The 69959-nt window shown below is 36.2% G+C and overlaps 5 protein-coding genes and 1 non-coding gene across 8 annotated transcripts; 3 read left to right on the forward strand and 3 right to left on the reverse strand.

Moving 5' to 3' along the window:
• Positions 3201 to 12005, forward strand: LOC109227476 (serine/threonine-protein phosphatase 2A 65 kDa regulatory subunit A beta isoform-like). The gene is made up of 13 exons (XM_019392654.1): positions 3201 to 3318; positions 4003 to 4422; positions 5459 to 5705; positions 6853 to 6965; positions 7715 to 7794; positions 8073 to 8214; positions 8386 to 8466; positions 8898 to 9002; positions 9141 to 9323; positions 10344 to 10436; positions 10784 to 10923; positions 11003 to 11069; positions 11626 to 12005. Exons 2-13 carry the CDS (start codon positions 4030 to 4032, stop codon positions 11725 to 11727), a joined length of 1746 nt encoding a protein of 581 aa, XP_019248199.1. The 5' UTR covers positions 3201 to 3318; positions 4003 to 4029; the 3' UTR covers positions 11728 to 12005.
• On the reverse strand, positions 13313 to 18845 carry LOC109227478 (aspartyl protease APCB1). The gene is made up of 10 exons (XM_019392655.1): positions 18828 to 18845; positions 18122 to 18744; positions 16767 to 16884; positions 15873 to 16102; positions 15554 to 15790; positions 14947 to 15100; positions 14766 to 14851; positions 14227 to 14341; positions 14044 to 14116; positions 13313 to 13708 (listed from the first exon to the last, which is right to left on the reverse strand). Exons 2-10 carry the CDS (start codon positions 18694 to 18696, stop codon positions 13596 to 13598), a joined length of 1701 nt encoding a protein of 566 aa, XP_019248200.1. The 5' UTR covers positions 18697 to 18744; positions 18828 to 18845; the 3' UTR covers positions 13313 to 13595.
• LOC109227479 (protein CASP-like) lies at positions 20231 to 35326 on the forward strand. Of its 2 annotated transcripts, XM_019392656.1 has the most exons (19): positions 20232 to 20532; positions 21893 to 22003; positions 22116 to 22294; positions 23532 to 23681; positions 25068 to 25156; positions 25287 to 25396; positions 25653 to 25747; positions 25975 to 26030; positions 26655 to 26820; positions 27628 to 27720; positions 27990 to 28118; positions 28321 to 28440; positions 28704 to 28784; positions 32615 to 32722; positions 32839 to 32982; positions 33060 to 33161; positions 33584 to 33663; positions 34770 to 34862; positions 34973 to 35326. In XM_019392656.1, exons 1-19 carry the CDS (start codon positions 20442 to 20444, stop codon positions 35028 to 35030), a joined length of 2055 nt encoding a protein of 684 aa, XP_019248201.1. In that variant the 5' UTR covers positions 20232 to 20441; the 3' UTR covers positions 35031 to 35326. The 2 variants fall into 2 exon arrangements, 1 of the variants encoding a protein (XP_019248201.1); XR_002068303.1 differs by lacking the exons at positions 34770 to 34862; positions 34973 to 35326 and having other exon boundaries at positions 20231 to 20532; positions 32839 to 32981; positions 33058 to 33161; positions 33584 to 33662.
• TRNAD-GUC lies at positions 36967 to 37038 on the forward strand. Its single transcript has one exon. It is a non-coding gene; the product is annotated as a tRNA-Asp (tRNA).
• LOC109227480 (protein ASPARTIC PROTEASE IN GUARD CELL 1-like) lies at positions 37194 to 39447 on the reverse strand. Its single transcript, XM_019392657.1, has one exon. It carries the CDS (start codon positions 38851 to 38853, stop codon positions 37435 to 37437), a length of 1419 nt encoding a protein of 472 aa, XP_019248202.1. The 5' UTR covers positions 38854 to 39447; the 3' UTR covers positions 37194 to 37434.
• On the reverse strand, positions 50167 to 59442 carry LOC109227481 (DNA mismatch repair protein MSH2). 2 transcript variants are annotated; one of them, XM_019392659.1, is made up of 13 exons: positions 59277 to 59442; positions 59005 to 59054; positions 58861 to 58893; positions 57118 to 58191; positions 56397 to 56951; positions 56201 to 56311; positions 56019 to 56108; positions 55863 to 55934; positions 55473 to 55583; positions 54250 to 54376; positions 52794 to 52990; positions 51132 to 51281; positions 50167 to 50553 (listed from the first exon to the last, which is right to left on the reverse strand). In XM_019392659.1, exons 1-13 carry the CDS (start codon positions 59323 to 59325, stop codon positions 50353 to 50355), a joined length of 2820 nt encoding a protein of 939 aa, XP_019248204.1. In that variant the 5' UTR covers positions 59326 to 59442; the 3' UTR covers positions 50167 to 50352. The 2 variants fall into 2 exon arrangements, with proteins under 2 accessions (XP_019248204.1, XP_019248205.1); XM_019392660.1 differs by lacking the exons at positions 50167 to 50553; positions 51132 to 51281; positions 52794 to 52990 and adding an exon at positions 53015 to 53307.

Below are 69959 nucleotides of genomic sequence, written 5' to 3' on the forward strand. Positions count from 1 at the left end.
TAAAAATGACTTTTCAAGGAATACAAATGGGAATATACATGATTTTGTGCTTCAATTTCTTGCATATCGCTATCTTGGGTTTCTCCAAAATTAATAAATAAACGAATGTCATTTTCAAATCTAACAATAAAAAAAAGATGTACAACAAACTGAACGTACTTGATCACGCCCAACTATGCCTTATAAAAAGCACAATGCGGTCGCTGCAAATATAATCCGGTTTACAAGTCCGGAGTCGAATCCCACAGAGAACTAAGGTTTAGCTACAGCTGTTCACTATCACCAAGAAGACAAGCTTGAACAATTCCTAACTTATAGATATTAAGATTCTTGTGTTTAACTACTTAACTAACAAATTAAAATAGTAAATTAACAACTAACGATACTGAGGGTTAGAGAAAAGATTAAGGAGGTCTAGAGTTATGATTTCCCCAATTGTCGGAATCCTTCCCGCTATGTCTTCTATAATTTCGCCTAAGTATTCTCTACCGATCATGAGCACTCATATTACCGTAAATCTCTCCCGAATAATTACGACAATTTACTAGACGCACTCTCCCGAGCTACGCTAGCTGGTTTTTAATACAGCTCACTTCAGATCGCACCCAAGGCTTCGTTATCCCTAATCCCGCCTTTAAACCCTCGGTTATTGGTCCCTCATATACTCTGGGAGTGGTGTTGTTCAACAATTACCTAAATATGCACTCTCTCCCGAGTATATGCATACTAAATAGGCACAGCTAATTGAGAGCTCTTCAACCAACCACAATATAAACGTAGTTGAACAAATAGAGAAAAGCTATGGCTCAATTATATAAAAACATAACAAGAATTTATCCTACAAAAGGTTCTATCAAAACTCTAGATAACAAATTAGCTATTCATAATAGTATGTAAAACTACAATACTAAAAGTCATAACTAACAATGAAAAATAGGAAGAGGAAGGAAAAAACTCGTAGAAGAATTCTCCGCCTTGCTCCCAATGTGTTCTCCCTTCAAGGGTGTTATCTAACCCTAAAGTAGTGTCTCTCCGCCTCCTTAGGTCTAATTTGTGTCCAAAATATGTCCCCTCCTCTTTCTTGGCCGGCTTCCTTGGTTTAATATAGGGTTTAGGGCTTAAAATCCCGTGTTTTGCACATAAGTCCCTGAAATTTCCGCCTACCCTCTGATTCTTCAGTTGTCCGCGACCATCTTCTACCGCGGTTCTGCCGCGGTCGCGGTGGAACCGCGGTTTTTCACCCTGTTATGTTTGGAATTTGGAAAAACGTAAAACATGAAAGTTGTAGCCCTTTGAGTTAGCTTTCCAACCATATATTGTGGAGCCCAAATGGAGTTCTGAGAAAAAAGTTATGTCTGTTTTACTAGACAGTGCGCAATATGCCTCCTCAAGTCTTTGTTCGTACTTAATTATCAAATTTGACCCCCGAACACGATCCCGGCTTAATTCCTTGAGCTTTTACTCAAACTTCAAAGCTTCAAATCACTTAAATTCATTCCATAACATCTGTATAGCTCGGAATCACACCTACAAGGCATAAAACACACAATTAGTGCAAAACACTAGCGATTAAAGCGCAAACTCAATTAAAGTGCAGTAAATTCGAGTGTAATAAGCGACTAAAATATGCAATTATAGCCTATCATCAGTACTCGAATAAAACGAAATGGAATGAGGAAAATTTGTTGTATAGCACTCACTGTTTTCTCCAAGAAACATTTGATAATTCTTTTTGCCCTTCATCCTCTAAATGTGTTTGTTGGCCATTTTGGTCTTCTTATTTTTGTATAACAAATAAGATGTGGAAAAGAGCTTGAGAAAAGGTAATAAATACCCTGCATGCTTCTCGGTCGAGTTCGTCGCACGAGATTTGCCTCGCACAATTTATCTTTTCAATATAATTTATGAGCTATTGTACTGGAGCGAGGTTTAATTTCCTAATCTAAAAAAAGATGATTGAATTAACATTAGCCGAAGAGCAAGGTTGGAAAAATATTTGAATGAATTTTAATTTCTCATAAGAGAAGAAAGAAAATACTAAAAGCAACAATGTGAACCTAACATGATGCTTATTATTCTGTGATTATGTTAATTGGCAACGAAGTCGAAATATAATTACCTATACTACATGAATTTGGTTCCTCGTGTGTCGGTGTTTGTTTTCCTCTTTTTTTTCTTCTTTTAATTGGGCCTTTAGTAATTAGTGGAGTAGTAATTTAGTAGCTGGGAATTTTCAGTTTTTTTTTTCTTTATTTATAAGAAGAACATTATTATTCTACGAATCTAGGGGTGTGCATTCGAATCGGTTTATCGATAAATCGAATCGATTATTTGTTATCGAAATCGAAATCGAAAAAATCGAAACTTTATTGAAACGATAACGATAAGCATATGTACAAATCGATAATCGATAAGTAATTATCGATAAGGGTCAAAATCGAATCGATAAATCGAATGCACACCCCTAGACTGTAGACACTTGTTAAATGAGTAATTACCTATTTGTGTAGATTAATATAGCATACATAATGTATATATATTCCGCTACTATTTGAAAGCGGCTATACAATATTATTTTCCCTAATCTATACCCTTTTCTTTATCTTAAGTCCCTTACCCTATTATTTCCTCTACCACATTTAAGGAATGATCATATTTAAAGATCAAGGGAATGAAGTTCAAATTAATGGAAAACAGAATTAGCCGTGATGATGCGTTTTGTTTTGTTTTGTTTTGTTTATACCGTTGGAGTGTTGGTGGCATATATTTGATCCCTTACTTTAGTTTTGTTGCATGTGCTTGTTGACACAATTTTTATATTATAAATGGTGTTCGTCTTATTTTAGCTTCTTTTTGTCCATATTAGTTAGGCGCGTTTATAGCGATATACTTTCTGTGGAATCCCGCAAATTTTCTTATTGGTGTAATCGATAACCGAATCGATAAGCCCCCAAAATCGATAAATCGAAATCGAAAAAATCGAAACCTTATTGAAACGATAACGATAAGCATATGTACAAATCGATAATCGATAAGTAATTATCGATAAGGGTCAAAATCGAATCGATAAATCGAATGCACACCCCTACGAATAACATGATTTTTTTTCAGTACTTAACTGAATGATAAAAAGGTTAAATGAAAAAGAAAAATAAACAGGAAGTTAGAAAAGAAAAAAAGGGAAAAATAAAAAATATAAAAAGTGGAAATAATGCCACAAAAAGCACCGGAATTAGCAGATCCTTCCCATCTTCTCCGACTACAGATCAATCTTCTGATCAAACTTCCGCTACTCTAATTCCTTTGATTGCTTCCCCGGTACGAATCTCTCTCTCTCTCACACACACACTCAGAGAATACCGTTTAGATGCCTCGGCTTCGATATTTTGGTTTTCTAGAACCTTCTTTCCCTATTTTCTGTATCTTAAGGTTCAAGTATTCTCTCAATTCGTCTTTTATAAACTTCACCATATAATTACTTATAATATGTTAACTTCAGGTATACGCTTCGTCATTTTTTTTATAATCGGAGTCTGTTTTAATTTAATTTTTGAAAACTGCTTCTTGAATACGTGCATAAATTACAAGATACTTTCTGGATCATTGATTTAGAGTGGAAAATGTGAAAGATCAGTAATGTGACGGAAGGAACTCTGTTTTCCATTCTAATGTCGTAGTTAATTTCTCTAGTAATTGTAGTTAGTTATTTTGATCAGATCACTTCATTCTTCATGCAAATCTTTCATGTCTTCAATTTGTATATGAGTAAGATTTGTTAAATTAATGGCCGCTCCACTTTGATTTGCTTAATGAAAATTGAGTCTTCTTATTTTTAACTCCAAAAGATTCTATTTTGGCAATTAAGAAGAGAACCTTTTTAGTTATAAGTCAATAACTAATTGCCTTCTTTAATAAAAGAATGAAACTCGAGCTAACGATCCTTTAAAATATCTATTATTCTTGTACTTTTTAAGTATTTTGAGTTTTCGTGAATATATATAGACAAATATTTCCACATTGCAAGAAGCCATGTCAATGGTTGATGAGCCATTGTATCCCATTGCGGTTTTGATTGATGAGTTGAAGAATGAAGACATCCAGCTTAGATTGAATTCAATCCGGCGCTTGTCTACCATTGCTCGTGCTCTTGGTGAGGAGAGAACTCGGAAAGAGTTGATTCCATTTCTAAGCGAGAACAACGATGACGATGATGAAGTTCTTCTTGCAATGGCCGAAGAGTTGGGGGTGTTTATTCCATACGTTGGAGGGGTTGAACATGCGAGTGTATTGCTTCCACCCTTGGAAGGTCTTTGTAGTGTTGAAGAGACTTGTGTTAGGGAAAAGGCAGTTGAGTCATTATGCAGAATTGGGTCTCAAATGAGGGAATCAGACTTGGTGGAATCATTTATTCCACTTGTGAAGGTTCATCTATTGTCTTAAAATCTTCAAAATGCTGCTCCACTTTGTTGCTCTGTGTATCTAAAATTTGCCACTTTTATCTTCTAGCATAGGTCAGCCTGCTGTAAAATTGTGTTATTCCTTTTTCTCCCTTTTTTGGGGGGTTGGTATTGAGTGCTTGAGACCTTATATTAAGTCTGCTGCAACTTCAATATGTTAGCTGCTGATCTCAGTTAGTATAAAAAATACATACACAAATGTTCTATGGCTAGTCTGTGGATGCCTAGACAAATGCTGATCGAACTTTGTTCTCAGTTTTTCATGTTCTGCCACACGTTGACGGTTGCAAAGACATAAGAAAGAAAGTGTCACGGTCTATTACATGAGTCAGCAGGAAAGATTGTGTGAATAATGGTTTGAATTCTGAAGATGCTTCCTTCAGGGTATCCTACTCTGATGCGGTGCAGAATCTGAGCAAAAGCTTTAATTGGTTACTGTATTTAGAATGCACTTTCCGTTAAAATAATTTGAATTGGTTATGATGAAGTGCATAGGATCGTTTGAATTTCTGAAGATGCTTCCTTCAGGGTATCCTACTCTGATGGGGTGCAGAATCCGAGCAAAAGCTTTAATTGGTTACTGTATTTCGAATGTACTCTCCGTTAAAATAATTTGAATTGGTTATGAGGGGGAGGATAGTGCATAGGATCAAAACTACAATGCATTTTACTTGATGTAAATGTTAATACTGGGAATAGATAATATCACAGTTGTAAAAAGTTTCCTCAAGGGTCACGTAAACGGGAGTGCTTATGTATTTTTTGAAGATATCACTTAACAAAATATTGTGTGTGTGTATCTTTTAGATCTTGGGACACCCAAAATATAAGGAAAATCCAAGCTAGAGTATTGTTACTTGTGTTTATTATGCTAGTCTCTTTATTGGTTGATGAGTTAATTGTGCAATTTGATATAGCCCAATACTTGTATAGTAGACGTGATCCTTCAAAATTGATCCTTTTGAGACGTAGCGTAACATCTTCCTGGTTTCTTATAACAGAGACTGGCTGCTGGAGAGTGGTTTACTGCTCGAGTTTCGTCCTGTGGATTGTTTCACATTGCCTATCCTAGTGCTCCAGAGCCATTAAAGAACGAACTAAGGACCATCTATAGCCAACTTTGCCAAGATGATATGCCTATGGTGAGGAGAGCAGCTGCTACAAATCTTGGAAAGTTTGCTGCTACTATTGAACAACCCCATTTGAAGACTGACATCATGTCAATGTTTGAAACCCTGACCCAGGATGGTATGGTGTTCTCATTTTGTGCACGTATTTTATCTTTTCTTTTGAATGGCGTCATTTGCTTTCTGAAAGTGGTCTCTGTTTTAGAGCAAAATCCTTTCTTGATCCTGGAGTCCTTAAAGAATGAGCATCTCCTGTTAATTCTGTGTGGCTCTTAATGGTTCTTTTTAGGATAACATAGTGTTTGGGGATAACTAGTATAAATTAGAATTTTTCTGGAATGAGTATTTCCAAGGTGGGTTTGCTTTGTAGTTTGTCCTGAGAATTGGTCCTAGCAATTGGCCTGCTTAATATGCTGTCTGAGCAAATAACAGTTGAGTTTTATTATACTTTTTCATGTTCTGTTACTCGTAGGAGCATAGCTCATAACGTAGTATTTAGGTATGAGAGAGCTATTGGAGAGAATGATAAAAAATTAGTAGTGATACAGCTGTCTTTGTCCAGTAGTACAATGAGTATGCAAAAAGGTGAAAGTCACCTTAAAGACAACAGTCTTTTGGTGCTCTATTATCATAATAAATTAACCCTTACTTTTATCAAAAAGCCCCGGACTTTTTTTTTTTTTTTTGGGTTGAGATAAGTTGTACATGATCTAGGTATAAAGAATTCGTCGCAAATCCTCAAGGATCCTTTCTTGTTCCCTTTCCATAGTAATGAAAAGTTAAGAGTAGCCTAAAGAATATATGAGGATTAGATTTGAGTGCATACATTCATCTGAGATAGAGGAAAAACTATCATAGACTATATTACTTGGACTGTTCATTTTGCCTTAATGCATCAGTATCATGAGTGTGGGGGGTACTTCATATGGATCATTCAGAATACATTATAACTTGCTGAAGGTTGAAGCTATCCGTAATTGATTCATGTCTAAATCTGTTGTTGTACCCGGGCCATGTGCCATTGTGGAAGTTTCACCCTCTTCTTTCTTTTTCTTCCCTCCCCTTTTGTAGAAAAAATTCCAAAAGCCTGATCAATTTTTATTTGTCAAGGACTTGCCTGATATGTGCTTTTTCTAACATTAGTTTGCTTTCTGCTGACCTTACAAAGATTCTATTAGCAGCTAATAGTTTGCAGATGTTAATGTTGAGCTCTATTTAGTTTATTCAATTCATATCAGTGTGACTAAGGAGGAATTGGTTCTATTCAGATCAAGATTCTGTCCGTTTATTGGCTGTTGAAGATTGTGCAGCTTTGGGGAAGCTGTTGGAGCCCAAAGATTGTGTTGCACAAATTCTGCCCGTCATAGTTAATTTTGCTCAGGTTGGTCCACCAAGCTTTACTTTAATGAGATCTTTTTTGCATGCAAATGCAGTTTTATATAGATTTCTGCCATATGACATTTCTGGATATCTTATAGTAACATCACCATTGTATCTCGTCTATGCTCAGTCCTTACCTCTTTTAGCTTGACGAGGTACTAGGCGATTGTTCTGGGAGTTGTTTTTCTGTTCGATATTTCCCCCCCACTATAGTTAAATTAAACTGTTATTGTGAGCTGATAGTATATGCATATGGATGCATAGGCTGAAAATTTTTCAGTAAAACCTTTTTTTCTCCTTTATGAGCTGAAATAAGTTTTTCCTCTGTTCATTCCTGATTTTAAGAAAAGGGTTTTCCCCAGTTCATGAAATAGATTGAAAGAATGCAAAATGTTGCAGGCTTTGAGATTGTAAAAGAGGATAAGTGCCTAAGGATGTATTATCCTTGAGATTGTAAAGGCCCTGAGTGATATTATAAATTGGAGTTTCCTTTTTGCCATTCTTTTCCCTGACATAATCGTGGATGTTGGCGGGGCTTTAGTCATCGTTTTGTTCTCAGTCTCAAGTGAATTCCAACAAATGACATTGATGATATAACTACTCTGTTTCTTTTCTTTTTCATTTCTGGAATTTGGTTCTTTTGCTTACTTCGTCAGTATTTTCATTTAACCAAATACTGCTTCTTTGCCAGTTTAAAATGGCTTACTGGATGTAGTGACTGATTAATTACCTCTTTATCCATTTGAACAGGATAAGTCTTGGCGTGTTCGTTACATGGTTGCAAATCAACTTTATGAACTTTGTGAGGCAGTTGGACCAGAGGCTACCAGGTAATTATTTGTGATATGTGCATTTCTCATGTTCTGTAATCTGTGTTATGATGTACTTTTCTTTCCCTTCAACCTTTCTTTTCAATTGAAGTATGTTGTATTTCATTGCCTAAATCTTTTATTTATTTCTTTTTCATGCACTGAACTGAAAATGCTGGGAATCTCAATATTGCAGAAATTTTCTTCACCATAAGGATATCTTTTTCTTTTCCTATTTTTGCTTTTCTATCAAGTTTTCTCCCTTATGACTAATTCATGACCATCATAAAATTCATCAGGACGGACTTGGTCCCTGCCTATGTTCGGCTACTTCGTGACAATGAGGCTGAAGTGCGTATAGCTGCTGCTGGCAAGGTGACTAAGTTCTGCCGTATTTTGAGCCCTGAGCTTGCTATCCAGCATATCCTTCCTTGCGTAAAGGTAGAAACTTTATGAAGTTCCTTTTCCTATTTTACTGTCTCGAATTTCTATCTTTTGGTTTCTCCAGAGAATGTCTCCTTGTGTGATTCCCTTTCTTAGATCATCTATCAAGTATCAATCATTAAATGATCACTTAATGGTTTTTTACCAAAATTACATTCTTTTTCATAGGAGCTATCATCAGATTCATCCCAACATGTCCGTTCTGCTTTGGCTTCAGTTATCATGGGAATGGCGCCTATTCTCGGAAAGGTATAAATACCTTGTGACTTCATCACTGCATTCTGCTCTCTGGTTATGGTCTATAGTGGTACAGTAAAGTTCAGCTTCTGATTCCCTTTTGCTTCGTTAGAATCTTCCTGTTGTCTGCTTATTCCTTCTTTAACTTTTCTTACCTTTTCTTGAATCCAAAGTTGAAAACAGATTTTAGCAGTATGTTATCGATTACTGTGTAGGCACTTGTTAGCAGCTTATCCTGAAGAATTTTTTCCTCGGTCTTGCAGCCATTATGGCTTTTTGTTTCTTTTTACTTCGATGATGTCAATTATAATATTGTTCTCATTCTTGTTTTGAACCCAAAATAATACCTTTTTTGGAACACACTACTTTCTTTGCAGCTTTTCCAATTTTTAGTCAATGATATCTCTAACAGGAGTTTAATGTTTCCATACTGGTTACTATAGGATGCAACTATAGAGCAGCTTCTCCCAATTTTCCTCTCTCTTCTGAAGGATGAGTTTCCTGATGTTCGTTTGAATATTATCAGTAAGCTTGATCAAGTAAACCAGGTTAGCTACAATTCAATATTATCGCTCTGTACTTGAAGTTACTTTGCCTAATTTGAGCCTTGATGTCTTCTGAACCTACCAACCTATATCCTGTTTTTCATGTTCTTCTATATGAAATTAAATTACAATTAATTGCAGGTGATTGGAATTGATTTGCTCTCCCAATCCCTGCTGCCAGCTATTGTTGAACTTGCAGAGGATAGACACTGGAGGGTTCGGCTTGCAATAATTGAGTACATACCTCTATTGGCAAGTCAGCTGGGGGTCGGCTTTTTTGATGACAAGCTCGGTGCTCTGTGCATGCAATGGCTAAAAGACAAGGTTTCTGTGGAGCTTTCTGTTGCTTGTTATGCCTACTGATGCTTTAGACAGAAAGAACTGCGAACATTCTAGTTTGTGTCTGGATAAAGTGACTATGATCAAAATGCCTGTTTTATGGTGTAAAGGCATAAAAAATTACTATGGTCTGTTATCTCTAAATGCCTGTTTTGGAAAAATGAGACCTTTTGAGTTAGGGAGATGGAACACGAGATGGCTCTTTGATATAGTTTGAATGAGTTAAGAATACATAGTTAAGAACTGGTAAATGATGGCACCTGGTTGGTGCTAGTTTGATTAAACTACTTCTTTGTTTCAATATTTACCTACAAAAATCTTATTTCTACAATAAGTATCTCGGGACTCTATTTAGCAGTTAAGATCCACTTTAGCATTAAGAGACTTGTATTTCTAGGAAGCAGCTGGGAGCAGTATCTGTTTTGGAGAAAAGCAGTCAGCATGTCACTGGGAATGGTCACATAATAGGCATATCCTGACAACCAGAGACGCATTAATGATGTAAAGTTGCAAGGAGCTATATTGCATGACATTTTTTTAAGAAGTTACTATATTGACTGCCGTGGCTCAAAGAGTTTTGATGTGGTGTCCATATTAGACGCTCCACACATGGATGGAAAGCCATTATGGATAGCATGCCACATAATATGAACTCATACCATTTCTTGGTGTCTCGATTGAGGATTTAATTCTGTTCAGTCAAGACATGGAACTTGCTTACTCAGGGATAGTCCATATTTTACGTCACTTGCTTATACCGACAGAACATTTCTGCTGAAACTCTTTTTTCCTGATTCTTTGGTCTTAATTCTACCTTTTAGAAGTCATATCTGATGCTTCTTCTTGTCATGGTCACTTAGTATCTTGAATATCATTTATTGCCATCTATCCTGACTTCTTTTAGGGTACTCATAATGAGACCAATTACATCATGTTGTGCAATTCTTTGCAATGTTCTTGTATTCCTCTTTTATGTCTTTCTTATTATCATTCTTCAACTTGCAGGTTTACTCTATTAGAGATGCAGCAGCAAACAATGTTAAGCGCCTTGCTGAGGAGTTTGGTCCAACATGGGCAATGGAGCATATAATTCCACAGGTTTTCTTGTTGCCTTGAATAAGCTGGTTGATATTTTGCTGATGTAATACTTTAGCAGTTTCTTCTCTTGAATTTGTTTAAGGAAAAAAGAATTTAGTAGTGTTATTTTCCTTACATGGTTTATCACTGATTACAAAGAGATTCTCTCTTGGCCTGTGATGAGTCGTGATATGTGGAATATCTTGTCCAGAATCAATAAATTACGGGATGATGTTCCAGAATAAATAAATATTAGTGGACATTATTTAAATTCAAGTTCAACTAGTGGAATCTTTTGCATTTCTTTTGTGGCGGGTGGGAGGTCTTAGGTTTTCCTCTTTCGATAACTTGACGGATTCATTTTTCAGGTGTTGGATATGATTAATGACCCACATTATCTTTACCGGATGACAATCCTTCATGCAATTTCTCTTCTTGCCCCTGTAATGGGCTCAGAAATTACTTGTTCCAAACTTCTGCCAGTTATTATTACTGCTTCAAAAGACAGGTTAATCTTCAGTTTATTTATGCTTTACCATTTTGTTGGGTAATTTTAAGCTTACAGGTCTAATACTTGCATGTTCCAGGGTACCGAATATCAAGTTCAATGTGGCTAAGGTGTTGCAGTCTCTTATTCCAATAGTTGAACAATCTGTAAGCATCAATTTACTTCTAGTTTGTTTAAAGACTGACATGTGTCTGTGTATTTCATGCATTTGCTTATTTAATGTAAACTAGACTGTCCAGTGAGCAACTCCACCCATGTCGATAGACCTTTTTGAACTTAGCATAACTAGTGTCAGGTCCCAGAGAGTAGAAGAGTTGTGGTAGGTTGAAGTTAACTGTAAAAATAGGCAGATTATGATGGATTTTTGTATTAATAAATGTATTTGGTCGCACTCTCCGAGGCATGAGTTACATCTGCATCCAGGTGTATCATTTAATGAGCGAAATGGACTTTAATAGAGCAGAATGGAAAATAGAGGACTTATAGCCTATCCTACCATTTTGGTATTGAGGCATAGTTAATCGATAGACTGTCACTGAGCCTTAGTAATAGTGTAATAACTAATATATATGTGGGAGTTAAAAGCAAAGATTTGACTTGAAATGCTTGATAGGGGACATATCTTTTATCATTTCATGATTTTTTCCTTTGGAGAAAGGAGTGCTAAATCTGGTAATATTAACCACGAATCCTTATGTGCAGGTCGTGGAGACAACAATTCGACCATGTTTGGTTGAACTCAGTGAGGATCCAGATGTTGATGTTCGGTTTTTCGCCAACCAAGCCCTACAAGCAACCAAGTGATGATATCTAGTTAAAGGCAATTGAATAGTTCAAAGTAGTTTTCTCCTTGTCCATTGTCAAGTGTGAACAAAGATGTCCAAGAGCTTTTGTTGTCTTTAGATATCAAATCATTCTTGTCAAGCATTTCTGGACATTGACTAAGAAAGTTACTACTATAAGATATGACAGCATTTTCCCATCGGACCTGCCATAAAAAGAGTAATAGAAGTTGAGCTTAGGTTTTTGGATGTGTTGGTGGACGGTGGTTTGTTAAGGAAATTGCTCATGAATTAGAACCAGTATAGGTGGAAATTCTGCAACCAAGAGAAATAGGTTTCCATCAGAACACACTTAAATGGCTCAAATCCAGAATAGTGTTCTTCCTGAAATTTTCCTTATTTGTGATGATTCCTTCAGGGTTAATTAGAAACTGAAGTATCGCATTTGGTTTATAGCTGGATGCTTGGATTATATTCAGTATTGAGTATACGCTTGGCAAATAGCAGAAGATACCGAGGGGGTTCCAGTCAGCATTTGTTGCACTTATGTTTCATTATACCGTCATTACTTAGATGCAACTGCTCATGAAAAATGCAGTTACCTTCCTCTTGAAAGTTTTAGATGCAAAAACTATCCGCCTTCACTTCACTGACAAAGCAAGGTCCTTGGTTTTAAAAACTAGAGCTTCTACCTCTCACGCACTTTGCTTGAGAATCTCTACTATTTAACAGCCATAAGTATGAAACCTTGAATAGAATTCTCCATTGATTAAAATTCATCAATTTTTAGTATAGAGGAATCTGGATAAGCGCGGTTTAATATTGATTGAAGCTGCTGAGAAATGACTTCTCCAGGAGCATGAGTAGGCTAACAGGGAAAAATTAAATAGTGAAGTGAGAGAACACAGTTTATACATAAGTTTCGCCTGTCTTATACACAAAGTTGACTCAAGGCATTTGCTGTATTTCCTATCCACAATTTAGCAATTTTATTTACAAAGGTGGTTTCCAAGTTAGTGATATTGATTTTTGGATTTTGTATCTTTTTTATTTCATTTTTGAATTTGAATTTTTGCATCAGAATTGGATTCTGTTTGATTGTATTCACTCGACAGAATCTAAAAATGATTAGAAAAAAAACTTTTTTTATTTTTTTATTCGAACATACCAACTAGTTATGAAATCAGATCGATAGCCTCCACCCGTGTTCTAGCTCGTCGGAGAGCTAGATTTGCCTCAATTTTTTGTCTCATTCCTTCAGCCTTTTTCACATTAGCTTCCGCTAGTTCAAGAGTTTGTTGAGATTCTTGTGGATCAATGTCACTACCCTTCTCCGCATCATTTACTAAAACAGTGATCTCATTATTGCCTATTCTAGCAAAACCAGTCATCAGAGCCATCATTAATCAATAAAAGTACATCCACTTACTTCTAGCGGGGCAGTCTTAAGATGTTAACGTGGCAGATTAATTGGAGTACACAGTACAGGACCCCCTATTTTACATGAGCAGGGTCAGTGGGACCCTAATTTTGAACGATGGGACCACACAGTTGTGAGACAAAAAAGAGGCCTCATACAACTAGTGTCAGTTGTGTGAGACACAAAATAAAAAATTTCGATTGCTCATATATTCTATTTAACGTTCAATTTTTTCTAGGAATTCACATTTTAATTACCATTGCATCAAAAGGAGAAAAGTAAAGCTTCAAAGTGTGGTACAAAAAATTAGATATACACACTAGGACCATAGCTACATCAGAAAGCAGAACCGTTCTATACAGTCTCTTCCCCTAGCTAAAAGGTTATAACTTCCAATCACCAAACATATCGAACAGCAAGAATAACAGTTTGCGATCACTGTAGAAATGGAGTTATAGTGGTGTCCTCTGTCAAAAAAATGGAAGACTCAAAAGTTTCTGTGGCCGTTCACAATTTGATCTTATCCATCCAATCTTCTCGTTAACATTGTCATATACGAACAATTGACCACGTAGTGAAATATCTGCAAGGGATGACAGAAGTACCAGAATTGTTTACTGTAGAAGAATCAAATACTAGTAACTATGGTTGAACTCAAACCAGAACACACAAATTTCCTATGTTCAGAGCTTATGGACTTCTGTGATCTGATTCATTGTTTGTGCTACTATGAAGAGAACCTATAAACTAACAAGTGAAGAGAAATAGGTCTCCATCTGAACACTTAAATGGCTCAAATCCAGAATAGTCCATTACAACACTCACACACCAATCTCAACTGACTAACAAGTTACTTCTGAACATCTCTATTCAGTTTAATAAATCTATTATATAATCTGTCGTTTTAGGAAACAGTACCTCCAAGTAATATAGCAGAACCATCATGAATGTTGCTTCCGTCAAGTATACCTAAACACACATTACCCTTTTCCTGCAGCATAATAATTCAACACTGTTGGTTGAGAGAGAAAGCAAAAGAGGAAGGGGCGGGGGAGGGGACGAAAAAGCACCATTGACCCAGAAAAGCAAGAGATTACTCACACTAATAGTCAAATACCCCTCCGCAGGAATCGAGAGCTTTGTGGACGCTATACGCCACTTGCTTCCAAATTGAAGGTTTAGTGGTTTGAAGAATTGCCTTACCTCTGTAATAGACCTGCAAGCGTAGTATGAAAAGAATGATTATATTAGCAAGGAGTCATCAGAAAATAGAAACAGGAATGGTGAGAAAAGGGAATTCGATCAACATTCCCGAGAACAAAGCAGAGTAGGCAGATTGAGGCTGGCTAGTAAATGTAACTCTGGCTTCAGGCAAAAATGATTTTCACTTAGAACCCATGTCAGAAAACTATGTGGCATACGCCATAAAGTGAAGCAGTAAGTTTCATGCTGATTTGAGGATCTCTAGATTGATATTATTTCCTGTATCACTATGCTATCACTTGAAATCAAATTTCTTGCGAGCAGTAATGGCAAGCAAAAATACACACCAGAGGAAAGCGCTATCAAAAACTACAACTTCAAATTTTAATTGTTAACTCCTGCAGCCAATCGCATATATATATCTTGCATTGTTATACCTTACTGGAAATTTAGCTCGCCAGCAAATGGGTAATGTCGTGTCTGATGCATCTTTGACAAGAACCTCACTAGAAATCTCTTCAAGCTGCAATCATCGTGAAAAAGGAGCAAATAGTTGGTGAGTAATCATCAAGGAAATTCACGATCTTCTAAAGAAATGGACTAATCGCTCTGACTTACCATGGAATTTAAAGCTTTATATGCTTGATTTGTGAAATATGTGCAAGTGCTGCCACTGTCAAACACTACAGTTCCTTTTCCATCTCTCGTGCTGCCTAATTGGAGTTCTTTGCTTCCATAGTTCATTTTCATCAATCCTGCTTGATAAAGATTTCTGAACATGAAAGGATGAGGCGCAATAAGGACCTGACAATATACCATTACTCAGGACGCATACAGGGGTAAAAACTATCAGAACCTATGGAAACGGAAGAAATCAATGAGGAAAATGGAGAGGCAAGAAAATGATAGAAGTTGATATGTAAATAATTCTGTTACTTTTTTGTTTCACTCTATAGTTTGGACATTGGTAACATATCTTCTTAAAGCACAAGAGTATGATGCAAGAATATACAGAGAGAGCAGTTCATAACCTTTAAAGCTTATAAAAAAGAACAAGCCATATAAAATGGCTATCTTATATATGACCCAAAAAAGCAAGAAATGGAACAGATAAGGCAACTCAAATACCAAAAAACAAACAGGGCCATGATTATAAGCAAAGCCAAAGGAGGAATAAATATAATATAGAAAAAGAAATAGGGCAACCCCAAAAAGCAATACTCACGGAAAAGGGGCATTCAGCATAGGGACCCATGACATCCGCCAATGTGGGACAAAATCATTGCCTAAGAACAAGTAGCCCCCATTTGTATCAGCGGCAAGACAATGTCCAATAACATTGTTGATGAACCCATGGCTTGCTAGCTGAGAAGGTAAACTGATTGGAGCTCTGCTAAGTCCAAGGATCCCATCGGTGTTTGCTAGTGTGTTGAGAAGTGTGCCTTGCTGATCATATGCACAGCTGACAAATGGCAAGCCAAAACTTACAACCTTATAAAAAAAGTAGTAAGGCCACAAAGTAAAGGGTAAAGGATTAACTTTACCCGAAAACAACATCTGACTTGGTTCCTGTCCCATTTGCAAGCACCAATTGAAGTGTATCCTTTGCAAGAACCCCAACAGAAGAACTGTGGTCGGCGTATTCTACCTCATAATCACATTGATGGCAGTTATCACAATACTTGGACCTGAGATTCTCTTGAACCTCAACACAATAGGGGTTTTTTGGAGGTATCATATTGACGTTTCTGGGCTTGTACAACGGGTGGGCTCCCTGGAAAAGCTTCTTATGTTAGAAACTAGCATAGGATGACAAGCTTGAAAATAAAGAGCAGACTTTCTAACTATGCTTGGGCAACTCAAGTGGTGGAGAAAGTGTGATTGAAGAGGCCCAACACCTCACCTACCACTATAAGGCATGCCACATTCATCGACCTCTTTCAAAGGGCCCGCAAGTAAGACATAGACAGATGATTTCTGAAAAGGAGCACATCAACGGAATGGAAGGACTAGACCCCCAGAAAAGGGAGGGGGAAGCATACTTTAAGGACTCAGAAGTTCAATACCAAAAACAGAACAACATACTCAAATGCATTTTATCATATCATAATCCTTTACGATGAGCTTCCTTTCTGAACTAATATTAATGACATCAAACGGATATATAAATTACAAAAACGTTAGACCTTTTTCTGAATTTGAATATTTTAAAATTTAAACCAATATTCATCTGGTTACTTGGAAAAAAAGAAGGGGATGCATGACTAATTCGATAGCATAAGGAACTACATGTCATTACCAAATAAAAGCATCTTTAACAATTTTTTCTCCATATCTCTCTACCAAGTAGTGTTCATAGCAAGCACATTCTTGTTATGCGTGATAGTTGGAACTAGAAGAAGCAGCTAGTAACAACATTGGTAAGGTCTAGGCATCACCTTGGCACAGCTAGTGCATGGAGCATCACACTGGATCCACATCAAGTCACTTCCCGTATCGATATCAAGAAAATAAGGCTTAGGAGGATTCCCGACAAGCATATATGTGTAGTACAACCTATATAGGAAATGATTAAAATCAACATTGTATTCCAGTTGAACTAGTCATGACTTACAGTTTATAGCAACAAATATATCACTTAGAGTCCACTAGACATTTCAAAGAGGAAAAGTATGGATAACTACTAATCAAAACTTACTATTTTTTTTAGAGCGACCCAGCATCCTGAGTTTAAATTTTGAGATGAAAATTTTGTAGGCAACTTTGCGGAGTCAAATTATCAATCTTGTTCTCCTTGGCATGCAACAGTTGGAGCAAGTTAAAAAAGGTTTAGCCTTTAGACTGTGAAGTGTCTTATCATTATAAAGCTGACCTTCATGGAATAATCTGCACAGTTTGTTTAATTTCAAACTAAGGTGCTTATCTTCTCTAGTTACTGCATAGCTGGAATGACTAACTGAGTGTAGCTAAAAACAACCAAAACCACTGGCATTTTGCAGTTACGATAAATAAGCATCATAAAAGGTGAGCTTTCATGTAACAATGGACAAAAGAATCTTTAGATAGTAACAATACCAATTAATTAGTTCTTTGGCTGTTATGAAATCCATTTATTCATTGGAGATTCACAATATTTGGATCCTTTATAGATAAAGGGTTGCTGTTCTATCAGGTGAAATGAAGATACATGTGAATACAAAATGAAATCAGCAGTTGCTTTTTCAAATGTCTGATAATTCTCTACATGGAATCATAAAGTTTTAAAGCTAGTATTCGTCATTGGTTGCAGCCAATTTTTCCCTAGAAGAAAATGCCAACATAGGATTATTAGGAAAATGTGAGAACCTCTAACTATGAAGTGGAAAGAACAACAGCAGCTTATATGATCATATTGTCACCTATTGAGATTCCTATCATCACGTTCTACAAGTCCTTGTCGACTACAATAATTTGACTTGGTCATTGTATCGATGCCATGATACGAGGTGACTAGACAACAATTCTCCCTTATATGCAATTCCCTCAGATATAATTCTGCCAGTAAACCCTTTAACTCTTTGACTTGTTCACAAATTATCATAAAATTGACAACAAGTTAAATATAGCCAAATTGTGTGATATTCCTCTAAATAAGTAAAGGACCTGAATAGAATGGAATGGATATAGAAAATTCACATAAGACACCCCCAATTAGTTTGAGATTGAGGAATAGTTAACGATTACAGAAATTATCATGAAATAAAATATAGGAACAAGTTAAAAGCAGAATCAAATATACTTCAATCAGACGTACCCATCCGAATGAATATTACCCTTGACAGGAAAATTAGCAGAAGAGTCTAATTTAGTAGCAGCAGACACAGACTTAGCAATCTTTTCTTGATCATTGACCAGCTCCATAACAATATCAGGTTTAAAATCCACAAACCTCCCAAGTTTGAACTCAACATCTGTCCTTGAATTCCAAATACTACCACGCTTAGGATACAAAGGAAGAATAAAAGAACTGTTGGAACTATTATGATCATCACGGTCCACATCTCTTAATTCAAAAAGGGTCTCTTGTGAAAGTGAAGACCAGAATGATAAAGCAATTATAGAAATACCCAGAATTCCAAGAACGATTCTTGGGCGAAAAAGGAACGATCTTTGTAAAGAAACATGAAAAAAACCAGTGTTTGAATCTTGTTGTGGAACTGAAGATTGACTTTGTTGTGGTGGTTCTTGTTGTTGTTGTTGGTGTTGGGGTGGTGAATCAGAGAGTGTAAATGCAGTAATGGTTTTGCCTAAAGAAGGATTATCAAGAGGTGGAAGTGTGATTATTACTACACCTTTTACAGGAGGAGAGTCATTGGTGTTGTCCTCCATTTTTGTATTGACTGTCAATAGGCTGAATTGCTCTCTGCTGCTTGATTTCTATATTGAAAGCAAAGTCAATAGCAATGAATAGAATAATGTAGTAGTAATGATAGGTGAAGCAGTTGAAGATTAGAAGATACCAAGAACTTTCTTCGAATAATGACTCGGTTTGAGTGACACTAGTATGCACCAATCCCTAACACTTATCAAATGGAGTTTAATATATAGTCATTTTTTGGTAAAAGGTTTTATTAATCAAAAAGCGAAAAATTCTTTTATTTATAAATGAATATTGTTTTTTTCATAATAATTTTATTCTTTTAATTCTGCGTAAAGGGCCAAAAATATTCTTAATTATGTGAATGGAATTATTTTGTCATTGCTAAAAGAAATGTCTCGTTTATACCCTTACAGTTTCTTGATTTTGCCCTTATGAGCTAACAACAATAGTTAAAGAGCAAATATAGATTATTCGTATAGTTTAAAAATAAATTCGACTATTTTATATTCTAGTTAAAATTGTCATCTGAGTTTGTATCTGAGTGATATGTTGTTATTTTATTAGATATTGTGTGGTTTCATTATCAAATATAATTCTATTATAAAATTATTAAGTTCTTGATTGATGCTTAAGAAAAAAATTATTTATATTATGATATATCTTGCTAGCAAGTATATAATTTATGCATTATGTTTGTAGCAATGATTGGATAACACTAGTATTTCATGGCAAAATACCATAGATTGTATATAATTCACTGCGTAATAATTCTTATTCACTGCATAATAATTCTTACATAATTATTAAGATAGAAAATTTGTCTTCCTAGCTAATATATGACCCGAATAATTCCTGAGTGGTACAAGAGTTAGTAAATTATTCTATGTTCTTTTTTTTCTTTTCTTTTTTCAAATTAAACTATTCAATATTATTTTAATTCCCATATCTTTTTTGATTTTGCCCTTATGAGCTAACAACACTAGTTAAAGAGTAAATATAGATTATTCGCAAGAATAAATTTGACATTTAATAGTCCAGTTAAAATTCTAGGCCTAAATTGTCATATGAGTTTGTATCTAAGTAATATCTTGTTATTTTTTTAGATGTTGTGTGGTTTCATTATCAAATATAATTCTATTATAAAATTATAAGTTCTTGATTGATGCTTAAGAAAAAAATATTATTTATATTATGACATATCTTGTTAAAGAGTATATAATTTATGCATTATATTTGTAGCAATGTTTGGGTAACACTAGTATTTAAAGATAAAATATCATAAATTTTATATAATTTACTGTGTAATAATTCTTATTCACCGCATAATAATTCTTACATAATTATTACTATAGAAAAATTGTCTTCCTAACTAATATGTGACCCAAATGATTCCCGAACGGTACAAGAGTTAGTAAATTATTCAATGTTCTTTATTTTTCTTTCTTTTTTTCAAAATTAAATTATTCAATGTTATTTTAATTCCCATAATTTTTTTTTCAATTTAAAAGGGCGTGGCAAAAAGACCCGAATGACAAATGTGGGTGATCCCGACCCGTTTCTCCATTGAACTCCTGTCTCCCTCTCGTTATACAACAAAATTAATTCTGAAGGAACCACAGATTATGAAAGCTCGAGATCTGTGATCTATCAAAAAACTAGTAGAACTAGCATTTCATAACATTTTCTCCGCATTTGAAGAGAAGATTGAAGTTTTTGTTCAGAGCAGAAAAGCTGAATTTGTGGCGGATCAGCTATGGATTCCCCGCGAGTAGGACCGGAGAGAGAGAAGGGGAACTCTACGTCTTCTTCTACTCCTCTTGATGCTGTCGCCAGCTTCTGGAAAGGTACTCTCTTTTTTACTGTAATTATCAAATCCTAATCTTACGTTTTTTCTACAAATTGCATATCTCCGGTTATCCGTTTTTGCTGCTCATTATCATCAACGTTATATTAATTAGAAAATATCGCTTAAGGCACCGGTTACTCATTGTCGCTTGCATGAAATGTCAAATGAAAAAGAGAACAAAATGAAAAAGGAGAAAAAAGACACTGGACGGTAATAGTTTTGGATTTGTATAGCCAGTTTTGATATCGTCGTGTTTAGTTGTGATGTTAAACTTTAAGTTTATTTTTGCATTCTGAGGTAATAGAATAGTAATTAACACTTGCAATCTAATTAACACGTTCCGTTTAGCAGTTTGAGATTATTTTCTTTGCTGTATTTCACTTTTAACATTTGAAAGAACCAATATGAGAACCGATGGGAGGTCTTTGATTCATGATTACAACCAAGAGTAGCAGTTTCTGTCGTATTAATTTATATGAAGTGGCATATAATTTGAGATGCAAAACACACAAGAAGACCACGAAGTACAATATGAGCCTCAAATATTTTTGTTGCCAATATGATTATAAACCTTTTAGTAGACTACTTGAATATACCAGCTTAATGCCGGCTGGTGTAACCTTTATTTTCCTTTTCTTTACACCAAGGATGTAGTCTAGTGGTCAATAGGCAAAAGAAATTAGGTGATTTCTTCTCATATGTCCAAGCCTTGGTGGGCAGAATTACCCGGTACCTGTGCCAGTGGGAGGTAGCAAGTACTCGGTGGAATAGTCAAGGAGCGCGCAAGCTGGCCCAAACAGTACTGTTATTAAAAAAATGCCGCTTAATAAAAACCCAATTAAATGAAAACTCTCCCAGTCTTTTAAGACAAGTATCAGTGAAGTAGCTGGCTCCTTTTTCCGATGTATAAGCTTTAGAATGCAAGGAAACTGCATGGCTGTGTTTACAATGTCTTCAATTTGCTGGTTGGCTTTGCTGATGTGTTTCCGTTGAGTCTTGATGGCCTGATTGATCATGAATAACACCTGCCTCTGACAGTATACTCACTAATTTAGATTTTTCCGTTTGGATGAGATGAGGTAAAACTGTGGGGCAATGGAGAATACAGCTCAATCTGCTTACGTGGCTCTTTGTGACCTTTTAATTTTATTTGTGATACATTTGTCATGAATTCTTATTGACTTAATCCTTTACAGTTGTGTTGCTAGCCTAGAACTTTACTTGTATAAAAGACTTGGTTTGTTGATAGATTTATTCATCCCAATATCCCATGATATCTTTACTCTTTAGTCTTGTCTAAGAAAAGCTAACTTCTTATGCACATTTTAAAACGCATCTGCTTGTTTTTTTTTTTACAGACTTTGATTTGGAGAAAGAAAGGAGCACACTGGATGAACAAGGTCTTAGGATAGCTGAAAATCAGGAGAACAGTCAGAAGAACCGACGTAAACTTGCAGAGAGCACTCGAGGTGCTAGATGCACATTTCCATTCACTTATTTAACTACCATTTGTCGTCATTTACCATTACTTCGACTTTTATTTAACCATTTATTTAAGCTCTTTCTACCACCTCTTGGCAGATTTTAAAAAAGCTTCAAATGAAGACAAGTTGAGCTTGTTCAACTCTTTGCTCAAGGGATACCAAGAAGAGGTTGACAATCTCACCAAGAGAGCCAAGTACGGGGAAAATGCTTTTCTTAACATTTACCAGAAATTATATGAGGCCCCAGATCCTTATCCGGTCATTGCTTCAATTGCTGTAAGTTCAAGTTTGGCCTTTCATATGATTACATTTCTCATAGAGTTGTAGAGTAACTGCATTACTGGTCCATAATGCTGTCTTCTCAAGATTTCAAATTATGGTTCCTAATGCATTTACCATTCTAATGAAATTAACTACTATTAGTGCAATTAACAAGGAATTATTATAATTCCTGTTCATATTCACCTTATGCAAAGAAAGTCTGCAATTTTCCACACTACATGAACTTGGGCTATGGCATCAAATTGTAGTCCACATGGACTAGGGTCTAGGAACGCTGAAGTATTTTGCTGATTAACAGTAGAAAAGCTTGAAATTATTTAGACATCAGTTGTTAATTGTAAGGGAAATGAGGTAGTGAATTATTCAGTTTAGGAGGATGAAAACTACATAATAACTGCCTTCCACAATAAGATGGTTAGGGTAAGAAAGCAATTTAAGACGGTTAGGAGGTTCTACTCCATGTTTTATCATTTCTTTCTTATGATTGTCACTACCAAAGGAGGCTTACACAGCCAACTAGGAGTTTAGCAATTTACAGTGGCACTCCATTGCGATTCCAACTTGTGAGACAGATGAACACCTGGATGAAATATGCTCTTTTCTGCTGTATTTAACCTTGATGTATCATGCATGATGGCTGTTCGCACCTAAACTCTTCATGTCATATTGGTATGAAGACCTATCCAGCCAGTTATGGTGCAATTGTAATATGCCAAGTAAAAATGACATTAGATGAGTAACATAGAGAGGAAAAAGAAGCTAGTTGTATTTGAATGTCTTGTATCTGAGAAACTTGCTTCTTTGAATGTGTTATGGCTGACCTAATGGAAGAGGATGGAAATGTCCGCCGATAACATGCATGGATAGGCAGTGGAGGGGATAAGGCCTTGACTGTGAAGTCACATTTCTGAATTACTTTTGCCTAGGATAGGCCGGGAAAAGCAAAAGGGACTTAGGTTAAGCGTTGTATATTGGATAAGATCTTTCATGACTCATATGAAGTTTTATACGAAACATTTTCGGATATGAAAGGGGTTAAGGGCCTAGATGATGAGAAACTATATCAATATAGAGAATTTTCAGGATGTTGTTCAAAGCATATTGCTGAGGTTCCACTAGAGCTCTGGAATCGATTTCAGGTCCAAATCATATCTAGAATATTGGGATATTTTCTTTTCCTATTCCCTTTTAGGTTCATTTTTCGTATCTGATTGTCCTTATCACTGTGCAGGAGAAGGATTCAAAACTATCAGAATTAGAGTCTGAGAACCGAAAAATGAAGGTTGAACTTGAAGAATTTCGCATGGAGGCAACTCATCTGAAAAATCAACAAGCAACAATAAGAAGACTTGAAGACCGGTGCCGCCAGTTAGAGCAACAGGCCAGTATATATTGTAATTCCTTTTATATATCAGTGTGTGTGTGTGTGTAAGTTCTAGTGTGTTCCTTCAAAGAATGATCCAAAAGAACATCGAAAGTAATTTTGTTGAATCTTCTGCTATCCCACATCACAATTTTCTTAATATAGGTAAAGTGTATCTTTGATCGAAACACCAGCAAAAAGAGACTGCTGAGGGATGTTACAACCAAAAGAGAAAGCCATTACAAGATATCAAATGGCTAAGAAAATATAAAATGGCCAAGCTATCATTTACATCTAATGGGGCCGTATTGCACCAAATTCTAAATATACAGTTGTTCTTGAGTTTAAGTATAGGGTCTTCTTTGTTCGCCAAAAATCTGTTTTTTTTTTTGTGTGTGCTTATATTGCAAATTTGCCCACCAAATAGCTGCTGGCATGGTGTAAGGGTAAGAGGCCTTGAGCATATCCTTTCTGTGCCATCCGAAGAAGCTGAAGAGTAGAATTAGGCAGGCACCACTTAGGCCCATGATATTGAATGCCAAGTCCCGAAGCTGAGAAGTACACTTGGGTGAGAAACAAGTGGTTAATGTCCTCTTCTTTTTCATTGCTAAGGCAGCATCTATTGTTCACTTGAAGTCCGCTTCTCTGTAGATTGTTAATAGTAAGGCAGGCCCCAATTGCCACCCAAGTGAAACATTTCATTTTGTTGAGTGCTTATTCCTCCAGACGGTTTTCCAAGGTCATTGAGGGAGTACCTTTCAATCTGATGAAATCCGAAGTTCATTTTGAGATTAGGAGCTCTGTCTAGCATTTGCAATAAGTTAACATAACTGTCCACTTCCAAGTCACTATTTCTGTTTAAAATGTGATAGGTGAAGTTGTTAACTTTTCGCTGTTTCAATACTCTGTAAAAGGCCCACCAGAGGTATGACTGCATTGGATGAGTGAAATCAGGCTGAGCAGAACAAATGCCAGCCCTGGCTCATACTGAGCTTGAGGAAAAAGATAGTAAAGTTTAAGCTTAGTATTGCTGTGGGCTTACAATGTTCAATACTAGAAATTTCCTCTAGGAAATCTAAAATTTCACCAGATCTGGCAGCTTAGATTAAAACTAAGCTGTGTCAAGTCGGTGTAGGTCAGGAATCAGTTAGCTTGTGCTCAACCCTTTGAGAAGTGGTTTTTGAACATGAGCCAATAATCTATTTCCTCCTCATCCTGTTCATGCTTCCATATACTTCATATTATTTCCGGGAGAGGGTGGTGAGGCTTTTGAATTCTCATATCATCTTATCCAAGCACTGGCTTATGGAGAGAAGTCCATCTTAAGATATGCTGCATATTTGAGACACGTAGTTGCCAGGTTCATTTGGTTTCTCCTTTAATATTTCTTCTTTCATGGTTCAGATGGAGGAAAAAGTCAAGGAAATTGTAGAAATCAAGCAACGCAGTTTGGCTGAAGAGAACCAGAAAACACTTGAGGTTTTAAAAGAAAGGTATTATTTTCTGTTGAGTTAGGAAAGGTCAAATAGGTTAAACTAAAGTTTATTCCAGATATGCATGTGGTGTAATGTGTGTCATGCTGGAGTAGACATTAATGATTTGCAGTGATTCTGTTTGATGCAGGGAGCAATTATTGCAGGATCAGTTACGCCAAGCTCAAGAAAGTGTTTCTACCATGCAGAAGTTGCACGAACTTGCACAGAGCCAGTTGTTTGAAGTTCGTGCACAATCAGGTGATATACTAATCTGGACTATATAATTTTGGTGTTGATTAATGATCTCTATTATGGTTTCTGGAGTAGGTCTTTAGTTTTATGTAAAAATTTCTTACAACTCTTCTCTTTGCTCCTTTTTTAACCTTCTCATAAACATATTGATCTTCTTGCTTGATCTCTGTTTTGCCTTTTCAACTCATATGGTCTTCTAGACTCCTGTTCGTGGAAATGCTTTTCATGAGTGATTTGACAACTCCTTTTATTCGTAATTTAGAGGAAGAGAGAGCAACTAAGCAATCGGAAGTCAATCTCTTAATGGATGAAGTTGAACGGGCTCAAACTCGCCTTCTTAGTCTTGAAAGAGAAAAGGTAGGAGGATTACGTTGGCCCTTCAACTATTCTCCAATGTCTCACTTTTCAAGTCCACAGCCAATGTTTTGGCTGTAGATGCTCTTGGGACACAGTTTTGCTCTAGGCTAGCCCAGCTCCAACCCAAAAAAATAAAAAAAGATCTTTAGCTTTGGAATTTATAAAAATGATTGAGGATGAAAAAGCTTATTTAATGTATCAGTAATCTTTTGCTTTGGCTTATGCAGGGATTGTTGCGCACACAATTACAGACTGCGAATGAAGATAATGATCACAAGAACAGGTGTCTTCTCTTGATTATTAAATTGATCTTATTCCTATTGACCTCTTAAGTATGCATAAGCAACTATATATGTCTTGTGATGGCCACCTGAGTCATTCCATACCTTCCTTGGGCTCATGACCGATTATCTCTTATAGACAAGCTTGAACATATGCAGCATTAAGTAAAGGCCATTTGAAAAGATGTTTTTGGCTTGCTATATAGGTCTTTAGAAGTCCTCTATACATGAAAAATGAAAAAAAAAGAAGAGAAACTTTGTTTCACATAACTGAGTATGGCTATGCACTTATCCAAAAAAAATAATGAGAGAGAGAGAGAGAAGAAGAAGAGAGAGTATAGTTATGCAGTTCAATTTAAGATCATGACAAATAAAGGTAAATAAAGTGTGAGGTTCTGGGTAGAGCAAATGACTTTGTGATGAATAGCAGATAAATGCTTCACTATGCTGAAAAGTCAAGTCCTGAAGCATTTTTTTCGTATTTGCATGCAGTACGATGACTATGACGTACTTCCATGTTGTCCATCTTGTATCCCCGTTATTCTTTTTGCCTTCCGAAAATATGTCATATATCATTTGTACATTGGTTTAGATATCTGATCTAAGTGTAATTGGTTTGTTTTCAGTGATAACTTGGATGCAGATAGTGCTCTTGAGAATTCTTTGTATGCCAAGGAGAAGATAATCTCTGATCTAAATGTGGAACTTCATAAGTTGGAGAACACATTATCAAATGAGCGAGAAGAACACATGAATGAGATAAAGAAGTTGAATTCTCAGCTTAATGAGAAGGTATATTTTGTCAATATTCCTTAACTGAAAAACATTATATTTTGTCAATATTCATTAACTGAAAAACATTCTTATACTCTCTATAACCATATTAGTAATCTTTGTCATCATACTGATCTGTTAAATGAAAATGACGATAGTTTTCATGAGTAGATATTGGTATAAAAACATGCTTCTATTTTAAGTCTTACCTTACCAAACAAAAAAAAAACATGCTTCTATTTACTTTCTTTTGGGAGAGCTTTAAGGTTCGAGTCCGGGGAATGGAGAAATCCCTAGTCGGGAACGCTTCCCCCTTAATGGGACCTACATAACGCGAATCTGGATTAGTTGGTAACCCCCCTCTCCCCACAAAAAAAAAAAAAGAAAAAAAAAAACTAATATCTGTAGGGCCAACTTCTTCTTGCTTGCTAATTTGAAAAAGAAAATGATCTGTAATTCCAAGATATATTACTCCTTGTCTTGATAATATTTTTTTTATATTGTTTTATCCCCTCTTATCTTTATCATTATATCAACAATTTACCAAAAGTTTTTATTACTATGTCAATATCTAGAAAGCTCTGCACTAATTTAAACATCTCCTCTCTCAAGTACTAGTAACTTCTCTATGCAGTTATGCCTTAATTGAATCTTAGAGCATTTATGCTGAGAACTGTATACTGATGGTGCTCGAAGTTTGGTGACATTTTTGGTTTCACTCTATTTTCTTGCAATAGACAAAGCTAGTCATGTTATTTGTTGTGTTCCCCTTTAAGGTCCTTCCTTTCTTTCTCCTTATTTTTCTTGCTTATTTATATTCCTCAGGAAGTTGCTCTTGAAGAACTAAAGAAGGAACTTCATACAAGGCCTACAACAAAATTGGTAGATGATTTGAGGAAGAAAGTTAAGATCTTACAGGTACCGTACAGTTATTTGCTTGTCTACTTTTGTCTGACTTCACAAAATAGCAAACAAATTCCTTAAAACTGATTTTGAAAGTTCGGAGATCTCTGCTCCTTCCCCATTCTTTTACTCTTCTATATCACACCAATTGTCTCTGCCTCCTTTGGTTGCTTCCATCCCTTCTTCATCAGGTTCTTTGTTTTTTATCCCTCTATGATACACAATGAAGGTCAAGAATGGTGCCGGTATGTCTTCAATTTAGTTTTTTTCTTGGCTCTATGTAGGCAGTGGGTTATAATACAATTGAGGCTGAGGATTGGGAAGTTGCTACCAGTGGGCAAGAGATGAGCAAACTTGAGTCACTACTTCTTGACAAGAATCGGAAAGTGGAGCATGAGCTAACACAGTTGAAGGTAATTGCAATTATTGATCATGTACTGATTATATGTCGATCGTAATTTGTGTTTATGGAAAAAATCTGAAGCCACTCAGTTGGTCATAGATAAATGGAGTGTTGTTATTTAAAATATCTTCATATCAGAGAATTATTACAGGTTATACCCGAATAACTCCATGATTAAAATTGTTTGAATTACTATTTTTAATGGCTTTCAGGTCCAACTTTCTGAGCGGACCTCTTTACTGGAATCGGCCGAAGCAAAGATTGTAGAACTAACTGCAAAGGTTAATGAACAACAAAAGTTAATACAGAAGCTAGAGGATGATATTCTGAAGGTATGTTCACAATTTCTCTCTCCCCTCCTTTCTGTCTGCGTGTAATAATTTATATTTTTTTAATTTTAGCTAGTCCATAAAATAGCTAGGTTTATGTGATGATAATTGAACATGAAATGCCTGAAACAAGATTCCTGCATATCTGAACTTTCCCAATTAATATCTGTTTGCTTTTCTAACGATAGGTGGATATTATAGTGCAGTTTGTTACTAAATTAATTTCGCTCAACTTTTTCAGACTAGTTTTCTTGTTTTTAACACAGGGATACAGTTCTAAAGATAGAAAAGGTACTCGATTTGATGATTGGGATCTATCTGAGTCTGGTGGAACAGAGCCCCCTGAGGTGAGCGTTCTTCCTTTCTGCTTCTTTATGTCTGTCTCTTCCTTATAAACAAATGAGTCATTAGATTGTTGGAAGTGAGCCCTTGCTCACACATATTGCCTATCTTTCTCCATATCATCTTTATCCTTCATTTATTGAAGATTCCAATCTTTCAAATGTTATGGATGGCGAAAATTTACATTTACCAGGTGATGTGTAGAATTGCTACTATGGCTCAGCCAATGGACCAGTTAAAAAGGGAAATGAGGCTCTATGATTATTACCCGAATATCATCTTTATCCTTCATTTATTGAAGATTCCAATCTTTCAAATGTTATGGATGGCGAAAATTTACATTTACCAGGTGACGTTTAGAATTGCTACTATGGCTCAGCCAATGGACCAGTTAAAAAGGGAAATGATTTCAGAAAATGCTGAGTTTTGCATCGACATTCTTTAATGATCAAACGCAGTCACTTCTTTTCCATCATTTAAGGAGAGAGACTCACAATATAAGTATTTGGCAAACCTTCAGTCTTATACAGACTCGATGGTAGCTAAGTAAAGGGTAGTCAGTGCACAAAGCTTCCTGCATTTACACAGGGTCCGGGGAAGAGCCGCACACCAAGGGGTGTGATGTAGGCAGCCTACCTAATGCAAGCATTAGTGGCTGCTTCCATGGCTCGTACCCGTGACCAATAGGTCACACGGAGACAATTTTAACGTTGATCGAACTCGGCTGTAGCTAAGTGGATCCCTGAAAAGACCTGGCAAATGAAGTGGAAGGTAATTTTCATTTGATAAGGATGAAGCGGAAGGTAATTAAATTGACATTAATAGAACTGTTTAAGGCTTCATTTGGTCAAATGGCAGAGGGTAATGATTGATAAGAAAGGAGGAGGCTTGGGGGTTAGAAATCTGAGAATACTTAATAAGAGTTTATTATTTAAATGGTTGTGGAGGTATAATGATGGTAAGGAGAAAACTTGGAAGAATTTAATAAATGCAAAGTATGTGAAGAAGGATATATGGTGCCCTCCTATTGCCCAAAGTGCTTCAAGAGGTAGTATTTGGAGTAACATAAGCAGATTGTGGACTGAGTTTCAGCAGCACACAAAATTGAAACTGGGAAATGGTGCCAAAATAAAATTTTGGTCTGAAGTTTGGCTGGGGGAGGTAAGCTTGAAAAACAGATTCCCAACTCTATTCAATATTTCTTTTAATAGAGATGGTAGTGTTTCTGATTTCTACTCCTCTAATGGGTGGCAATTAAGTTTCAGAAGAGACTTTAATGATTGGGAGATGGAGGAGGTGGGGCAATTTATACATCTACTAGGTACAGCAATGGTAGAAGAGGATAAAGAGGATTCTATGATCTGGACAGCGAACAATGAATTGAAGTTCTCTGTTAAAAGCTGCTATAACCTTCTTCAGAAACAATCTGAACACTTTGAGTCAAATTGGCCTTGGAAAATACTATGGAAGACCAAAGCACCTGTTAAGGTAGCCTGTTTCGGGTGGATTGTCTATAGGAAAGCATGCTTAACCCAAGACAATTTGCAAAGGAGAGGTTTTCCTTTAAGCAACAGATGTTATCTATGTGAAGAGGATTTGGAATCAGTCAATCATCTTTTTATTCATTGTAAGTTTGCTAAGCAATGCTGGGAGCTTGTCCTAAATACGTGTGGTGTAGCTTGGGTTATGCCGTCAGATGTTAAGAGCTTGTTGGAGAGCTGGAACGGGCGGAGGACTGGAAGGATACAAAAGCAGATCTGGAGAACAATCCCTTTATGCGTCTTCTGGACTATTTGGACAGAGAGGAATAATGCTTGTTTCGAGAATAAAAGGAACCACATCTCTAGAGTCAGGAACCTTTGTATGCAAAATCTGTTTTTTTGGTGTAAAAGGAGTATTCTAGAGAGTATTGATCAGTATATGGAATTTTTAGACTCACTTGGAAATATGTAACTAGAGATTGATGTAGGGTCTGTCTTGTTTGGTTGTAATTTGAGTACCTTCTTGGTACATTTATTAATAAACTATTATCTTATCAAAAAAAGAACTGTTTAAGGGATTTGCACACCTGTACATATTTCAGCACTTAGTGCTGTTATAATGTAATTTCCTTCTCTGAAAAAAGGGGGAAAAAAGAAACAAGGAGAAAACTCTTGCTAAATATGATTTTTTTACTGAATTATAGCATAAGAGAATTACAGGACGAGCTACTAGGAGATGAAAAGGAAGAATAAAACAGAATTGGCTTAAGTGGGATTGAGCTCAACATCAGTAGCTCATACAAACCGTAAATATGCGGGTGTCTGCATATCTTTGCAGCGTATGTGAGGAAGTGGGATGTCATAACTCGGCCAAATTCTAGTTCATTATGCCTGCTAGTGGTTGGATACCTGGCCTCTCTCCCAATATATTAACAAGATAATTGCAAAATAAACAATCCTCATGTCATCTTGCTATAAAATGGTAGGGGATGTTGAGAAATATGGTTTCTGATAGAAATCTCAAAATTCTGACAGTCCTATCGTCACATCTGCTATATCCTTGTAACTGGACTCCTTTATGGAGTTAGGCATTGATCCTGCTTTTTTGGGGGCTAACACATGATTTTGTTCCAAAAGATTGCATAACATCGAGTAAACTTTGAAAATCATCTTGGATTTTAATGATTAGGAGTTTAATTGTGTTAACTTCCTATTGTCCAACGGTCATGAAGTGTTGAGCGAATCCCAGGCTTCATAATCTGGAGAGGTTGTTAGAGAAGACTATTACACAGTGAAATCTCATTACTCAATATTGACAATGCAGAAGCAAGATTCATCAGTTTCTGAAGGAAGCCATATGAAACACTTGCTACCTCAGCAAGTTCCTTTCTTTGGCTGGACAGCAGCCTTGGGAGAGTCTCTCCCCAGGAAAGAGTTCAGAACAGGCATGAATTTGTGAGAAAAAATAAATAAAATTATGAAAATTTGCTTCTTTTGCAATGAGAAGGAAGAAACAATAAATTACCTCATTCTACACTGTGACATGGCTTTTCCTTTTTGATAGGTCATTGTGACATGGCTTTTAAGTTATGGACTATGTACCTGAACCTGATAGGATTGCGCTTGGCTATGCCTATTGCCTATGGAGTGGGAGGAACAAAATATTTTTTGAAAATGAAGAAACAGCTGCTTGCATTCTGAAAAGAAAATGTCTGAATTCTGTGTCTTTAGAGTAGACAGTAACGTAACTCATACAGAAGATTTTTGAACTTGTTGAGAAAGTGGTGGGAAAAAATGTATTACCCCCTTGGTATGAAATTATTTTATGAGTAAACTGCTAACTTAATTTAAAAATAAAAATAACTGTTCATCATCCAAGAAGTCCCCCTACCTGTGGAAGTAATGGAGAAACTGCTCTAAAGGTGATGAAATTGGAGTTGACCAACAACATCAAACCTAGTAAAATCCCACAAGTGGGGTCTGGGGAGAACAGAACAAACCCAGTAAACTCCCACAAATTGGAGTTGAATTTTAAAAGATAAATGGTGTCTAACATATAAAATAGGTTGGGAAAGAATATCGGATACAGAAAATTTAGACTGAAATGTAAGTGTTTGAATATACTAGCTTTTTGGTGTAAAAGATAGATTTTTTAAGTTCACTTATAGCGTATTTTGAATTTGTAGCTTTGTACTCACCTGCTCTGTCTTGGTGCTGGACCAGTAATCATTGCATTTGAAATTGAAATTTTACTGCTTCCAATTTTGTATATTTGAAGTTCCAGAAACATTTGCATATCTCCTGTGTTTTTTTTGAAATGTGAATTTTCTAACGAGAGACATCTTTTGAAACAGAATGCGGAACAGAGGCACGTTTCCTCAGACCAAGATCAGAGCTCAATGCTTAAGGTGATCTGCAACCAAAGAGACCGTTTCCGTGCTCGTTTGCGGGAGACTGAAGAGGTTTTGTTTGAAACAATTTCTCTTTCTATTTTTCTACCTACCTTCCATTTAACCTCATTTTGCACATCTTTTCTATTGACAAGAGTCCTTGGTTCTTGAATTGTTGATCTCACTAGGAAATTAGACAGCTGAAGGAGAAGATAGGGGCACTGACCTCAGAACTTGATAAAACGAAAGCAGATAATGTCAAACTTTATGAAAAGATTCGTTATGTTCAGGATTATAATTCTGAGAGAGTGATTTCAAGAGGATCAAAAAAGGTGACCTATCAGGTTCTGTTGTTGATTATAAGTCTATTCACATATTTTGTTCTCTAACACCACCTTTTGGTTCTCAGTATGTAGAAGATTTAGAAAGTGGTTTCAGCTCTGATGTGGAATCCAAATACAAGAAGATGTATGAGGAAGACATAAATCCATTTGCAGCATTCTCAAAGAAGGTTCCAGCTCTTCTAGCACATCCTTAATTGAATCTCTTCTAAATAATTTCCATTGACAGTATGATTAGGTAGTTTCATACATTTAGACATATGCTCCTCCTTGGTTCTGGCAGGCTATTGAGGCCTCCAAAATTTCTATTTCAGACTCATTAAATGTGCTAAGAGGAAATGCTATGCATGCTTTTTATTGCATAAAATTGTGTAAAGACATCTAACTTCTGTCTGAATTGTTCAATATGTTTTTGTCTCTTTTGTGCTTTCCCTGTATTTTTTTATCAGGATCATGCTGTCTTTCTTCTATTGTTTTCTGTATTGCTTTTGTTTTGATTGCTGAATCTGTACATGTTCCTTCCCTCGTCTACTCTTATTATTAGATGTCTTGGATCCTCATTTACCAAATCTATTTTTTTTGTCTATTATAGGAAAGAGATCAAAGATACAAGGAATTAGGTTTGAGAGACAAGATTACTCTCAGTAGTGGCCGTTTTCTTCTTGGTAACAAGTAAGCTTCATTTATCCTGTTTTCCTTTTTTAGCTTGACATTTTTACCTCTTAAGGTCAGGATTATTTTACTTCTATTCCATTATAACTGAAGTCAAATCTCACTGATGCAATGCTTTGTCTGGACATCTTTGTTACCTCTAGCAATAATGCTGGTTGTCAACTTGTTCTATCCGTAGCTTGTTTGAGTGAGGACTAGAGGAATTTTCTCTGACTTCTGTGCTGACTTATATGCAAGGCCTTCTTCTGTCCTTTTTCACATGGGGCCATACATCGTATGTAGAAAACTTAGCAGAGACTGTTACATAACAGCTATTACGAGGAAAAAGGAAGAGAAGTTGCTGCTTGAAGCTATGATATCAGACAGAAGTATTAGCAACCGTTTTGTTTCTAGATTCGAATGTCATAAGCATTTAACACCTTAAAATTGTTACCCAGTACCTGTGCTGGTGGGAGGTAGCAGGTACCCGTTGGAATTAGTTGAGGGGCACGCTAGCTCACCCGGACACCGCGGTTATCAAAAAAAAAAAAAAAAAGCACCTTGGAAATTGTGTCTCTGTGTATCATACTTCCGTATCTGATTAACCAAAGAGCAACATAAAATAGTGTGGAGCTATGCCTGGAGATGAAGACTGCCAAGTTTCTTGTGGTTTATTGTTTCTCAGCATAGATTCATGGGCTGTGACCATATTTTTGACAGCCCGTGCATTTCACGTGTTATAAAGCAATAGTTTCAATAAGTTGCGATGATGCTGTGGAAAAACGTACGCCATTGTAGTGCTGGTTTTATCTAGCAAGGGGTTAAACATTTGAAGCCAGAAGCCTCATAACACACATTAAAAAATGAGGTGGTTCACAGGTTCAGCAGGAATAATATGAAAAATATATCTTTTAAGTGACTATAAAACTTGTAACCAAGAGTTACGTTAGACTATCAACTACTGTGTTGATTAGCTATCTTGAACTTCTTTTCCTTTCACCGGGGCTTAAAACTGAGTAAGAGTAGCTCACTGTCTCCCCAGTATTTTCTATACTATAAATGTAATATTGTCTTTGGTTAACTCCGGTATTTCATGTCATAAACTGAAGAAAAACTTGTTGGTGCAGGTACGCTCGGACGTTTGTATTCTTTTATACCATTGGGTTGCATATTTTAGTATTCACCTGCCTGTACAGGATGTCAGCTTTGAGCTACCTAAGGTACACCTCTCATAACCCCCCGCCCAGACAAGTGAATTCACGTTGTATCTGTGATATAATTCGCAATCCATGAGATGGTTTGTTTACTAGCTTGAGTGAATTTTCTGCAGCCATGGTGAAGAATCTCTTATTGGAGATAAGAATCTCAATCTTCCTCATGCACTATAGCCTCCTTCGTGGTATCAAGTTTTTGCATCCTTTCAATTTCTTGCCAACCTAAAGGAACAAACAAACACTCTCATACGATGTAAATAGTTTGAAAAAATAGATGCATTAACTGTTTCGTTCAAGTTTTGACAGTTCAAAGAAAATGATAAAACTAGTTTCCACAGGACTTCTGTCCTTGTTATTACTATTTCGCCTTTTGCTCCACTGGTACTTATCCCTGTAATACGCGTTGTACAATTGAAAGGGCAATGCGGAAGGAAGTTTGAGATATGGACATTTTCTTTGAATTTCAAGAAGTCTTTTCCTTTCTTTTACATTTCATTTTTCTGTTTATTTATCTTGTTATTATTTCAATCAATGATATTGAATGGTCATCTTCGTTTCCACTATGCGTTTCACATTATAGTTAAGTCAATTAAAAGAATAAATGCTTAAATATCAAGCAAAGCGATTTTCCATTGAAATTTCTTGCATTTAGGCACTCCATTTTAGTGGATACTTTCTTATCTAAAATGTCAAGTAAGTTTTGTGAGAAAGTAGTCAAATATAACAACCCTGATACTTAATTCAAATAAATATTAAATTGCTGGGTTGGACTTATAAATTTAATATTCATATGATTAAAAGTCGACTGTCAAGATCATCGAAGTTGTGATATTCATATACAAAATATTACTTTGTTTTTTGAATGGCGAAATACATAAACGGCCTTCAAATTGTCCTCAACATCATTTGAACACCTCAACTGAGACCATTTCCGACACGTGTAATTTATAATTAAAACTTAACACAAATTAACCAAAAAAACAAAATAATTTAAAGAAGAAAACTCATTTATTTCCAATGCCCTTTCTCCTCCTCCCCCTCCCCCCCCCCCCCCAAACTCTCCTTCCAACTTCATCTTCTTCTTCTAAACCAAAACCAGCGCCGCCCAGTTAACCTACAATAGGTTGCCGCCAGTTGAGAGAGTTACCACCTATTGGTAATCTTTGCAATTTGCAATTGCTCGATTGTGCTAGAACAAGGTTACATCGTCTGCCGCAAGGAATGGACAGGTTGACAGATCTGAGGCGTTTAACTGCAAATGATTTGGAGAGCATCGACCAAGGAATTCTTTTCAAATTGGCTAGCATGGAAATGATAGATGTGCATTGAAAAGATTGAAAAGATTTCGCATCAAATTGGATAGATCATCAGTTTCTAATAGAGACCACACCTGGATGTCTAGATTGAAAAGATTTCGCATTGTAGTTGGTGAACCTCGAATTCCTATAGATTTCAACTCCTCACCAGGGAAACCAGGAAAAATAGCTATCTCCAAGTGTGAAATTTTCAATACGGGAGAGCTCTCAGGCATGTTGCAGATTTTTTAGTGAGAAAAAAATAATAATGTGGGACCCACTTTCAAAATTTAATTTAATTTAATTCTAAAAGAAAAAAAGAAATAGTCTGATAAAATCTCACGCGCCCAAACGCAATTAAAATACACTAACTTGCCATGTCACTGTGAGGTGTCTATTTGAATTACTTAACAGTCACTTGAAGTGTCTATCTGGAAATGGTCTCAGTTGAGGTGTTCAAATGATCGTTGAGGACAACTTGAAAGGACCGTTTATGTATTTCGCCTTTTTGAATTGATGTTGATTATGTAAATAAGTTGTAGTTTAATTTAAAAATCTTTATTAAAGCATCTAAACAATCAAAAGCAACGAGTCAACGACTAGTCCAAGCCTTGGCAAAAGTTACCGTTTTCCCTCCTTTTGGATTGGACAATGCTGTGCATTCCCCTCTCCTGATCTTTTCTTGGTAGGCGACGTTCGCCAGTTACCAGCAAGCAAAGAGAACTAGTATAAAAAATAGTAGCATATCAAGAGTAGCAAATGAAACCAAATATATTTAAGTCATATAACGAGCAATGAATCTCATAAGCAACCAAGTCGTTGTAGTATAGTGGTGAGTATTCCCGCCTGTCACGCGGGTGACCCGGGTTCGATCCCCGGCAACGGCGTTCATTTTTATCTTTTGGAACAATTTTGTTTTCAACAATGTCAAACCTTTAGGAGCTCATTATGCAGTTTATACCTCTTTTATACTCAGATTCCGACAATCACTTTGGATATATGAATCTTAATCTACTAAGTTGGTGAAATTACATTGGTAGTGTGAACTATATTTTTAGTATCAGCGTTAATAACTTCAATTTTTAAATAGTCCACAAAAACCATTGTGATAAACAAATAGTAGGAGTAAAGGAAATGAGAAGCAACCATCGTCATTATTGCAAACCAACTTTTTATTGGCTCCTTTCTTTTTCTCTTGTTTCATTTGTCTTTCTTAATTTAATAATGCAGCTACTGCCGCTATAAATTTTATCTCCACAGTTGTACTTCCAAGTACTACTCCACTAACATTTATCAGGACTAAATCCAACAAGGTTGTTATCGAGGTCATAACTGACACGTGTCCCCTGCTGCTGTATATTTCCAATAATCGAGAATTTTCCATCCTCCGGAGCAAAAGCTAAGCAGAACTTCCCCGCCGAGTCCACCGGAACCAGCGTATTCTTCGGGTGCAACGACAACGTTTTGCCACCGGAAAAATGAAACGCTACCGTCGGAACACTCGCCGTTTTCATTCCCGACAGATCATAGCAAGTATCAAACAACATAAAATCCCCGTCGGCCGGCAAATCCTGAGCATATTTCACAAACGTGTCACGTAAAGCATTATAAACGCTCCTCTCAAACCGCGTAACCGCCGTACCGGAGTCCACAATAATCCCTCCGTTACCATTATCGTCCACCTGAAATATGTTCGCCGGAACCGATAACGTCTCGCCGGCGACGCTGATTCCTTCGAGACCGACGTAGAAAAAAGTACTCCTCTTCGAGTTTTGTAGCAACGGTGCAATTATCGAGTCGCTAGGTCCAGCGGAATTGAAATCCAATGTCGATGATGAATCAGAATCACGGTCTACTAAGCAGTAGGAAAACGACGTCGCTTTAATTTGAGACGGAAGAGATAATGAGCTGCCGCCAAGAGCTACCAGCCCAGCTGAGCCGATAAATAGGCCTTCGTTATCATGGCCACAGCCTATAGCAACATTAGAGAATGACGATCCTCCAGAGTTTCCTAACGACACCGTTTCGCTCGCGAACTCGCCTACGGTGAAAGATCCGTCGCCATAGGAGACTTGATAGAGACACGTGCCGGTAGAAGAACATTCTGAGAGATGAAGAGCGGAGCACTCGGGTGAGTCGCAAGAGAGGCGAGTGTAGGTGGAGGAATAAGACGGGTTAAAAATTGGATCGGTTTGCTGGTAACATTCGGAGCAGGGCTCACATTGAAGCCATGTAATATCACTACCAGTGTCAATTGCCATGTAGAATTCCTTCACGGGTTGTCCTAATCCGACCCGAGCAAAATACTCGCCACTGCCTTCACTTATTCCAGAAGTAACAGGGATCTGGATTTCTTCAAGTTGAAGCATAGTAGTGAGTGAGGAAACTCGGACCGAGTCACGAGCGAGTCGGGAGAGAGTGAGAGATGTGTAGTTCTTGTGTTGGGTTTTTGCAAGAGAGGAACGAGGATATATTGATACAGAGAATGCTGAAGAAGAAGAAGAAGAATTAAAAAGGGGTTGTTTTATTGCTTCTTGTTGGAAAGATTGGAACTTGGGAGAGAGAACATGAAGAGTATTTTGAATGGATTTTGCAACGTCAAGGATTTGTGAATTATGTGGAGGTGAAGAGAGTGAGCGAGAGAGAGAAAGAGGAAGGAAAGAAACAAAGATGATGAGAGTAAAGGAGAAGAAGTGTGCCATTATTCTTTGGTGTAAAGAAAATGAAGAATCGAATGCAAGAAATGAGAGCTGGGACTGGATATAAGTAGGAGGAGGAGAAGGAAAAGCCGAAAGGTGAGAAAAGAGAAAGGGAAGGGGCTCAGCTCACGTCAGGCTTGTGTATGGTTTGAATAGTAGAAAAATGCATTAATGGAGGGAAAAAAAGCTTTCACACATACTTGATACCTGCTCTGTGGACTGTGCGATGTGCCCAAGAAGAAGAGGAGTTAAGTAATTGCTACAGTTAAATAAAGTATGGTTTTAGTTTTTCCCTTGTGTATCAGTTCAGTAATTCTCCAGTAATCACTCATTAGCATGGTCGTCAATGAAGTGGTTGAAAACTATAAGGTCTCGGATTTAAATTCAAACGAGGGTAAAAACATCAGGTAATTTCTTCCTATCGTCCAAGCCTTTGGTGAATAGAATTATCTGGTACATGTTGCTGGTAAGAGGTGATAGGTATCTCGAGGAATTAGAAGAGGTGTGTGCAAGCTGACCGGACAACATGGTTATAAATAAAATCAGCATTTGTGCATACAACCACAATAACAAACCCGGGTACTCCTACCTTGTAAAGGTAGAAATGCTATTTATAGACGTTGGCTTAGTAAAAGCATAATCTCTTCTATGCATATTGGTGTTAAAATATTACTCTGGTATAAACTAACTGCTGTTTTTAGACTTCTCTTACTTGATTAATACTTCCTCCGGTCCAAAATAAGTACTAATTTTTTGGTTTTTTTCTTGTGATCGAAAATAAGTGATTTTTTCAGATTTCAAGAATGAATTAATTATTTTTTTCCTACATTGTCCTTGGAGTAAATAGTGTTGGAATATGTGTTAGGAGTGTTTATGTGAGATAGTAAAGGTTAATATGGTCGATTTCATTGCTAATTAATGTTAAAAGATAAATTTCTTAATCTGTGTGAAAACATCCAAAAAAATCACTTATTTTGGACCGAAGGGAGTACTATATATTTTCACTACATTAATTACTTAAGAATAAATGCAGGTAAGTGTATATAATTAACATTTTTTTGTAAGGAAAATAAGATGAATAGTCTCTTAAAGCTGATCAAATTACGCCAAATAATTCCATCTGAAATCATCTCTTCTCGATCTTTATGCATTCTCGTTATTATGAGGAGAGAATTTAGTGATTTGACAACGAAACCAATGTGAGAATATAACTTTTCTTTCTTTGATTGAAGCAAGTCTTTTCTATTCCGTCGTCGATTATTACTCCCTTAATTTCTTTCTTGTACTAGCGGTAGTAGATTTAATGGCTTACTTGAGGTGAGTTTAAACCTTAATTCCAAGATTAATCTATCAAGTTCCTACCTAATTTTCAACAAGGTAAAATTGATTAAAGGCTCACAACTCACTCTGGTATAACAAAACACGAGCTCTACTTTCTAGTCAACAATCTTTTCATTAAAGCGTATTTCTTGGAGGTTGTTCCATAGCCAAAATGGAGAAAGAAAGAAAGAAAAAAACACATTTCACCCGCAATTCAAACTTGTAAGACTTAAGTTAGATATATTTCTCTGGTTAGTTGCCAATTAATTAGCAGCCTATTTATGGTTATGGTGGGTAGTTATTAGAGCAATAAAGAAGTAGAGTTGAGCTGCACACTGCACTTTAATACTAATGGTTCCAAGTGCTACAAAGAGACTTAATTACAGTAAAGTGACTTTCTTTTCTTTGTGTTATCCATTTATTCAACTACTAGTCCAATGCATGTTCTCTTCCCTCTGTAAATTTTTTCAGATAGAGGGGTTCGTTCCCAACTATCACAGTTACTTCCATATTACAGTTTTTCAGCCAAAAAAAAAAAATGAGACATCTATATAATAACATCATCCCTATATAACAGTCAGTTACTATAAAGTCAAGTTTTTCTCAGAACTGATTTTTTAAGTTATATTTACCTCTCTATAACAGTTTTTTACCTATAACAGCAACAACCATATTTATAACAGAACGTTCTTTGTAAAATTACCCTTCTATATCAGCTGTATAGAATCTTTAAGATTACTAATAATCTATACTATATTAAAAGTAGGAACATCCTTAGTCAAAAGTTAAGTTACAAAAATATCCTTTTAAATTCTTTAAATGTCTTATTTATAAAATAAAATGAAAACCTAACGGTACAAACATCAAGCACCACTTCATACCCCATTAACAGTCACAACTATTAGTGTTGGCCTTGATAAGCAGTGTTATTTTGGTGGAACTTGAAATAAAAAGCTTTTTAAAAACATTGTGTATTCATACAACAAACCTAACAGTACAAGCACCAATCGGCTTGCTCATCGTGTGTATTCGTACATTTTGTAGCCTTTATGATGAAGATAATATGTACATAATTCATGTTTGATTGTCATATCTTTCATGTTTCGCCTACTATAGCCCGTTTGGCCAAGCTGCAAAAATGAGCTTATTTTGAGAAGTGTTTTTTTTTCAAAAATGCTTTTCTCAAAAGTATTTTTGGTGAGAAGCAGTTTGTGTTTGGCTAGTTAGTTTGAAAAGCACTTCTGAGCAGCAATTATGTTTGGCCAAGCTTTAAAAAACTGCTTCTAAGTGTATTTTTCTCAAAAGTGCTTCTAAAAAAAATGCTTTTGGAGAAAAGCTATTTTTTTCTGCTTCTGCTTCTCCTCAAAAGCACTTTTTTTCCTTCCAAAAGCTTGGCCAAACACCTCAATTTTTTGCCAAAAGTGCTTTTGGCAAAAAAAAAAGCACTTTTGGCCAAAAAGAAGCTTGGCCAAACAGGCTATTAGAGCTTTTTCACTAATATGTCGAAAATGTAATGTTTGGAGTGATCACTTTGCAAAAGTTAGGTTTGGAAAACATGAGAAAAGAAAATGCAAAAGCAAAAGGAGAAGGAAATGATTGAAGCCTTCCTTGAGATGAATCACTTCGACTGATGCTAGAAGGTAAAGTTGTCTGCCAGTGTCTTACTACAAGGAATTTCATGAAAATATAAAAGCAGATAACTGTTGCACGAGGTTCAAATCATTGCAGATTTAACTACGAATTGCCAAAGGCATCAAAGAATGAATTAAGAAGAAAGTAGCAACAAAAATCAATTTCTATTTTCTTTTCTCTATTTATTTTTTAATTATCTATGCTTTATGCTTTACGATTCGGAACAACTAAGGTTCTTGTGGTGGTTATTTATTTTACAAAATAAAATAGGTTTGTTGATATACATTTCGGTAGCATGTACAAAAATAATATTATAGATTCTCAGTGCAAAGATTACTGATACCAAAAGTAAAGAGAGTCATAGTATTCTTCTTTGCAAAAAAAATGCTATAAGAGAGTGAACGTTATAATTTTTGTGCAACTTATGGCAATTGTAAGATAGAAAATGTTGATCACAAAAGAAGGTGAAACACATTGAAAAAATATTTTCTTATTGTCATGAGAAAAAGGAGTTAGTGATTTGTTTAATGCTTGAAGTTTGTGACGTAGTATAATATTTGTTAGGTCACATATATATATATATATATATATATATATATATATATATATATATATGTGTGTGTGTCTAAATAAACTAAATGAAACACTAATAGCTAAGGCGGTGAAAGCAAAACATTATTAGTGAGTATTAGTTTGACTATGTAGAAAATGATATCAGCAACTACTAAACACTTGAATTCTGTAAACCAAATAAACACCAATAAAAATTTGGATATATGTTTTATGTTACCTTATACATATTAGTTTGAAAGAAAATACACCTACCATAGCTGCTTAAAATTTGAACCCTCAAATGGCTTAAACAATGGTATAAGACTGAGCGGCAGAGGAACAATAATAATTTTATATTATGAAATAGTGTACGATATAATTAGGCATACACATGCACCACGCGTGCAGAGAAACTAACATATTTCTATATTTGTGCATTATTTCTGTTTTAGATTCTTACTATTTTACTGTTATTATGGTAGAATTACTTTTTTACGTTATTCATTGTTTGGTTTATGTGTCTTTAGTTCCATTTAACTTTTTTCATATATATATATATATATATATATATATATATATATATATATATATATATATATATATATATATATATATATATTCTGCGTGCGTGTGCATGCATTTATATTATATGTATATTAGATTTAATATATAAAATATATATATTTATCGCTATTATTTTGGAGGAAGGCCTAATAAGGTAATTATCCCTAGAAAATATTAAAGTTGGGAGAAACACCGGCGATTGTTGAGAAAGGAAGTTGACAAGCGCCGATAGATGGCTCACCGGAACCACCATAACCAACCTTCACAACCAACTCCTCCAATTGACCGACTAATTACACCAGAAAATGGAATTCCGCAAAAATTAGTCAATTCAACTGTTACATTGGCTACCAGGTATGGGCAGTGCTCCGACGGTCATGCAAGCGGTTCCACCGACAGTGGAGAAGGAAGTTTTGCAACCTATGGCAGCAGGTATGACTACAACAACTCGAAAACTAACATACTCAGCTGGATCTCAAGCAAAGAAGACCATGGCTGAAGTAGTGAAAACTAACATAGCTCAAACACAATGAATGCAACTTAAGTTCTACCCTCCGACAGTCAAAGACGGAGTGAAAATGGCCAAATTAAACCCAACGGAGATAGAGAAACAGACCCAGAAGTGGAAAACAGCTCTGATAGGCTATATTCTAGGGGGAAATCCGTCATTCAAGGAGATGCTCAAATTTGTCTATGGCGTATGGAATACAGTCACAACTCCAACAGTGTTGCTGCATGATGACGGGTATTTCATCTTTAAATTTGAATATCTGGAAGACAAAAACCTTATAATGCAAAATGGCCCATACACATTCAATAGTAGGCCTATGGTGTTAAAGGATTGGGATCCAAATTTTCAGATGAAGGATGAATCTATGAGAATTGTTCCAATTTGGATCAATCTGCCTGGATTACCAATACAGTGCTGGGCTGAGGAAAACCTAGGTAGGATTGCTAGCCTACTAGGCAAACCTATTTGCACTGATAGACTTACAGCAGAATGTGAAAGGGTGTCCTATGCTAGAGTGCTCGTTGATATGGACATTACACAACCATTGCCTAATGAGATTTGTATTGAGACACCAGATAGAAGCTGGATGCAAAGTGTTGAATATGAGTGGAAACCAAGTTTCTGCTTAGATTGCAACAAATTTGGGCATGACACTAGAGAATGTCAACAAGCTAATCAGCAAGAAGAGGAACAAATGAAGCATAAAAGGAAAAGAAAGAAAAGAGTTAGAAAGGAATGGAAACCTAAAGCAGCAACACAGGAAATCACCAGTACAACAAACCTGCAACAAGACAATCATACAGAAGAACCAACTGTGGAGATTCAGGTGGAGAATAGAGGCAAGCGGGTAGTGGTAATACAAGGAGATGCTGGAAAAACAAAACATCAAGAGATCAATTATGAAGAGCTAGCTAGAAGAAATGCATTTGCACCATTGACAATATTGGAGCCAAAGGAAAGTACACAAGTATTGGATGGACAGCAAGGGCAAACATCTAGTACTCAAGCTAGCCAAATGGTAAATGAGGGTAGTACCAACCACCATAAACCCCCATGATCATTGTGTCCTGGAATATAAGAGGACTGAATAAGTCCTTTAAACAGCGAGAACTAAAGAAATTCTTGCTGATAAATAAAGTAGACATGATAGCTGTTTTGGAGACTAGGGTTAAAAGTCACAGAATGCAGAATATCCGCAGAAAGTTGGGTGTAGAATGGCAATTCAAAGATAACTATGATTATGCTCCAAATGGTAGAATATGGTTAATATGGAAAGAAGCAAATGTCCATGTTACAGGTTTTGAAAGCAATGACCAGATGATCCACTGTCTAGTAGAGGACAAAAACTCATAATTTACTAGTTACATGACATTTGTATATGGACTTCATAATGCTCAACACAGAATCACACTATGGAGAAGTTTGAGGAACATACAAACTACTGGGCCTTGGCTAATAATAGGAGACTTCAATAGTGTGCTGAATGTGGATGACAGAGTGAATGGAGTTCCGGTACATCAAGCAGAAATGATTGACTTTCAAAATTGCATTGAGGATATTGGAGTAGGACAAATCACAAAAAAGGATAGCAAATTTTCATGGAGTAATAAAAGGGATGCAGAAATCAGAATATACAGTCACATAGATTGGGCCTTTGGGAATGCTGATTGGTTCAATAATTACAATGGGATAGAGACAATATACATGCTACCAGGATGTTCTGATCATACCCCTATTTTGATAAACACTGATGTGGTTAAGGTCAGAATGAAAAGACCTTTCAGACTATTAACCTCAGTGATGCAACAAAGAGAATACAAGGTAGTGGTACAGAACATTTGGGGGCAGGAGATTCAAGGTTATCCAATGTACTCTATATGGAAAAAGTTGAAACTCATTGAGCAACAAACCAGGGACATTCAACAGGAGCATTCATCAGTTGATCAAAAACTGATACAACTCAGAGGAGCACTGAAGGAGATACAGGGGAAAATCAATGAGGACTATTTCAACAAACAACTGATAGAAGAAGAGAGAATGATCTTGCAAAGCTTAGAGAAATGGGAAGCAATACAAGAGCAAATCATGAGGCAGAAGTCAAGAGCAACATGGATCCAGTTAGGAGATTGCAATACTAAATACTTCCATGCTTATATGAGGGCCAGACAAGCTAGGAACAAGGTGAGTTGCATCTACGATGAACAATAGGTGAAGATTACTGAGCCTAATCACATTCAGAAAGAATTCATCCAGTTCTTTCAGCAACTATTGGGGACAGCAGCAGGGGAACTACAAGGTATTGATGTTAATATAGCACGAAATGGTCCTTGTCTAACACTAAATCAGCAGCAGCAACTACTATAGGCAGTAACAGTAGAGGAGATCTGGCAAACTGTAAAGCATTTGCCTAATGACAAGGCACCAGGGCTGGATGGTTACCCGGCTGAGTTCTTTAAAGAATATTGGCCAATCATTGGAGAGGAGGTCACAGAAGCAGTACAACAATTCTTTCAAACTGGCAGACAGTTGAAAGAAATCAACTCCACTACTGTTACATTGATCCCTAAGGTGAAAAATCCCAGCTATGTGAAGGAGTTTAGGCCAATTGCTTGTTGCTCAACAATGTATAAGATTATTGCTAAGATACTGACAAATAGGCTCAAACTAATTGTGGATATTTTGGTTGGACCAGCTCAATCTGCTTTTATAGAAGGGAGGAACATCCTCAACAATGTCAATTTGGCCCATGAGTTGATTAAAGGGTACTCTCAAAAAGTAGTCTCTCCAAGATGTATGATCAAGGTGGATATCAGAAAAGCATACGACTCAGTTGAATGAACTACTGGAATTTGGGATACCTTACAAGATGGTTGCACTAATTATGGAGTGTGTATCCACAGTCAGCTATACTCTACTTTTGAATGGAGGATTAACTGACAGATTTGCAGCAAAAAAAGGGCTAAGGCAGGGGGACCCTATGTCCCCATACCTGTTTGTAATAGCAATGGAGTATCTTAACAGAGCCCTGAAGACACTAGCACAGAATCTAGACTTCAACTTTCATCCTAAATGTGCTAGACTGCAAGTCATATACATCTGTTTTGCAGATGATTTATTGATGTGTTGCAGAGCAGATGAGATCTCAATGAAGCTACTGATGGGAGTCTTTGATCACTTCTCCAAAGTATCAGGCTTACAAGCAAACTTAGAAAAGAGCTCACTATACATAGCAGGTGTGTCTATGGAATTCAAGAACAAAATGTTATCAGAACTTAAGCTATCAGCAGGCAGCATCCCATTCAAGTACTTGGGAGTCCCTTTGTCCTCAAAGAAGATTACTATTCACCAGTGCATGCCATTAGTGGAGAAGATTGTGGAAAGGATAAGAAGCTGGACATCAAAATTCTTGTCCTATGCTGGAAGAGTACAACTCATTAAGAGTGTCCTGTTTGAAATGCAGACCTATTGGGCCCAAGTATTTCTTATTCCTAAGAAAGTTATCAAACTTGTCAATGGAATATGCAGGAACTACTTATGGACTGGGAGTCATGAGAATTCCCACAGAGCTCCTATAGCATGGGAAACATTGTGCAAACCAAAAGCTGCTGGGGGTCTAAATATTATCAATTATGAGAGATGGAACAAAGCTGCTCTGACTAAACTCCTTTGGGCTATAATGGCTAAAAAAGATAAGCTCTGGATTAGATGGATACACTGCCACTACATAAAACAGAAGAACATCAATACAATGGAAGTCCCTAAGCAGGCTAGTTGGCTAGTAAGGAAATTGTTTACAGCAAGGGAATGGTGGGCAAATGACATACCAACAATTGATTCTTTTGTTAAGAATGGGAAATTCAGCATTCAGAAGACCTATATCCATGCTACTCCAAGATATCCCAAAGTCTACTGGAAGTCTCTAATCATGATAACTGGAATACTACCAAAGCAACAATTCATTTTGTGGATGGCAATGCAAAGAAGATTGGCCACAGTTGACAGACTAGCAAGATGGGGAATACAAGTGAATCAATCTTGTGTACTGTGTGGAGGAGACATAGAAGAGACACATGATCACTTGTATTTTGAATGTCCATATTCACAAAGTTTATGGACAGGAATACAAGAATGGTTGAGATACAAGAGGAAGATTGAAGAATGGGAAGTTGAAGTGCAATGGCTAACTACCAGTGTAAACAACAGAAATCCAAAGAAAACTTTGCTAGGAGTGGTGTTTGCAGCAGTAGTATACAACATCTGGATGGAAAGAAATGAAAGAAGATTTCAAGGCCAGAGAAGAGAGGTTCAAGATAGAGCAAAAGAAATTGCTAGGCAGGTGCATATATCAGGACAGAAGAATTGTAAATTGACACCTATATTGAATACACTAAATAGTTATCCTACTTGTAATCCATAGCAATTAGGATAGGATAAAGATCCAGAATTGTTTAGAGATCTTAGTAAGCAACTTGGTTGTAGAGTTTTTTTTTTTTTTTGTTTATTGGTTCAGTCTTGAGACCTGATACTAGAGTCCAATAGTACAGGTGATGTAAATTGTGATTACTGGTTGAAATAAAATTCTTTCTTTCGACCAAAAAAAATATTAAAGTTGAAAATTTTGTTTGAGCATCTAAAATAAAATAATATTTCAATCACAAAAGTTCAACTTCTTATCTAAGTGCAACAATCTTAACTTTAACTTCAAATGCTGATTTTTCCAAATTTCCACCAAATATTATCAAAATGAAACCATCTAAAATAGATAAGCAATCAATAAATAATTTTCTTCTTTATTAGTTAAAGTTATATTTTATTCAAATGTTTAATATATTCAAAACTTTAATGTGTCCATCTTCCAAAATTTAATTTGAAGGAACATATTTCAAAAAAGACACAATCTTCTGCTAACATTTAGGAGGGGGTAAAAGTAGAGCGAAGAGATTTAGTTTGAGTCAAGTTCAAACAAGCTGTATTAAAAGTGGGAAACCCTTAAATTAAAAATTAAATTACCAAAACACCCTTTTAAATAATCTAAATACTTTACATATAAAAAATGACACAAAAATGCTAAATTAACTTGAAAAGATGTGATCCTAATAAATAAATAAAAGTTAAAAGTGGGAACAAACTTAAAAATTAAAATACTAAACTAAAATGCCTTTTATTTAAATACATATTTCATTCACAAATTTTTAAATATTTCTATAACATGTGAAATATCGTTTCACAACTTTAATTGTTAATGTCGCGTTGATTGGGAGGAGACGCTAGAGGCACATCATTTCAAGCCAATCGTTCGGGACTGAGAAGGACAAAGTGAGACAACAAAGACGAGGTATTCTTCTAATCACTGGAGAGGAATAAATAAAAATATCATGAAAAACAAAGCCATGGGGTATATCCTGAAGTATTCACAAGGATAAATTGATAGGGTAACCATATATATTAAAAGATAGATGCAACTATTTACATGGATAGTTAAGTAGTCAATTATCTATTCATCTAAATATTTTCTTTATATACATAATTGTACCATTTATTAAGCATGCATTAATAACGCTACACTCATGTTGTACATGTATAACGATAGCAGGTTGGCGGAGAAAATGAAAAAGTCCGGTTAAAAGCAAAGTGGATAAATTTCACGGTTTGTAAATTTTTCACTGCTGCATTCGTATACAGTTCAATGACATGGATAGAAAGTACATGGTAAAAATGAAGACATCAAAGAAATGGATTATGAAGAAGAAAGTGACACAAACAGGTTCTATTTTCTTTATTTATTCTTTAATTATCAGTCATTTGTCATTTATATAAAATTCAATATCTATAAAGTTAAGAATCTCATAATTATCTTGTATGTTGCATGCATGATATGATTAATATAATTTGAAGAACTTGAAATATAAAATATTCATTTAGATTTTGTATTTCTTCAACTCTTACAAATTCTCGGTGAATATGCGATTATTTGTGTTATTTTGTCGATTTGTTGGCAAGCAATGATATAATGGCAGGATAAAAGAGATTTCTACTTGCACATTTGAAGGAGAGTATCTTCGATAACTGATATATAACATATTAATAGTATCATGATTAAGAGAAACATTGGAGTTATATCTATTGAGTCAATTTATATTAAGAAAGTGCTAAATAAATTTAGGAACTTAAACATGAAAAAGGTTAGCATTCCATTTAATCCAAGTTTCGAGTTAACTAAGAATGATGAAAGAATTGTGGCTTAATCAAATTGTACATGATCTTTTGGAAAATCAATGAACGGTTTCTTTGTTTTTCTAAAAAAACTAAAGATTTGAGTTTTCAATACTCAAAAGTTTTTACATTATTCGATATATACGTGCAACGCACATGCCGAGAGACTAGTATATATATATATATATATATATATATATATATATATATATTAATTAGTACCAAGGCATTTGGCTTTTAATTCTCATGTTCCTTAATTTTCTCATCCCTTTGGTAGGAGGAAAATCCAAAAGAATTACGTTAATTGTTAGAGGTACAATTGAAAAGCTCCGCACTAAGGTTAGTTAGTTGTTTTTTTTCTCTAAAAGTCTCTCTAATTCAATTGTACAAATACACTACTCATTTTAACCAAAAAGTAAGTACAAAACGGGAAGATTTCGTCTATTTCTAGTTTTGGGTGTTTAGGAGAGGGGAAAGGTTGTGTAGTCGTTGTGGAGGAATAATTAAATAGACTACTACCAATGTTAGCTGACCATAAGATAACGTTTACTATTAACACAGGATGCATACAAAAGTCCCCTGATTACAGAGAATCATGTTTGGGGTAAGGATTTAAACAAAACTTTACACAGGCTAAGTTATATCCACAAAACCCATCAGTATCATTCCCCCAAGCTTCACAGAATAGAAGATAGTTCTAATCTGAAGAACTAAAAAAATTGCTGAAGCCAGTGAGAGTCAACTGCATCCCTCTCCAGGTCGGTTTTCATTTTGCTCAACTGTTGCCTGACTTCGTTTGGATCCATCTTATCTAGTGGCAACTGAACGAAATCCTGTAAGAATTGCCGAGCTCTGGCAGTACCTCTAGACATGTCATGGGAGTCAAATTCTCTCTTCCGTTTCGAAGCTGCCTGGAAGAATAACAAAAACAGTTTTATATATCCACAATAAATTAAAAGTTGAGGATAGTACTCTGGAATGGTATTCGAGCTAAAAAGTTATGGTTACATGTCCCCTCCCTCAAAGTAGACATAGGGAAACCAAAAGGCAAGTGGGTTTGAGACAAGGGGAAAACCAAGTACCAACAGTTGCTCTGATTACATGTGACTTTGCTACTATAAGGTTTTCCAAGAAGACAGTAGAGCATGCAAGTGCGCAAGTGCATTCTGATACACACCCAAAAAAGCAATAAGCAATAGAGCAGATCAAGATGTCATAAGAAGTTCATATGACACCATTAACCATTCAAAAGCATCAAATGGGATTTGAAACATTAAGATTACGAAGTGCTTAAATAGCAGAACAAGCATTTTTACATTAGCTAAACCCATTTGCTAATCTTGCATATGATTTTTAAAACAGGTAAGATATAAGAATGCCTCTAGACAGGGAGTAGACAATAGACATGACCCTAAATTCAAAAAGAAAAGGAAGCAGAATTTTTATTGATTTTCACGATGAGCATAGGAAGGTAACCAAATGAAAGTACCTCTTTAATGTCATTTGGAATTATGGCAATAGGAGAGAAATCCTCCAACTCAGATGCCTTTTCTCTAGCCAGGGCCACAACACTTGGTGGAAAATTTGCAAATTCAGCAACATGAATACCAAAACTCTGATCACAAGCACCTGGTTGAACCTGGAAGAGTACAATGGTCAGATGCACGTTCTAAAAAGCATAAGAAAATAGTTTTTCAGTCCATGATGTGATTAGGCTTTTAAATTCTCCTTTCCACTAAAACATATTCAACATGCCTTATGGCTTATAGCACCCAAAAGGAAAATCGCCGTGATTTCAATGCTAGTGCCTTCCATTAATTTTTAACAATATATTCAACGTGTCTTATGGCTTATAGCACCCAAAAGCCAACATCGCTGTGATTCCAATCCTAGTGCCTTCACTAATTTTTAACAAACTTTCTCAGGACGCAGGAGAGGTGGAGTGGAAAATATCACATGTATTGGCACATCACAGAATGGTGTATATCCTTTTTTTTTTGAGATGATAACAGTCTTATATATTCAAAAGGCACAAAGGCTGTGCTGGCATAATTACAGGAGGTTGTACCAAAATATACATCTAAAATTTCTATCCTATTACGAGGATCCTAGAACATCTATTATAGCTTCTGGATCCTCTGTGTATTCCTGCTTACACCAAAAGTAAAACAACAATAAAGAGTCCTTGTATATCCTTTTAACATGGATTTTAAACAATCAGCTAAGAAGTGAGTATCAGCAGTAAATCTTGAACTGGAAATCACATATACTCCTGTTTACAACAGGTCAAAAATTAAAACTTGTGAAACCAACAAATTCGAGTGACTTTTTGACTGTTTGTGCGCACACCATATAAACTTAAGATTGCATGCGAAGCCAACCTCATAAAATGTAATCTAATATAAATAGGATACGGAGATCGACTTACTAAGCACTTACCAGAAAGTCCTCACTGCTCACCATAAGCTGCATTTGATGAGCTATTAAGCAGCATAGTAAGTTACATGTTTATGATATGCCACTAGTGCTCTTCTTATCTTTTTTCTGGTAAGTAACATCTACACTTACTAGTTAGTGTTGGTTCACGATACTTCATTATAGACGTACAGGCAGATGCTGCCAAACTAAAAGCTTTTATACTGCTACCTAATAGAAAGTCTCCTATTTCTACCAATAATGATAGAAACAATCATCCCTACTAACATCACATTTCAACGTCAACCACAGTGGCATAACTATCCTAGTTAATTCAGAATTTCTTTAAGCTTAAGCTCCCTTTCAACTAGTATATGTATCTTCTTCATTCTTGCTCTGTTTATCTTGAAACTGTCCAAGCATCGCAAATGTACTTGATTCTTTCATTCAGAGTACACGACTGCATGTAAAGATAAGATCTTTCTGGTATCTATAAAAGCTGCCACTCCACTTATGTAAGTGATACAAAGCTCTCTTACAATATATAAATATCTTCCTAAACAAAGCTCAAACATTCTCAAATCTGGTAGCAAGTAGTAACAAGAGTATCAGGAAAAAAACCTTTTTTATGATAAGTAAGTTTAGCAGGAAAGAAACTACTCAAATAACTTAAAAATTATTCGCAAATGATGAGAACGAGTCAGAAGTAGCCAGAAAGAGAGGAAGATAAACATACCTTGTAAAGCATAGTTAGCTTGCGATTAGAAGGTTCGATGTGTGCAAAAACATGAAAATTTGCTATCCCAGCACTTTGCTTATGTCCATTGTCTCCATTCTTGTTGGCTAATGCAGTCAGCTCATGAAAGTGAGTGGCAAACAATGTTGGTGCTTTAATTTCTTCAACTATGTGCTCACAAATAGCCCAAGCTAAACCTGATAACGTGAGTAAAATACACGAATATAGTTATGAAGTAGTAGAAAAACAACCTGATGACAACAAAGTTGCCAAAGAAATAACTCCAGTTCAGCAAGGTTCACGCTCAAAAAGAGAACCCCCAAAAGAAAGAAAAAGAACATTCTTTCCGTGCCTGCCAATATTTAGGATACAAAAGGTTTAAGATTAGACATGGCTTCAAGCTGAGTGTATTTGAAACCATAGTCTCCTACAGTGGACAAAATGAAAGAGAACTAACTGCTCATTAAGCTCAAGTAGTTTTCCATGAGGCTGAGTTTTACAAGCCTGCGTCGGACTAGATTGTGGAAGAATAGTCAGCAAAATAATCGATCATGCTTTATCTTAAATTTCATTGATATTGGTGCTAGTAGAGAATATAATAGTTAATTCATATGCCATGAGAGAATACAATAAGCATGAAAACTGCAACCCACCCGACTTCATATTTAATGATAGAAGATAAGCTTATATCTAATAGAAAAGGCAGACTTAGGTGAAAAGTAGCATGGAATAGTTCATTCCCGGTTCATGGGAAAGAAACGAAGTTATGAACACACTTCCAGAGTGAAACTCACAAGCAGAAACAAAGTTAATATTATGAAGAAAAACAGAATGGCATGAACCCCAAAGCACTCACTCTATAGGAGTTTGTTTCCTACTTAGTTTAGATGTTTTCAAGAGAATTAATAGCAGGAGAGCCATACTTTAGCAGAGTTTATGACAATCGGCAGTATATTTCATGGACACTTTGTTCACAACAACCAGTAAATGTCAACTTTCCATACGTGTCTCTCCAACGTAATCCTACTATTTCAAATGTTTGCCTGCAATGCCTTTCACTAATATGCATCAGATAGCCCAAATCCACACTTTATGTAACTCTCTTTAAAGTTCATAAAGTCACCAGATTATAGATTTCTCGCAGAAATATCATGAGTGATACCACTATGCCATGACGAGAATATTTACCAGAAAACATACGAGGATGGTACATGTAACAGTTGTTACTCTGCTTGTCGCTTAAATTCTAGGTGGAAAAGAATGTTTAACGAATAATCTAATACCTAAAAGATAAGCTCAAGTCTCTTAAAGTGGAAGCTTCAAATGGGTTACATGACAGGTCCTGCACATTTATAAATGATGCAACAATACAAGAGCAAGTCGAGCAAAGGTGAGTGGTAAAGTTTTTTTTTTTTTTTTTTTTTTTTTCAAATAAAAAATAAAATCAGAAACTCACCAAAGCCATCGTAGGTTGATGTCCCACGGCCCAACTCATCAATTATAATCAATGATCTATCAGTAGCTCCTTTCAAGATAGATGCAGTCTCAAGCATCTCTTGCATAAAAGTAGAAACCCCTCTCAGCTGATTCAAAGAATAGGAAGGAGAAATACAAGCCTGTTAGTTCCTTTAATTAATAAAGAAACGACCAGATAAAATAGTGACAAGTAATAAATAAATAAACAAACATACAAAAGAAAACAAATTTATTTTGGGCAAATGACAGATCACGAAATTACCAGCTGTTCCGATATAAATATTAAGTTCTGAATACTTTGTGGATAAAGAGGCAGGGGAATACATTTATCATTCTACTACTGCATCAGAAAGTAGGATAAATGACGTGGAATCCGATGCTTTTTTGTTCAATTGGTAGGCAAGTAGGACCGACCCTGTACCTGATGCACTGATGTTGAATGTGTTAAGCATGAGTGAGCTATGCAACAGGGAGTGGAAGAGATGCTTAGCAACATGTAGATCAGGAAGGCTTAGGTGTGGACATAACAAAACATTGATAGTTCTCCTGCATGCGTAGTATGGGCTATTTGGAAGGCAGAGGATGTCAATACTTTAAAGGAGCAGAATAAATTGAAGTTCTTCGCTTCCTTTTGGAGTACACAGAACAGCCAGGAGCACATTTATGAGGTTGTGGAATCAAATCCCTACAGCAGGCAAGCGTATCGTTATACAAGGTTTTCCATTTCTTTTAGAGATAGAAGATCATTCACTCAGTAGGAAAAAAATAATTTTGTTTAGCTACTGACTGACACTGAATACAATTCAACTATTTATGTACAACTTCAGTTTCGTAATTAAGCACAGCCTTTCCACTTAAAACCATAAATACCAAAACGGAAGTGGAAAACATCAAGCACATAATAAGAATCTCAATTATATGAAACTTATTCAAGCTGATCTGACATGTGGATCAACTATGTATTGGCAAATGGGACTTATTTAGCAGCTTCAGTACTCTTTTCTTTAATATGCACTGAAAAAAAGGGGACGGGCTTTTACGACACAATCAATCAACTAAGCCTCAATGCCAAACTAGTTGGATGAACTCAAAAAATTATGAAGAGCTAGCATGTTCTGTTACGACAAACTTCTTCGACAGGCGCCTTAATGAGCAAGTTGATACTTTAATTTCTATATATTCAACAAGGATATGTTGTCTCACCTGGCAATCTCCAGCACCAACACGAGCAAAAATACAATCACGAATAGAAATGGTAGCATTGTCACATGGAACAAACGAGCCAACTTGGGCCATCAGGACACTCACACCAACCTGTTAGTGCAAATTAGCCAAATGATTTGAGATTCTTTTTGAGAGGAAGTCAGTTTATGTATAAGAACAATGCATGAATAGAGAAAAATACTGGAATACAAATAAAACTAGATCTTCAAGCAACTGATTATGAATTCTGTGAATATACAGAAACAGCCTCACAAGGAGGAATTGCCAAAAAGCAATTCTTTAGTTACATTTATTCCATTTGTGCCTTACATACCTAGACAGATGATAAAGAAGGCAAAAAGAACTTTCAGCAAAATACTGAACCCACACCTGCCGAATGTAGGTCGACTTTCCACCCATGTTAGGACCTGTGATAATCTGAAACCAACTCTCTCCCCTAACCTGGGAAGATGAAAGAGGTAGGTTATAAGCCCCTCCAGACAAAATATCAGAGACAAGAACATTTCAATGCTATAGAACACATACTAGTCTACAGTCATTAGGAATGAAGTTAACCCAATCTTGAGCTTCCACACAAGGATGCCTACACCCTTCAAGTATAATATCTCCTGTATCCTATATGGAAACATCACCATATTAGCTGTGTATAATTTTCTTTAACATGGTACCAGCATCATCTTAAACGGGAAGAGAAAGAATGTCCCTACTGGTGGACTGATATTTGGTCTTGTGTAGGGAGTTGGGCAACTGGCAGCCAAATCAGCAAAACTCAGTAGCACATCCAACTCAGAAAGTACACCAGCTATACCTTCAAACACCTGGAAAGCCACTACTCGGTAAATCCAATAAATGGGTTGGGAAAGAAGAGGAGGTTCACCCAAAATATACAAATAGTAGACATACCTCGGAGAAACTCGCAGCTGTTTGAACTACACGAGCTACCAATTCTTTCTGACAGCTCTTGTACTCCTCTACAATCTTCTGGAACTGATCTCCTAGTTTTTTGAGTTTTGTATTGGTGAACTTTACCCCATCCTTACGTGTTTCAAGAACAATGTAGTGAGAATTTAGCTGCTTCCTGACTTTTGGTTCTTCTTTCTTGGTAATTCTGAAGACGTGTCCAAATTGTGTTTCTTTATCTAGTTTAAGCGACTTATCAATAGGTAGATCAAGATCATTGGCAGTTTGTTTGTGCAAATTATGAATTTGTCGCTCCAATGTCTCTTGCTCATCCTTCAGAGCAGATAAATTTGGGTCATATGCAGAAGAAATCATGTATTCTCCATTCTCAAGTTGATCAAGGTCAACAGAAGTTTCCACAAGACCTATGAACTTATTCAGGTGATTATCATCGCTCCATTTCTCTAGAGAATCAATATACCTTTCCCTGATGAGTGTTGCAAATTGCCCATCATGACGTTCCAAAACACTTTTGATATATGGTACTCTGATGCTTGACTGCACATGAAGGGAAAAAAAAGAAGTTAAGCCAGGACCCCTGCATGATTTTGCTAAGAAAAGAGGGGATTAAAGTCATTTGTACTTCAATGTATAGCTGATTGAAATCTATGGAGTCGAGGCTAACAAGAGGGGAAGAAGGCACAAAGGAGAAAAGAGAAAGTACCTGATAGAGTTTTACAACGTGCACTAAACTGGCTCTTTTCCTCTCAAGATTGTGTGTCAGCCGCTCGATATCTGAAATTCTTTTCAGATGCTGCCTCAAATCTTGGCGAAGCGCAGCATCCTCCACGAATGACTGAACTACATCCAGCCTACAGTTAATCTCTTCTACATCCAGTAAAGGCTGTTTGAGCCACATGTGCAATAACCTTTTACCCATTCCAGCAGTACACGTTCTATTCATCAGACCGAACAAGCTAAAATTTTTATTAGCATCTGATTTGCTCTCCATAACATTCAGAGCTCTCATAGCAGCAGAATCTAATCTCATGTAACTATTGAGGTTGTATTGTTTGACTGCATAGTTTCCATAATTGCTCTCATCCGCAAGTAGTTCTGCGTAAGAAAGTATGCACCCCAAAGCGCCTGATGCACATTCGAAACCAGAGACCAAATCTCGAACAGGTTCTACTGAACCCTTCACGAGCCTACCAAGATCCTGTACCAAATCTCTCCCTTTAAATTCAGTTTTCTTTCTTTCAGTTACCATCACGCCGCATCTGGATATTGCATCTAGCATAGGCCTGTATTCACTGGATTTGCCAATCTCCGCTGGTACAAGACATTCTCTGCAACCAAGAGCAACCAAAGCAGACTCCAAATTCGTGAAGTGGCTATCATCTAGAAATTCTGTTAAACCAAGGACTCTCTTAGTAATATCAACATAGCCTAAGCCAACTTCACATCCATTCTGACCAAAGTTTGGAGCAAGAGCAGCAATCACCGGAGAATCTTGCATTTCATTATTAGCGAACAGAATATCCTCAAAACTTCCAAGATTTCCTGGGGTTCCACTTTTTACCAGTCTCCAGTTTGAACCACTGCCCTCATATAGTTCAAGAGTACGATCCATTCTCTCCAAGAGAATGTCACGAGCTATTGTTTCAAACATGTTTCTACTCACACTAACACTGGAAAGGGCATCAGCTCCATTACCCAACTGCCGTAAAGCAGTTGTTGTGTGGTAATATGTCTTTGCAATGAAAGTTGCATCATCTCCATGAGCAGTATAATAGTCCTAAAGAGAGAGGGGGGGTGGTTACATTTAATCATCCATAAAAGAAGGAAATGCATGCTGGTAGCAAAGCAAAAAAGGGCTCCCGGTCGAACCATGAAAGAATCAAAAAGAGAAAAGCACAAATGCATGAAGGTTCAGGACAAAAAACAAGATACTGAGACAGAAATTTACAGGTTATTCAACAAGCTAAAAATAAATATAGGTGCCAGGAAAGAAAGAAAGTTTGCTGCACCACCTTAAAGGTGAATAACTTGAATAGCTCAATTAATAACTTCAGAAAAGAAAGAAAAAAAAAACTGGAACCTGCCTAATTCAGATGGAACTACAAGCTTAACCAAAAAAGGCAGTAGTATGACCAGCATACAAGAATAAGGGCATTCATTCAAGAATCTCAAATGGAACTAAAACAAAAAGGAAATAGCTATCACTACATGTAGCTGCAAAGACAAATAATAAGGCCAAGCACAACACCCAAGATTATCGCCTTAGCAGTCAATAAATTTGGAACAAAGACTGTGAGAGACCAAGGTCGGAATCCCAATAGAGGCAAAAAGCTTCCATTTGCCCAAGTATGGGTGAACAAAGTTATCCTTTCGTTGGCTCGGACTCCACCATTTTTTGAAGGGGGGAAAAAAAGAGGAACTAGCACAGAGTTAAGAGGAGGCTCACCCGACGATCAAAGAGGCGAACTGCCCTAGGGTCCTGCAAAAAAAATTAACAGTTCTCTATTAAGCGAACCGTCTAACAATTTTCTCTACAAGTGAAGGTGCAATAACTATCTGAACAGATTGAATGATATAAATAAAAGTTTACCTTGGGTAGGGTTTTGAAGAATGAGAGAAATCCTTGAGCTTGCTTAGCATCTAAAACAAAATCATTCACAATAAAAATATCAATCAATCAAACTACAGTTAAATCCCCGAATCAGTTGAACCGCTAATATGAATCCTCAATATCTATTTATTAAACACAGTAAATAATATGAAGAGAAAAAAACTAGATAATAAGAATATTAGAGCTAGAAAAGACTTGTAAGAATAAACTTCTGAGAATGTAATAAAACATTCGACGAATTAGGGTTTTACCAAGTTTAAGCTCAGGAAGCTTGCCCTGTTCCTCCAAATTTTCATTCATTTTTTTTTTAATTTAACTTTTCTGCAGTAGAAATGAAAAGCAAAGAATTTTATAGAGTAATGGGAAAATAGAGGAAAATGGAGGGATGTGGGTTGGCGGGAAAGAGAATGGCGGGGAGCTAGAGAAGATTCTCTTCTAGATTCTTGAGCTAGGTACATATGGACCTATCGTGTTATGGGCCTATATTCTATCAATCGGGCCTAAATTGAAGCCATACCGATTGGAAGAGGACCAAATAACAGGTTGGACCGGGGCATTTGTATCTATACCCGCTTTTTGGATCACGTTTTAACTTGTACCCGCTTTGCAAAAAAAATTGTAAGCGTACCCACTTTTTCGCTTAACTTCAGCATACAGGCCTGAAGTAGCAAAGGCAATCCCGCAAACTTCAGCATTCTAGTAGACGGTCCTGAAGTGGCAAAAATTGCTGAACCAAGTGTGCTGAAGTTTTGTTCTCTATTTTCTGAAGTTTTTATTTGTAATTGCTGAACATAAGCATTCTAGTAGCTGAAGTTTTGTGATGCTGGAGTTATTTAGTTCATTTGTAAAAACTTCAGCACTAAATAAGCTGAAATTTTTTTGTCCTGGATTCATTAGTTTTGTCATAAAGCTTTTTCAAAAACTTCAGCAGGAGATGCTGAAGTTATTTAGTTCATTTGTAAAAACTTCAGCACTATATAAGCTGAAGTTTTTGAAAAAGCTTTCTAACATACTAGATAAATAATTACCTTATTCTTTCATAGTGTATTACTACTATAAAATAATCAGATTGCCAACGGTAACTAAATCATAAATTTGGAAACAATAAACGTGAAAAGAACAGAGTTATCATGCAAAGAATCACTAAGTGTGACATTAAACTTCCTGTACGTGGAAATATTCACAAATTATTATCTACTAACTTACGTAATTATTTATAATTTGTTAAATAATCTGACAAACATACTTATGGCAATTATCCCATGAACTGAAGTTTCATAGCAGCACCAACATCAGCAGAAAGAAAGAAGAAGAAGAAAACGAAGGAGGAGAAGGAGGAGGAGAAAGGGGGCTGAAGTTGTTTAAAATGTGGGTACAAGTTAAAACTTTTAAAAAAAATTGGTATAGGTTAAATGGGGGCGACCAAATATGGCGCCCCGTACAATTTTTACGGTTGGACTGGACTTTCCTTTTCCGCTTGGGATGTGGAAATGGCACTAGGTAGCCGATTTTAAGGACACCATTTAAAACACATTCAATTTTTTTAAAGGGACTTTTTTGTATATAGATGAGATTTTAAACTTACACATTCAAGTTTTTGTACAGAATCTGGTAAAAAAATATAATTTAGATACAATTTATATACAACTTATATACAATTATGTAAGTTGTTGATATTTTGTATACCGTTTCGACATTCGACATACAAAATATATACAATTTGTTTACGTCTTCTGTTTCGAGTTTCACTATGAAATTTCAGCAGAATCTTCACCAAATTATCTCAAATTTGAGATATAAACTCCAACGGATATTCCCAATCATGTACAACAACACCCAATTCAAACAAAAAAATTCATAAAATTCCATTTTCGATTTCAAAGCATTAAAGCTTTTTAATGGCTGTCAATGCAGTTTTTAATGGATTAACACAGCTTCCAATTCAATCTACTCGCTTCTAATTAATACTATTTTATTTATCGATTCCAAAAAGCTAAAAGAATGATAACTAAAATAATTCTCTTCGTCAGAACTAATTTCTTTCTTATTTACTTCCTCGTTTTCATAGGATCTGAAGCAAGAACTTGCTAGGTACTAATCTTATCTTTTTTCACTTCACATTAGTATCATTTCTTCAGTTAATCCACATGAAAATATTAATATAAGAATACTTATAGAGAATAAGAGAGTGAGAGAGAGAGAGAGCGAAGAGGGAATTCCCTATTCAATTCCTAATATAATGGGATACTCATTAATACTAATTTGTATATAATTGGTAAATTATATATCAACTTGTAATTAAGTTAAAACCTAAACAGTGAAGGAAAATAAATTTCTAATGTAGTACATATTGGTAAAAATCCTTTTTTAGAACTATCTAAAAGTTTAGACCAATTTGGCAAACTTCAGATGTATTCTCCTCTTCCTTTTTCCTCTTTATACATTTGGATCGAAGATTTGAGCTTCCAGAGCCTAAGTTCAGACTCGAAGTCTGAACTACCAAAATCAAACTCTGACATTCGAGTCTGAGTTTTGAACTACTAGAGTCTAACTTTCATTCGAAGCTATAAAATCTGAATTGCATCCTTTAGACCTAAGATCTAATGTTTAATTTTGGCAATCGAGTCTGAAGTTTAAAACTTCAGTCTGAAATTTGAAACTTTAGACTCGAGGCTTAAAGTTTGATTTTGAAGCGGTAAATTTTAAATACTTTATAAAGTTTGGCTATGTTTTAAAGAGAATTCCTAAAAGTAGCTATTCGTGCACTTTTCCCGCTTGGGATTAGTACGCACTTGGATGAAATTTGAGTTGAAGCGGAAAAAAAAATAATCACTTAAAGTGGAAGTTAAGGAAGAAATAAATTTGCAAAAGTTGCAGTTAAAAACAGATTTTGTGGAAGTAGAAGTTGTATTTGAATTTTTATAATTTTCATTTTAAAAGATAGTTTCCGAAAATTAAATATATGCATTTGGACAACATTTGAGTTGAAGTTGAAAAAAGTAATACATGAAGTTGGGGTTGAAAAATACTTTATGGATGCTTGAAGTTGTATTGGGACATAATCTTCACTTTAGTATAGAATTTATGATCTAGTACTTACATAATCTCTCTATATTAGTAATAAGAATTCCCATGTGCATGGTTACTGAATGAAAGGGCATAAACACGGGACATAATGTATAGTGGTATCATAGTCATATTATATACTATAAGAAATTGGCCTTTCGTGGCACCAAAGTCGCTATAGTCGAGAAAGTCACCACAAAATGTTTTTAGAGGTGACCATAAGTTTTTTTTTTTAGTTAAACCAAACACCCAGGTTTTCATCCCCTGTGGTGTTGGGGGGTTTGGCATAGACCCCTACCTTGTTTATTCATAAGCAAAATAGTACAAAGGAGGGGGGCATAAGCCAAAACCTCATAATGGAGCAGTGATAGTGTAAATGGAAATGACTAGGCCTAAGAGATTATAAAAGAGCTACTATAACAAGATACAATTCAGTTCAGCAGTAGCTCTTTCTTTATCATTTAAGGAGGTTCAAAGACCCATCCTGAATGTTTTCTTGGCCTAATCCTGAAATTTGGAACCTGCTGTCTATCCATAATCATAGCTTTCCTGGCCTCACTAGGTAGATCGTTTTCGTTGTGGAAGATGATCTGCTGCGTGAGAGTAGTAGTGTGTTTGGATAGAGCGTCGGCCACTTCAATCCCTTCCCTGTAGCAATGTTTAATCTTGATGCCATGTTGTTGCACCTTTTGTTGAATAAGAGTAACGCCTTCTTTGAGTCTCTATGGTGTATTGTATACCCCTAGGATCATGTTGACGACTAGAAGAGAATCTAGTTCCAATAATAGTTCTTGGCAGTTTTGATCACAACACCAGAGAATACCAAACAGGGCTGCTTGCACTTCAGAGTAATTGTTAGTCATGAAATGAACTGGTGCTGAGAATGCCATCACCAATTTACCATTTCTTTTCCTAACAACACCCCATTGCTTTGCCTGAGTTTGCTATAAAACTGCCGTCTGTGTTGATTTTCCATTGATTAATGTTTGGAGGTTACCAAAGGACCATAACACTTTTCAATCTTGTTTTGTAATCTTCCGCTACCTTGCATACAATGTTCCACGTCCAATTCCAGTCCATCTGACTGTATTTTTGGCCCGTGGAAACTTTAACCTGAAAAAGAACATGTTGACATATTCTAAAAATAGAAATAGTTTTCTTACCATATTTCTTACCACACCTGGCCTTCCATAACTCCCAGCATATTATGGTTGGGGTAATTAGAAGTAGAAACTTATGAGCATTGTTTTTTGGATGTTTGTTCCACTATTGAGTTAGGATGCATAGAATGTTCCTTCCCGTGGTCTGGAATCCTAATGGAGTAGACATAGTGTTCCAAACCTTTTTTGTTGTGTTGCTATTTGCAAAGACATGGTTCATGGTTTCTTCTTCTGGCACCCTGCAACAACAACATCTAGATATAATGTTAGTACCAAATTTTAGCACAGTATCATCTAGTGGTAGCCTGCCTTTCAATATTCTCCATGCTGTGAAGGAGATTTTAAAAGGTAGATGCTTATTCCAGATTTTGGCCAGATGAGGTGAATTATCTTTTCTTTTCCTCAGGAGTCGGTAGGCAGAGGAGCAGGAAAAAGATCCTTGGGGGTTGGGTGTCCATACGGCTTGATCCTGAATATGATTCTGACCAATTTTGATTTGTTTTACCTCCTCAACAACTCTTTGACGCACAGTGTCATGGAGGAGGTCAATGTTCCATCCATGGTTATTGAAGAAATCACTGACATTATTGTTTCCGGGTTTTGAAGGAAGGTTGGCGATTGTTTTGATGTTTCCTGATGGTAACCACCTATCCCACCAAAACAGACTATTGCCCTTGTTGATTTTCCAATGAATATTAAGATCTACTTTGTCTCAGGACTCCATTAGACTCCTCCATGAATTAGAGTCCTTGGGATCCAGCTTTTTAGATATTGGGTTAGATCTTTGGCAGTACTTAGCTCGGAGGAATTTTGTCCATAAGTTATTTTCTACCCTGAATCTCCACCACCTTTTTGCTGCAAATGAGTTGCATATATCTTGGAGCTTTTTGAAGCCAACTCCTCCCTCATCAGTAGGGTAGCTCATATTATCCTAGGAACACCAGTGATAGCTCTTTTTCCCGTCTTCTTCTCCCCAGAAGAAATTTGCCAAATACATTTCAATCTGCTTGATAATGGTCTTAGGAGGGACCATAGCTGCAAGCAGATATAGATTTTGGGACTGTAGGATGTGCTTGATGATAATAACTTTACCACCAAATGATAGGAGTCTCCCTTTCCAGCCTCCCGCTTTGTTTTGAACTTTTGTGGCTAGGTCAGCGAAGTAGCAAATCTTCTTTCTGCATATATAGATAGGGCATCCAAGATATGTGAATGGGAATTGCATATGCTTAAAACCTGTCCATTTTCGAAGTCTTCTAATTGCTCTTTTTGTTATTTCTGCTAACACCATGGTTATACTTCAGGAAAAAGCTTTTATCTTTGTTGATCTCTTGGCCAGATGCATCCTGGTAGTCCTCTAGCATTTCCATTAGCAGCTTCACTGATTTCCTGTCACCAGAAGAGAAAAGAATTAGGTCATCAGCGTAACTTAGGTGGTTTATCTTGGTTCCTTTGGGATTCATAGAGAAACCAATAAATTGGTTGTTCTCATTGAGTCTGTTAAAGGCCCTAGATAACGCCACAGCCGCTAGAATAAATAGAGAAGGGGAAAGAGGGTCTCCCTGTTTCAGTCCTTTTGTTGACTTGAAGAAACCATGTCTTGTTCCATTAATTAATATGGAATACCAATTCTCAAAAATCAGTCTGTGAATGGAATCTATGATAATTTCAGAGAAATTCATTTTTTCTTAGCACAGCCGCGAGGAAACTCCAAGATAGCTTGTCGTAAGCTTTTGACATGTCAAGCTTAATGACAATGTTTCCTCCTTTATTAATCTTCTTGATGCCATGTACCAGCTCCTGGGCAAGAAGGATGTTTTTTGTGATTAATCTACCTTTAACAAAACCATATTGATTATCATATATTAATTTAGGAAGTATGTTAGCTATCCTAGCACTGATAATTTTGGAGATGATCTTGTTAGATACATTGCAAAGACTAATGGGTCTTAGCTGTGATAAAGATGAGGGGGAGGATACTTTAGGGATGAGGACCAGGTTTGTATGTGTGTAGAATCTGGAGAGATTATAGCCATTAAAGAAATTTTGGACAAACTTGCAAACCTCCCTTTTGATAATGTCCCATGATGCTTGGTAGAAGTGACCATTGAAACCATCCGGGCCTGCAGAGCTGTTGGGGTCTATAGAAAAAACTGCTTTTTTGATCTCTTCTTCATCAGGGATCTGGTTCAGGAAGTGGTTGTCCTCCTCTGTGACCATCGGATCAATACAAACCAGGATAGACAGATTGTTGTCACTATGTTTGTGGATGAATATGTTGCTGAAGTGATCAGTAGCAGCTTTTGCAATAGCTTCATTGCCCTCCATCCATATTCCTTGATTATCCTTAATTCTGTAGATGTGTGCTCTCCTCCTTTTCTCCTTGATCACACTATGAAAATATTTGGAGTTGGAGTCACCTTCTTCAACCCATTTGATTCTGGATTCTGCTTGAGGATAGATTCTTGCATCTTCAGCCATCTAGTGTATTCAGCTCGGGCCTTGTATAGGTTTTGCCTATTGACATCATTGTTATTTGTCTCATATTCGTGCTCTAACCTACACATCTCCAGCTCTGTGTGTTTGACTGAGGTGAAAACATCTCCGATAGACTCTTTGGACCATTTGCTAAGGCATCTGGCTACAGCTTTCAATTTCTGTTGAAGTATCCATTGGTCATTTCCTTGTACCTCCTTATTCCAGATACTTTCAATTAAGAAATTATAATCACACTGCTTAGTCCAGAAATTAAGGAACCTGGTGTATTTGATAGCTTCAGGGTTCTCATTTCCAAATTTGGAAGTAATGAGGCTATGATCCGACCCTGATTTGGCATGGTGGTCGACTCTGTTGGTTTGAAATTTCTTTGTCCAGTCCTCATTAATAAGAACCCTGTCCAGTCTTGTGCTAATTCTTCTTCTTCCCCTGCTGCCATTGCACCATGTGAAAGGATTCCCTGTATAGCCAAGATCAGACATTCCACAATCATCCATGCATCTAATAAAGTCTACACTCTTGATAAGAGTATGAGGAGTGCCTCCCTTCTTTTCCTCTTGAGCCATAATAATGTTGAAATCGCCAAGGATGGTCCATGGTCCATTGATTCTGTTGCTCATGCTCCTCAGTTTAGTCCATAGTTTCCTTCTTTTTACTGCATTGTTCCTTGCATATATTGCTGTGATCCAGTAGGTATGTTGATCTTCCTTAATCTTGAAAGTGATCTATTATCTGCTATTGTCGATGATTTCACATTCCAATACATTATTCCAAAAGCACCACAACTTGATACATTTATTGGAAACAGCTTGGTCAAAGCCTAGGAACCTTCTGTACTCTTCTAGCTTATCAGAAGAGAGGAAAGGTTCTTGAAGATGACCATATGAGCCTTATGGATTCTGATTAGTTTGACTAATCTTTCACTCGCACCTTTGGAAATCATACCCCTAATATTCCAATTGATGATGTTAATCATTAGGAATGATTGGGGGTTTGTAGGTTACCTTGTGTTTGGAAGGTATTGGATGTTTTAGGCCAACCTACTTTACCTTTGTTGTTTCTTCTTTTATTTCCCCTTGGTGAGAGCCCATGTTTTTGTATCACCTCCTCAGTTTCTTTTGCCACAGGATCATCAAATACTTTTGGTGCAGGTGCAAAAGCTTCAACTAAACTGTCTGCAACCTGTTCATCATCATCATCACTTTCTCCCCTAGAGCTTTCAGCTACTTCATCATCTGTGGAGGCCTCGTGAGAATGGTTGATGTTGATGTCCACTCTTGATTCATATATTGAATTTTTGTCTATGTGTGGTCCATGTTTGTTGTTCAGCTCCCCTAGGATATGCTCAAGTGTTTGTTATACCCCATTTTAAACTGATTAAAGTAAGGTACAACATATAGGCAATTTCAAATTTTATTAAATTTAAAGAGTCGCCACCTAATTATTTTAAGGTGAATTAGGACACCTAAATTAATTAAAGTACAACTCTGTTAATGGTCTACTTAAACTAAAGATTCTAGGTAAGGGTTCAACTAATCTAAAGGGAAGGTTTGTAAGGCACCCTTTAAGATCCATATCGAATGGTTAACCGACCGGACTTAAATTAGTTAATTAAGGCTGACGCGAAGTGTAAGTTCTAAAGGGATTAGTAAAATATGAAAATACTCAATTTGAGTTCACTGGTACATGTAAAAACCTTTTTTTAAAAGGAGAATTAGATTCACATTTAAAAAGTCATCTTGAAGATTTATTTTTGTACGTTAAAGAACATTGATTTGGACTTGTTCGATTCTTTAAAAAATGTATTTCGATTTAATTGGATCAACACTATAAAAAAATGTGACCTGACCCCTCGTTTGAATTCATTGATAGAAAACATCCATTTAAATTAGAAATATTAAGAAAAGTCGAGGCATGAGGTAAAGCAAAGACGTGGACGTTGTGGTGAGAACTAACTGCTTTTAAACTCCAAACATAGATGAAACATTCTATTGTGTGTACTGTGTAAAGTCAGTGTATTTATTATCAACTAGAGGCAACAATTTCGTAGATGGCTAATGTTGATACCCAATTTTTTCCTGTATTTTAAATATGCAAAATACCTTCAAAATAATCTATATATGCATATATAAGCATATCCCAAGGTTTTATTATTTTTTTCTTAATTTTTTCAAGATTTTTAAATCAATTTACTGCCATATTTTGTTAAGAAAAAAACCAATAATTGTCCTCAAAATTATCATTTTTGGTGATTCGTTTATTGGATTCTCATGTTTATACTAAAGTATAGCTAAGATATTTTTTACGTATTTCTACAAATTTTTAGTATTTTAAGGACAAAATTGCATAATTGCAATATTAGCCATTTTTTAGGTTTAAATTCGTCTCATGTTTATAAAATGGGATTTTATACTTTTAAATTGATAATTATACACTATAAATCATTTTAGTACTTTTAATTAGTTTTAGAAATTTATTTATTATTTTTATAAATTAAATGGGAAAAAGGGGCTATTTAACTTATAGCCAGATTTGTCTCCTAATTTAGCCTAATTAAACCTAATACCCAAACCCAATTAAACCAGCCCAATAGACCTAAGCCCAATTCCAGATCTATCCGACCCAATCTGATTGAATCTTGGCCGTTGATCAATTTTGATCAACGGTCCGGATTCTTTCTTTCCAAATTAAACCAAACGACCCCCCCCAACCCCCTCTCCTTCCTCACTCAACCGACCCTCTCCTCTATTTCTCTATCTCTGGTTCTCTCTAGAACCTTCCCTCTCCCCTTCAGCTCCGATGAGTCTCACTCACCTTCTCCGGCCACCTCCTGGCCTGAATCTATGGTGGTCTCACCACCTACCGGCCCTCTAGGGTTCCTACACACCTGTTTGCTGAGGTTTCCTAGTCTGAATACGAAGAGCTTCATCCAGACCTTGTTGGTTCAAGTTTCTATGGCCATCTCCGGCCTTGCTCCGGCAAGTCATGCCTGTTTCGAGCCTAGTTTCGACCCCTCCTACTTAGATCAACAACTATCCTAGCCTTTCTCACCGTTTGGGTTCCCCTGAAACCCTAGCTTTTGAGGTTCTTCTATTTTTCTTTAGATCTGTTCTAGATCCGTGTTTTCCCTAAACTTTTAAACGATCTCTTGGTATTTCTTCAAAAGTTATGCTTTCAAAGCCTTTATATTTTTGCGATTTAGGGTTTTTTCTTTTTAAGTTATTTAGATGTTTTTCTACTGTGTTCTTTATATGTTCCTATACCGTGTTCTTTATATGTTTCTTTTGAGTTCTTTATATGTTTCTCTACTGTGTTCCTGTTAAGTTTTTCACCTTGTTCCTATTTGTTTCTTATACTAGTTCTTCTATTGGTTTCACATGTTGTTCTTTTACTATGCTTATCATGAGTTCCTACTAAAAGAGCACGCTATCTTTTCCCTTAATCACTTACCCTTTCGTCTCTGCACTCGGTTAATGGCAAGAACCCTAAATTTGGAGGTTCATCCGAGTTTTGAGACCCTTGGCTACGTGATTTGCTTGCTCTTCATCTTTGAGCTTGTTTGATTTTAGAAAACCTAACTCTTTTAGACCTATTTCGAGTTTCAGAACTGAGCTTTGAAATCTCTGTTTCTTTACGAAATTCTAATTCTCTACTAAACTCTTCTAAGGTCCTTATACTCCCTTTGTATGCTATTTGATACTATCTCTTCCACATTACTAACCTATGTGACTACCTACTGATTTTGCAATAGCATGACATTTTCTTTGCCTAGCATGTTTGTGTACTCTTTATACGTGCTGAACTTCCCTCTAGAAATGGCTTTCAATTTTGTTTGATTTCAGACTTCCTTGTGTAAGTTCGATTGATTTCTTTCCTTGTTTGCTGATTTTCCCTGTTACTCGATTTGAGTCAAAAACTTTCCTTAGCCTATTCATGAGCCAGTAATTTCAAACCTCTGACCCCTTGATTTACTGAACAATGATGGATCCTTACCTTATTTGTTTTAACCGTGTATTTCAAAATTCTTCCCTTAGTTAAAACCCCTATGTATTTACCCCTAATTGCCTACTTTGCACAAGATGTTTATTTAATTTCTTTCCTTAAATAATTTTACCATTTGAGTCTGAATTCCTTAATTAAAGGAAGTCTTGTATTGATTGATTTTTTTAATTGATATTCAGTTCCTTAATTGTTTTCTTACCTTGTTTCTGC

This window comes from Nicotiana attenuata, chromosome 6 (genome assembly GCF_001879085.1).
Source record: "Nicotiana attenuata strain UT chromosome 6, NIATTr2, whole genome shotgun sequence".
NCBI classification, from domain to species: domain Eukaryota; kingdom Viridiplantae; phylum Streptophyta; class Magnoliopsida; order Solanales; family Solanaceae; genus Nicotiana; species Nicotiana attenuata.

Coding starts and splice junctions, on each gene's coding strand:
- LOC109227478 (XM_019392655.1), bottom strand. CDS start 18,696: ATGGAGGACAACACCAATGACTCTCCTCCTGTAAAAGGTGTAGTAATA. Junction 14,342..14,765: donor CGAGCTAAATTTCCAGTAAG/GTATAACAATGC, acceptor CTACGCTTGCAG/GTCTATTACAGAGGTAAGGC. Junction 13,709..14,043: donor TTCTGCTATATTACTTGGAG/GTACTGTTTCCT, acceptor CATCCCTTGCAG/ATATTTCACTACGTGGTCAA.
- LOC109227476 (XM_019392654.1), top strand. CDS start 4,030: ATGTCAATGGTTGATGAGCCATTGTATCCCATTGCGGTTTTGATTGAT. Junction 10,437..10,783: donor TGGAGCATATAATTCCACAG/GTTTTCTTGTTG, acceptor TTCATTTTTCAG/GTGTTGGATATGATTAATGA. Junction 11,070..11,625: donor TTCCAATAGTTGAACAATCT/GTAAGCATCAAT, acceptor CCTTATGTGCAG/GTCGTGGAGACAACAATTCG.
- LOC109227479 (XM_019392656.1), top strand. CDS start 20,442: ATGGATTCCCCGCGAGTAGGACCGGAGAGAGAGAAGGGGAACTCTACG. Junction 20,533..21,892: donor TGTCGCCAGCTTCTGGAAAG/GTACTCTCTTTT, acceptor TTTTTTTTACAG/ACTTTGATTTGGAGAAAGAA. Junction 33,162..33,583: donor TTGCAGCATTCTCAAAGAAG/GTTCCAGCTCTT, acceptor TGTCTATTATAG/GAAAGAGATCAAAGATACAA.
- LOC109227481 (XM_019392659.1), bottom strand. CDS start 59,325: ATGAATGAAAATTTGGAGGAACAGGGCAAGCTTCCTGAGCTTAAACTT. Junction 59,055..59,276: donor GCTTCCTGAGCTTAAACTTG/GTAAAACCCTAA, acceptor ATTTTGTTTTAG/ATGCTAAGCAAGCTCAAGGA. Junction 58,894..59,004: donor TCTTCAAAACCCTACCCAAG/GTAAACTTTTAT, acceptor TTTTTTTTGCAG/GACCCTAGGGCAGTTCGCCT.
- LOC109227480 (XM_019392657.1), bottom strand. CDS start 38,853: ATGGCACACTTCTTCTCCTTTACTCTCATCATCTTTGTTTCTTTCCTT.